Genomic DNA, 72,089 nt, shown 5'->3' on the forward strand with positions numbered 1-72,089 from the left:
AATGCAGGTGAACAAAAATAGAGGGATTGGGAATTCTATGTAATGGTTCATAGTCATCTCCCAGAGTTCTTTTGCTGGGTGTAGCTGGTTCAGTTCTTTACTGCTCTATTGGAACTGATTTGGTTCATCTCATTGTTGAGAAGGGCCACGTCCATCAGAATTGATGATCATATAGTATTGTTGTTGAAGTAAATAATGATCTTCTGGTCTTGCTCATTTCACTCAGCATCAGTTCATATAAGTCTCTCCAGGCCTTTCTGAAATCATCCTGCTGGTCATTTCTTACTGAACAATAATATTCCATAATATTCATATACCACAATATATTCAGGCATTCTCCAATTGATGGGCATCCACTCAGTTTACAGTTTTTGGCCACTACAAAGAGACCTGCCACAAACATTCTTGCACATACAGGTCCCTTTCCCTTGTTGAAAATCTCTTTGGGGTATAAGCCCAGTAGTAACATTGCTGGATCAAAGGGTATGCACAGTTTGATAACTTTTTGAGCATAGTTCCAAATTGCTCTCCAGAATGGCTGGATGTATTCACAATTCCACCAACAATGTATCAGTATCCCAGTTTTCCTACATCCCCTCCAACATTCTGCATTATTTTTCCTTGTCATTCTAGCCAATCTGACAGGTGTATAGTAGTATCTCAGAGTTGTCTGAATTCACATTTCTCTGATTAATAATGACTTGGAGCATCTTTTCCTATGGCTAGAAATAGTTTCAATTTCTTCATCTGAGAATTGTCTGTTCATATGCTTTGACCATTTATCAATTGGAGAATGGCTTGATTTGTTACAAATTAGAGTCAATTCTCTATATATTTTGGATAGGAGGCCTTTATCAGAATTTTTGACAGTAAATATGTTTTCCCATTTTATTGATTCCCTTCTAATCTTGTCTGCATTACTTTTGTTTGTATAAAAACTTTTCAATTTGATATAATCAACATTTTCTATTTTGTGATCAATAATGATCTCTAGCTCTTCTTTGGTCATAAATTCCTTCCTCTTCCACAGATCTGAGAGGTAAACTATCCTATGTTCCTCTAATTTATTTATAATCTCATTCTTTATGCCTAGGTCATGAACCTATTTTGACCTTATCTTAATATATGGTGTTAAGTGTGGGTCAATGCCTAGTTTCTACCATACTAATTTCCAGTTTTCCCAGCAATTTTTGTCAAACTGTAAATTCTTATCCCCAAAACTGGGGTCTTTGGGTTTGTCAAATACTCGATTATTAAAGTTATTGACTGTTTTGTCCTTTGAATCTAACCTATTCCATTGATCAGCTAGTTTATTTCTTAGCCAATACCAAATGGTTTTGCTAACTGCTGCTTTATAATATAATTTTAGATTGGTACAGCTAGGCCACCTTCATTTGCTTTTTTTTTTCATTAATTCCCTTGAAATTCTTGACCTTTTGTTTTTCCATATGAAATTTGTTGTTATTTTTTCTAGGTCATTAAAATAGTTTTTTGAGAGTCTGATTGGTATAGCGCTAAATAAATAGATTACTTTAGCCTACATATATTTTCTATCTTATACAGATACCCAAATGTGAAATTCTTCCCATGATTTTCTGAAACTGTTCTTTTCATCTTTCTTCTATTTTAAATGTATTCTCTTGCACCTTGATACCATAACGTTCACAGACATTCCCAAATGATATATACATCTGTTTTCCAGTTTCTTGCCCTAAATGAAAAATAAATAAATAAATAAAAATACAAACATATTTGTATAGGTGATTCCTTTTGCTGTTTTTTTTTTTTAAATCTTTTTTTTTTTTCTGGTCAATGCTACCTACTTACCAACTGTCTGTCATTTAAGGAAGATTAAAATTTTAGGTTCTAATCTTGCCTCCTGATCAATAAGATTTCCAGTCAAATTTACCAAGGTAGGGAGAATATCCAGAAGGATATTAAGACTTCTGGACTGAGAAATTCTTCAACAATTTGACATTGTGGGTAAGATTTACTGGGATTTCTGGCAATAAAAAAGGAATTTACCGTTCTGGGATTACTGAGGTAATGCATATTTACTCTGATTTCGTTCTTAAAGCAGCCTTTTGGAGGCCAGTCAATTCCATTGTTCTTTTGGGTGAATTTTTATAATGTATGAAACTGATTAAATTACAATTACTTGAACAGGCAGAAACAGAAGAACAGAGAGAAGCCAGAAAGTTGTTGGTTATATGTTAGGGACATTTCTCCTTCTCTGAGAATTGCCATGTATGTCAGCTGGTAGGGCAGGCCCAGGAGGTAAAAGGGACTTGGCCTCTGAGACAGAAGTTTGTGTCTTACAGGTGTTAATGGTTCCTTGAGATGAGAGGGGTGTGTCCTCTTGCTAGATCTCCTCTTAGGAGGAAGCACTAACTCCAGGTGTCTCCCTTCTGCAGATCCACCTACTCAGTGCTGAGTGAGCTAGGCATGGGGTAATCCCAAAGGAGAGTAAATATAAATAAGTTTTGAGTCCATAGGCAGGGATGTAGAATAAGACTTTGGCTTTACACCTGGGGAGTCTCTGAAATGGATGACTCTGTCTTTGGACTTAGCAAAAAACTTTGCAGACAGGGCCTAGATGAACCTTTCCCTGATTTTGTGGTTCGCCTACAGGTGGCTGTTGAGGGGTTAGTAGGTAAAGGAGAAGCAGCTGGTCTTCTTATCTGGATATTACTTAGAATGCTAACGCCCGTTGCCAGAAAACCATGCTCTCCTTAGATGGGACTCCAGCCTTCAGGAGATGATAAAAAGATGTAAGAATGTTGGCTCCAGTGCCTTTCAAATGGATGTCCTCAAAGCTGCTATTTCTAAAGGAGTGCAGGATGTCATCACATAAATGCTCACAAGCTCCTGAGTCTGGGTGCTTTGTTACACAAAGAACCACTGCTGGAGGAGGTAGTGGCAGGAGACTTCCGAAACCCTGGGATTAGGTAAAACTGGCAATCAGTAATCTCTGAGGGGGAGGTTACAGTCATATTCTTCAAAATTCTTTAGATTCTTTAAGGAGGGGAATAAAATTTTAGAAAAGTTAGAATTTTACTGTAGCTTAAGGGGCATAGGACTAGAAAGATGTACCTCTATGAACCTCTATTCTTTGAATCTCATAAAATTTTGAAATCTATGGACCTCATAGAACTTTGATAAATTCTAGGAAAGCTATGAAAATGATGGTCATCTTAAAAGTTGATGTTAATTTTTAATTTTTAAATTTTGGAATAAAATTGATATGTTGTAAATCTTCCTAAATACATGGGATCCACTAAGAACAAGAAGGCACAAAACATTTGGGAAAGGTCGCCTTCAGCTTGCAGGGTGAAAATCTAGCCATCTAGAAGTTGATGATATTCATTCTCTTGCAGGGAAAAGTTTGAAGATGGAAGAACTCCAGTCAAGAGTCCTAGTGATGGGTTGAGAGCTCCTCCTTGGAGAAATGTTCAGAGAGAGGAATAGCAGCAAGCACAAAGATGAGAATTATCTAGACAGAGCCATGAAACCAAGTTTTGTTCCTGGAACTGGGAGGCCAGGAGAAAAGATAAGTGTAACAGGTGCTCTGAATCAAATTTTGGGTAATTGATAAAGAAGAGAACTCCAGAGAACATTGTAAAAGGCAAGAATGCTAGTATGATATTCTAGGTAGAGCCTTACCCTGGGGATAGGGCTTTTCAGTCTGTGGTTCAATGATCCAGGATAAGATTGCAAACAGTAGTCCTCTTCCTTTTTGACACATCACAGAAAGAACAGAGGTACAATGAGTCATGCTGTCACCACTTTCTCCCGTCAAGTAGGGTGTGTGGATCCCCAATATCCACTGAGGTAATTGTGTCACGTCCACCTCCCAATATTGTCTGCCTGAGCTGAAGGCATGTTCAACAAGGACAACGTGGAAATTAGAGTCCTAAGGTGTAATGACCGTGTATTTAAAATCAGCCGGAGTCAGGAACTCAGGTTAAGGGGAAAATCTTCAGTCTTTATTGAAGAGAAGAGGTGAAAAAAGATTGCGATAGCAATATGGGCAAGAAGGATTGCAATAGCAATATGGGCAGCTGCGACAGGAAGCCAGCTAGCAGAGAGAGAGATCTGAGGTCTCCTCCCCTTCCTTTTTCACTCCCCTGCCTCCACCCACCAGAATCGTCATTTCCTATACAACACATCAGGACTTGCACATAGAGTGGGCGGGGCCATTCTTTCTCCAAGCTTATATATTAATAGAGTATGGTCCAATTACTATTTAGCTTCATGTGCTTGGGACCTCAGTGCATCAACTCAAGCCTCAGCCCATTACACTCAGGATGTTGGGTGTCCACCTACCAGCCTTCTTCAGCTCTCTCACTCTTCAAATCCTCAGAAACAATTATGCAAGGACTGGGTGATGTAGGATCCATTGTGATGTCCACTCTGAATCAGGTGAGCGTCTCTATCATTTCAGAGATGGGTCACATTCTCTGTTCTGGAGTGGCAGCTTTTGTCCCTTTGGGATAATACTGACTCTCTCCAGTGACTGACTGTTTGACATTCCAGAGCAGATCCTGATTGGGTTGGGAGTCTACTTCCTGTAGATCTAGCCTGAAGTCCTAAAGGATTCTCCCATGCTGGGATAGTCTGTCCTCCTTTCTTCTTGCTTCATCCTTTCAAGACAATGGAATTCCTCCTCCATCAGGAGGCAGTTCACTTTGTATAATTCTCCTCTGATCGTTTCCTGCCAGTCAACCCTAGGTCTCTCCTCCTCAGCAAGAAGTTTCTCTGCATCCTCAAAGTACTTCTCCAAGAAACTCTGAATGTGCTAGAGCTTCTTCCTGCAATTGGGAGCAGTTTCCTCTACAGGAGAGAGCCTGTGAGCCCCATCCTCTGGGGTTTGGCAGCATCTCACACAGAGCAATGTCTGGCTGCCTTTACAGAAGGAGTTGAAGACTTTACTGTGTATGTCACACTGCCTCTTCCTCCAGCAGTCTACAAAAGCTGAGAGCTGAGCTGTTTGTCTAGTTCAGTCAGCACTGCTAGGTACCTGTCTTAATGGGAAGTCTCTGCCCTGAGACCTGCCTTCAGGGCAAGAAAAAGTTGTAGCTCTGCAGCTTGAGAGACATGCTGGGCAAAAGCTGTGCCCATACCTGATGGTGACTGACTCAGAAGTAGTGTCAACAGATGGTACCAGTGATCTTACTCTGCAATTTTTGCAACATTTCCATAGCAGCAGCCATTCTGCTCTTTCCAATTGCTTCTTATTTATAGCACCTGAAATGAAGACACTTTACTTCTATTCAAAGCAGTGCTTCTGAGCAGGATGCTCTCCTTTCATAGGAGGTAGCCCCACCCCTCTAAGGCCTCCCAGAAAAGGTAGGAATTCCCCTGGCCTGCATTTCTGAAGTTCAATCTATTAACTATTCTAGTTGCAGCAGCCCTCAAGACCCCAGAGTTCACACCTCTGGTTGGCTCCTTTGATTGGGTGGATTTCAGCATGCCAAGAGGGCTCCAGTGTCTATAAGGAAAAATGCTGTGAAAATATGGAGCTTTAACACAATGAATTTTAAAATCGGATTTTTGAACAAATCCTCTGTAAACGAGAAGAATCCATAGGTGTCTTTTTTTTCCTTTACCTTGCCATGTCCAATGGGTTCCCAAGTCTCCTCAAGAATCCTCTGCATCTTTCCCTTCAATCTTATAGTGAGTCCCAGAATTTGAGATTAGAAATGGACTTCTGTGGTTATTTTGTTCAACCCACTCATGAAGGCCAGCCCCATGATAGCATTCAATAAATGGTTCTCCATTCTCTGGTCCATCTACAAAGGGATTCTCATCACTTCTTTTCTATTACAGTGATCTTCTCATCTGTCTCTCAGGTATCTCCTCCCTTCCTAATCAGTTGATTTTTCAGTCATCCAGGGTAGGATTGAAATTCATAATCATCTTCCTTCTTGACCCATGAAAACAGGAACATGGAGACAAAGGGGATCATGTTCCAGAGTTGCCAAATAATCTTCCTCAAGCACCTTGAGAATTAAAAATGTCCAAAATGGAGTAACAGAAACTGGCGTATGTCTTATTTTAAGTAATAGAATATCTTTTCACAAATAGTTCAACATACAATGCACATTAGCTATTTTTTTTCTTTTACATTTTTAATTTATCTGAAAAGTCTTAAAGGTCTCTGTCAAAAACTTGACAGGGATTTTAGTTTCCTTTCCCTTGCCCTACTCTTTTTCACAAATAGAGTTCCATGAGGTCAGGGTCTGGTTTGCTTGTCCTTATCTCCTAATATCTTGCACAATGTCTAAAAATAATTATAGCCGGTTTAAAAAATATATTAGCTAAATTGAATTGGATGGAATTGACTAATGAGGACTCTAAAGAAGGCTCCAGGATTAGAAGGCAAGTGCTTCCCCCCCCCCCATTTCTCTTAATTCTCTATTTGTTTAAATACTAACCAATAGTTCTATAGTTTCTCTGAGCTATGGCAGTGTCAGGGATTCCATAAGAACTGCTATCAGCATTTGGGAGTATGACAGAACTGAGAAGGAAAGCACTAATTTGCCACAACCATGATCTCTTTGAAAGTCTTAGATTTTTTTGTTGGCAGGGAAAAGACATTTGTTTAGAAGTGGGAAACAAGGAGACCTGAAAGCTATGTTGTTTGGCTGAGTGATAATGACTTGTGAGAAATTAGGAAGAATTCTATTCCAAAGAGATCTTAAGGAAGGGGAAGGGACTCATGTGCAAAAAAAAAAAAAAAAAAAAAAAAGTTTGTGGCAGCCCTTTTTGTAGTGGTAAGGAACTGGAAACTGACTGGATGCCCATAGTTAGAGAATGACTGAATAAGTTATGGTATATGAATGTTATAGAATATTATTATTATTATGTAAGAAACAACCAGCAGGATGAATACAAAGAGGCCTGGAGAGACTTACAAGAACTGAAAGATTATCCATTCACATATTTTTAAAATAAAAAGCTTCAATAAAAAAAACATGCAAAAAAGAACTAAGGAAGGGTTCAAGTTTTGGGAAGGGACATGCAGAATAGAGAGGAACCAGAGAGCTCGAAGGATGCTGCAGATACCCAGGAGTTGTGTCTAAAGAGTATTTAAGTCAGTTTATACAGACACACAAATGAGTAATTCCAAGAGTGCCAGAAAGAATAAGGGGATGGCTAGCCCTGGACAGCTTTGATAGTAATGCTCCATAAGTAAGTACTAACATAGTGGTAAGGGGGATGGTTTGGGATAGGGTGAAGTTAATATGTTGTCTAAGCCGGATTTGAAATTTCCCAAGACACATTTTCAAAGACCTGACTCCCTCCAGAAGTACAATTTGACCCTTCTGAATTTCTGCAGTCTAGCTCTTTAGGATCGTTTTCCTTGAGGGATCTGCCAGGTTTTCTTTTGTTTGGTTTTTTTAAATTAAAGTGTTTTTTTTTTGTTTGTTTGTTTGTTTGTTTTTTGTTTTTACTTATAAAACATGCATGGGTAATTTTTCAACACTGGCCCTTGCAAAACCTTCTTCCAAATTTTCCCCTTCTTCCCCCTCACCCCATCCCCTAGATGGGGGAGGTAGGCCAATATATCTATGTTGAAATATATGTTAAATAAAATATATGTATACATATTTATGCAGTTATCTTGCTGCACAAGAAAACTCAAATCAAAAAGGGGAAAAAAACTTGAGAGAAAACAAAATGCAAGCAAACAAAAACAGAAAGTGAGAATGCTATATTGTGGTCTATACTCTCAGCTCCCACGGTTCTCTAGCTCTGGGTATAGATGGCTCTCTTTATCACTGAGCAGTTGGAACTGATTTGAATCATCTCATTGTTGAAGAGAGCCACGACTATCAGAATTGATCATCATATAGTCTTCTTGATGCTGTGTATAATGAATTCCTGGTTTGCTCTTTTCACTTAGCTTCAGTTTATATAAGTCTCTCCAGGCCTTACTGAAATCATCTTGCTGGTCATTTCTTTCTCTTTTTTCCTCACAATTTAGTACCTTTTTTTATAGTTCCAAATGGTTACATCAATTCACAGCTCTATCAACAGTTCATCAATGTACCTGTTTTCCAACACCCAGAGAACGTATGCATTTCAAGCATGTTCAAGCCAGGCTACATGTGGAAGATGGAATGTTGAGTTAGGTTAACAGCAAGAAAGCTAGTATGGCAAGAAGGTGGAGTATATAATAGGGATGTAATGTAATTTGGAAAACCATTTAGAGCCATTCCAAATCATTATTACTATTGAATGTTATTTTAATTAAGTGGAATAAGAAATGATTTTATTAACATTCATAGTAACTAAGGCAATGCTTTCAAAAACTAAATTCTCACAATATTTTCTTTTTCTTTTTTTTTTATTATTACTATAGATTTTTATTTATTTATTCCCCAAGACATATGCATGGGGAATTTTTCAGTATTCACCCTTGCATAATCTTTTGGTCCAAATTTTCCCCTCCTTTCCTCACCCCTCCCCTAGATGGCAGGTAGACCAATACATGTTAAATATGATCAAATACATATTAAATGCAATATATGTATACATGTTTATAGTTATCTTGCTGCACAAGGAAAAAATTGGATTTAGAAATAAAGTAAAAATAATCTGAGAAGGAAAACAAAAATGCAAGCAGACAATAACAGAAGGAGTGGAAATGCTATCTTGTGGTCAAGCTCATTCCCCATATCCTTTAGCTGGGTGTAGTTGGTTCTCTCCCTTACTGAACAATTGGAACTGATTTGGTTCATCTCATTGCTGAAGAGAGCCACATCCATCAGAATTGATCAGTATATAGTATTGTTGTTGAAATGTATAATGATCTCCCAGTTCTGCTCATTTACCTCAGCATCAGTTCATATAAGGTTCTGCAGGCTTCTCTGAAATCATCCTGCTGCTCATTTCTTACAGGACAATAATATTCCATAACATTCATATACTAAAATTTATTCAGCCATTCTCCAATTAATGAGCATCCACTCAGTTTCCAGTTTTTAGCCACAAACATTTTTTGCACATGTGGGTCCCTTTCCTTTCTTTAAGATCTCTTTGGGGTGTAAGCCCAGTAGAAACACTGCTGGATCAAAGGGTGCACAGTATGATAACTTTTTGAGCATAGTTCCAAATTGCTCTTCAGAATGGCTGGATGTATTCACAATTCCACCAAAAATGTATCAGTGTCCCAGTTTTCCCACATCCCCTCCAACATTCTGCATTGTCTTTCCCTGTCATTCTAGCCATACTCATTGCCAATTATCCCAGCAGTTTTTATCAAATAGTGAATTCTTATCCTAGAAGCTGGGATCTTTGGGTTTGTCAAATACTAGATTATTAAAGTTATTGACTATTTTGTCCTGTAAACCTAACCTATTCCTATTGAACCAATTGAAATGATTGATCTGATCATCTAGTCTATTTATGAGCCACTACTAAATGGTTTTGGTGACTGCTGCTTTATAATATAGTTTTAGATCTGGTATAGCTAGGCCATCTTCATTTTTTTTTCCATTAGTTCTCTTGAAAGTCTTGACTTTTTGTTCTTCCAGATGAATTTTGTTATTTTTTCTAGGTCATTAAAATGTTTTGGGGGGAGTCTGATTGGTATAGCACTAAATAAATAGATTAATTTAGGTAGTATTATCATGTTTATTATATTTTCTCGACCTATCCAAGAGCACTGAATATTTTTCCAATTGTTTAGATCAGTCTTTATTTGTGTGGAAAGTGTTTTTTAGTTTTGCTCATGTAGTTTCTGACATTCCCTTGACAGATTCCCAAATATTTTATACTATCGACAATTATTTTAAATGGAATTTCTCTTTCTATATTTAGTTGTTGGATTTTGTTAGTGATATATGAGAATGTTGACGATTTATGTGGATTTATTTTGTATCCTGCAATTTTGCTAAAGTTTTTCCTTATTGTGCTGGAATCCCTCAACTCTCCCTTCATCTTATAAGTTACTTATTATGCCAAAGGTAACAAATGATTAAAGGAGGAAATGATTATCTTGCCCTTGAAGTGCTTAAGGTTCATCTTACTTGAAGCCAGGGATTCTATCTAGAATGTGAAATTTAGGAGGAACACCACTCCAGAGGTCAGGTCTGTGCAAAGATACAAAATTCCCATTTCTTTTTTGGGGAAAAAAAAACAAAACAAGCCAGGCAGTATCAGTGGAATGTAAGTTCTTAGAAGGGAATAATATACCCCTCCAAAAAAACCACAAATACAAAAGCTTGAAGGACAGAGACTATATTGTGAGAAGTTTTAAATACCAAGGAGAATACCTTTTATTTCAATGAGTTTGATTTACAATAACCAAAATTAGGGACACAGAATGGATAGAAAGAAACTTCTCCCTCTACCTTCCTTTCCAGAGTGGAGAAATACAAATGTGAAAGACTGCTTGTAATATCTTGAAGAAGACTGTGGTATAATTTGATAATCCATCTAATTTGCCAAAAAGCCATCTCTTGTCCAAACTCAAAAGTCCTGGCCCCTAGAGGATCTACTTATAAATCAGGGTAAAGTCAGTACCCCTGCTTTTGTTTACTCCTTAAGAACTAGCTGGAACTGGTCTCTCCCCAGGGAACAATTCTCCTGTCATTGCTTCTCCATTTAAAATTGATTTGTGACTTGGATCTCCAAAGGAAAGAGCAATCAGGGGTTTGGAGTGGTTTTATTTTCTAGGCAAGATGGAGTAGAGGCAGTTGAAGCCAGTCAAACACTGACCATTGCATAATTGCCAGAGAGTGGCTTGACTATCAGTACTTTATTTACCTGCCGATCTACCAGGTAGAGCTGATTTACATTTTCCAAAGGAAGTCCTGATAATCTACTGTCATGTCAATGAGAAGGAAAACACACCTAAGTTTAGAAAGCCCTGTTGGTTCTCACTCAGTGTCTCTGTTCGTTGAAAGAAGTGAAAGTCCAAATGTCTTGGTTACTGGTAACCTAAGGAGTAACATGTGGCCATGTTCAGGTTCCTGGATTTTGCCTGCCTGTGTCAGCTATCTTAACACTTTACAAATGTCTCTTAATAAAATGGCATCTTATCCGGAAGAAAAATGTCCCTTGATTGTAATTCTATTCATCACAATCTGAATCAATATATTGCTTAACTTTGTTACATTGGCCACACTTTTATACCCAACCTCTACCTACATTTCACCCTTTTCATCTTGCCTTACAAAGGACTGATCTCTAACACTCTGAAGAAGCAAAGAAAATACAGAAGATTTAAAAAGAAAGTGATGAATAAAGTTCATCATAAAAATCAGTATAGAACATAGCAATAATTCTTTTTTAAAAGATGTCAAAATTCTTCTAAGAAGGGAATGTGAATAAATGTAGTAAGAAATATTTGAAAACAATTAAAATTTGATTATTGTAGACAATATGGGCTTCAGAGAAATATTTAATAACAGCAATATATCTGATATTGTCAAGTTCATATACCTGTTAGCAATATTTTACTGTTTTACTATAGTGTAAACTCCTGTGGGGGAGGGGAGACTAAATTATATGTATATTTCTTATCTTATACAGATGCCCAAAAGGGAAGTCTTCCCATTATTTGCTGAAACATTTTTCATTATTTTTTTTTTATGTTTCAAGCATATTCCATTGCATCTTGAGACCATAATGTGTATAGCCATTCTTCAAATGATACATACCCACTTTGATTTCCAGCTTTTTGTGTTATGCCACAGTTTTCTTTAACTGTCCTGACTCAGTTTCCCTGTCTCAGTTACCTTAACTGTTCTGTCTCTGACCCAGTAAAACTAAGGATTATTCGCTCTCGGGTTGTAAATTAGCAAGATAAAAGAGTAGCTCTCCTGACTCTTTTATGGATTTACAATATTCCTTTAGAATATTCCAAGACCAACCCATGATATCTTTACTTTGTCTCTGGAATTTTTAGGTTTTATGGCTTCCCCTCCCTGATAAAAAAACTTTCCCTCCCTTTCTCTTCTTTGTCTCCAAAAAGGTATTTAAGAAGTTGGGGTTCTTCCATTCATGGCTGGAGAATGGCATCTGGCAGCTGTATGCTGGACGCTGGATTCTTTGGGTCCTCCAGCCCTGGGACCAATATGGATTCCTTGATCCCAGTATACTTATCTCTGTCTGACTGGATAATCTGAGACGAGAGTCCTGTCCAGTCAATCTTACTCTCCCATTAATAAAATATTAAAAACTCTCTAATCTCTCTCCTGCCTCAGTTTCTCCGGCATTACAATTTGGAGGTCCTACCGAGATAATAGAAACTGAGAACTGGATTAGAGATTAGAGATCTCTCGGTCTCCACCTAGGCCTGAGGGGGGCTCAGGACCTGGGTCTGTTCCTTGGGAAAAGGAAGCAGTTCTTCAGTCACATTCCGGCCTACAGTGGACAACGAAATCGATTCGGCATTTGATTCGGCATTAGGGAGAGTAAGTCTGTCTGGTTTTGGTTCTGGTTCTGGTCTGTTCTGTTGCTAGCAACCTGTGGTCTCAGAATAAATACCGACGGGTTTAAAATTCTGAGACGGGTATTTTCTGGGACGCTGGAGAATATCCTCTGGGTATGTTTGCTTAATGTTGTAACTGTGTAGTCTGTCATATATGTTCTATGTTCTGTGTGGTTTGTCTGTTATGTTGTTGGTTGGAAAACAACGTTGCAACTGTGCATAGTAAATTGGAGCTCCATGTTTGTTTGTGTGTGTCTGTGTTAAAAGTTAAAATAAGCTTGTAAGAGATAAGGATTCAGCCTCTGTGTTGCAGGCTTAGAAAATATCAAGAAGTTTGAAAAATCTTTCTCTCTCTCTCTCTCTCTCTGTCTCTGGCTGACTGCAGCAGCCTGTGAGAAAAAGGGAGAAAAGGGAGAGAAAGGAAGAAATTTAAAAAAAAAAAAAAAAGGAAAAAAAAAATAGATTGAAAGGGATTTGAAAGTTTGGAAAGTTAAAAAATATATATAGAAGAGCAGGTGCTAACATTTAAAGGAAAGGAGATTGTTTAAGTATGTAGTCAGAGGGAAAGAGAAAGTTGGAAATGGGTGGATTTGGGAAGAAACCTGATATTGGGAAACTGATGGGTTAAATCTTGAAAAGGATCCCCATGTAGGAAATTGAGTGGAGAACCTGAGGGAAGTTTTTTCTAGGGGGCAGGAGTGGGGAAAGGGTGGCCACGTGGAATCTTCTCCGCCCCTCACCCCCCCTGAGTATGTTCCTGCCGTTTTTTTCTTATCTGATTACGGCCAGTTCAGCAAACTGATTTTTAAGGACATGCTTATTTTAGGTTAATTGATTGAATATTTGTTTCTTGATACATAAATTTTTTTTTGTTAAAAGAAAATGGTCGTAAATGTGATCCATACTTTGGTACGAATATTTCTAAGAGTTTAATTGCTATGTTAAAAAAAACCTTCTTGAATTCTTTTATGTGGAATTGAGTCTTTTGTATAAGTTTAAATTGATTGTATTGGGTCATCCTGAGGTTATTTAAAGGGCCTCTGAACATAATAGTTGTTTTTCTTTGTCCTTTTGAAAATGTTTGTTATGGACAATATGCAATTTGGGATGTTTTTCTATGTATTGGGTATTTTAAAAGCAAAGCGATTTGTATGTATAATGTTCACTCATGTAACATCTACCTAGATATGATAATTGTTCTAAGTTGTGAACTTACTGAGGTGAAATTTCTTTCTGTTATGACATTTGTTATTGGAGGTAAAATTTTTTGGGCTTAGAGTTAATTAGCTAATGCTATTTGGGAGTTTTAAAGCTCCACCCTGTGACAGTTACTGGGACAATTGATTGATAAGCTGTTAAAACTCAATTGCTTATGTTATGTTATAGTTATGTTCTTGAATTTTTCCTTCTGTAACTGATCTCTCTCTGATCAGAGCAATGGTCAATAGAACTGTTACTGCAATTCAATTATAAGTGGACAATTAACAGGGGTCTATAAGACTGCAGCTGTTTGCTTGGCCTGTAAAGCAAACTCGTCTTGTCACATAGGAAACTGCTCGTCAATTTATTTTGGCCTCCTTGTATTTTGCAACAGTCTGGTGAACTGAGTCTATCTGAGACTGATCTAATCTTTGTGTTAGATTTGTGTTTTTGTTCTAGATTTTGGTCAAATTACAGATATTGACTTGCTTCTGGAACCTGGATCAGCTTTGATCAGCTTTGATTGCCAGCATGACACACCCACTCTGCAAGGAATGAGAACCTCCTATCACTTCACAGCCTGAAGCAGCAGTTTTAGAATGAGACCATGGACTTGATCCTGCATCGAGTGTACTTTGAACTGATATGAGGGACCTTGGGAATGGTTGATGACTGACTGTTAAACCTTACCTGGATCATCTATTACTGTGTGTTTAAGATTTGATATGGATTTGTTAAAACTGTGTAATTATTGCTGTTATGTTTGAGGGCTTTTTAGGCCTTTTTAGGAAATGCTACTGTATTAGTCTGTTATGTATAGGGATTTTGATTTGCTCTTGGGATTTATATGGGGAATGTCATTTGATAATTCCTTTCCGTGAGAAAAAAAAAGGGAGGTAGAGATAGAACATTGGGGAAACTGGTATATTTTTTTTCAAAATACCTGAAAGAATGGGAACGCCTAGCTCCTATTCACTTTGCCTTAAGCACCTTTGCCCCACCCCCTGTCTCACTAGTTCAGATTGAATTTGGATGTTTTAGTTTTAGAATCCCTTATTTTGTTAAAATTGCCCTGGCAGACTCAGTTTTGGAGATTATTTTTTAGAAGTTTTAGAAATCAGACACTTGTCGTGACACTGGCAGTCTCTGATCTGTTTTTCCATTCCTGTAACCCCAGTTCATTAAGTATTTCAGCATTTCAAAGGACCTTGAAGTTTGGCTTGAGGCACCTAAAAAGTTTGGAGTTTGCCTGCCTTGATGGTCTAACTGTGCATAATCTGCTCAGAAATCTGTATTCTAATAGCAGTCCTGTTTCTCTGGGTGGGGACGGGTGGAGCTACTACAAGCCTCATCCTTCCCCCATGGAGAGGGCTGCCTCTCTGAATGGGCCTTGGACCCTGCTGCTTTGTAAGCAGAGACTGAGTTAAGTGCACAAATGACCACAGACCTAACTGTCCATCTCAAACTGGATTCTCTGGCTGAGGTGGTGCTCCAGAACTGGAGAGGGCCTGACATGCTTGCAACAAGGGAGCCTTTGTACAGCTGTTAACTCTGGGATTATCAGGAGAGACTTGCTCTTGCCAATGAGTCTTTACATTTTTTCTAGTTTTATTTTTGGCTCATTTGCTTTACATAAGGTGGATCAAAGACCTCCTGGGTATCTAGAGGAAGGTGCTAAGATTCAAAGGTTTGAATATTTAGGAGAAAGAGTGTGGAATGTTATGCCACAGTTTTCTTTAACTGTCCTGACTCAGTTTCCCTGTCTCAGTTACCTTAACTGTTCTGTCTCTGACCCAGTAAAACTAAGGATTATTCGCTCTCGGGTTGTAAATTAGCAAGATAAAAGAGTAGCTCTCCTGACTCTTTTATGGATTTACAATATTCCTTTAGAATATTCCAAGACCAACCCATGATATCTTTACTTTGTCTCTGGAATTTTTAGGTTTTATGGCTTCCCCTCCCTGATAAAAAAACTTTCCCTCCCTTTCTCTTCTTTGTCTCCAAAAAGGTATTTAAGAAGTTGGGGTTCTTCCATTCATGGCTGGAAAATGGCATCTGGCAGCTGTATGCTGGACGCTGGATTCTTTGGGTCCTCCAGCCCTGGGACCAATATGGATTCCTTGATCCCAGTATACTTATCTCTGTCTGACTGGATAATCTGAGACGAGAGTCCTGTCCAGTCAATCTTACTCTCCCGTTAATAAAATATTAAAAACTCTCTAATCTCTCTCCTGCCTCAGTCTCTCCGGCATTACACTTGCCCCAAATTAAAAAATTGCTCCCAACATGTTTGTGCAAGTGATTTCTTTTCCTCATTCTTTGTTTTTTGTTTGTCTTTATTTTGGTCAATTACACCTATTCACCAACTGCTTGTCATTTGAAGCTGAATAAAATTTTAAATTCTAATTTTCATTCAGATCCATAAGCTATCCAGTCAAATGGACCAAGGTAGAAGCCATTACTTTCCAGCATGACACTCGGACTTATGAATTGAGAAATTCTTCAACAATTTGTAATTTGTCAGCAAGATTCACTGGGATTGCTGACAGTAAAGAAGGACTTTTTTTTTCTGGAATTACTGAAGTAATCCATCTTAGCCCTGATTTCCTTCTCACATCAGTTTTCTGGAGTCCATCAGACCCCAATGTTCTTTAGGGTGCTAACAATAATATGATTTGAATTTTTATAAGGTATGAGGTCAATTAAAACAATTAGTGGAAGGGGCAGAGAGAAATCAGGAAGTTGTTTGCTAGACTCTTTAAAATTCTTTAGATTCCTTGAGGAGATGAAGATAATTTTAGAAAAGTTAAATTCATTGTAACAAATAATTTTGCTACCAGAAAACCCCAAAGGAGAAAACAAAGAGCTTGACACAAAGGAAAGAACTGAACATAAAGATATAAATAAGCACACCAAAAGCTAGAATTCATTTCACATTTTTATTAAATGAGGCAAAAGAAAGGTTAACAGTAATTCGAGTTGCATATGAGAGGAAAAAGATTGAAATGTATGGCTTTAGAAGAACTTTGATAAATTCCAGGAAGGCTATAAAAGCCATAGTCCTTATGTGAGTTGTTCATTATGTTTTTAACTGCTGAAAAAGAATTGATATATTGTGAAATTTCAAAGAGAGCATCCACTGAAAATCAGAAGGCACAACATACTTGGGAATAGTCCTCTTCAGCTTGCAGATGAAAGGCAAGCCATCTAGAAGTTGGTGATGCTCCTTCTCTTGCAGGGGAAGTTTGGAAATGGAAAAACACCAGCCAGGGAGCCTAGTGGTGGGTTGAGAATTCTTCCTTGGCGAAACACTCAGAGAGATGAATAGCAGCAAGCACAAAGATGAGAATCCACTGGACAGAGAGTCATGGCACCAGGCTTTGTTCCTGGAAGGGGGGGGCCAGGAGAAAACATGGGTGTAACAGGTGCTATGAAGGAAATATCAGGTAACTGATAAATAAGAGAACTCTGGAGAACATTGTAAAAGGCAAGGGTGCCAGTTTTATATTCCAGGTATACCCCAATCCTGGGAATAGGATCATTCAGTTTGTGGTTCAATGATCCAGGATAAGATTGCAAGTAATATCCATCTTCCTTCTTGACACATCTCAGGAAAAAGATAGAGACACATTTAGTTACTCTCCCGGGATTTTTTATCCTTAAGTAGGATGTGTGAATCCCCAGTGTCCACTGAGGCAGCTGGGTCAAATCCACCTCCCAGTACTGTCTGTCTGAGGTGTAGGCCTTCTCAGCAAGGACAATGGGAAGATCGGGGTCATCAGCAGATTGGCTGTCCAGCTGCCAGCCTTGTCCAGCTCTTACACTCTTCAGATCCTCGGCCACAATCAGGCAAGGACTGGCTGATGTGGGCTCCATCCTGACGTCCACTCTGAATTGATTGAGCGTCTCTATCATGCCAGAGATGGGACACACTCTCACCTCTGGGATGAGCGCCTTGGCCCTTTGGGACAACACGGACTCGCTCCTTTGCAGCAACTGCTTGACATCCCGCAGCAGATCCAGACTGGGCTGGCACTCTGCTTCCTGGAGATCCAGCATGAGGTCCTGAAGGCTTCTCCTTTGCTGGGATAGTCTGGCCTTCTTGTTCTTCTTTTCTTGCTTCATCCTTTCCAGATGATGACATTCCTCGGGCCACATGAAGGAATCCCATTCCAGGTATTCTCTGCGGATCATCTCCTGCCAGTCAATAACAGGTCTCTTTTCCTTAACAAGAAGTTTCTTAGTTTCTTTAAAGTACTTCTGCAAGCAACTATGAAGGTGCTGGATCTTCTTCCTGCAATTGGATGCAGCTTCTTGTACAGAAGAGAGCCTGTGAGCCCCGTGCTCTGGATTTTGGCAACAGCTCTGACAGAGCAACATCTGCTCGTCTTCACAGAAGAACTCCAAGGCTTGGTGGTGAGTGGCACAGCGCCTCTGTCCTCCAGCACTCTGCACCAGCTGGGAGCTGAGCTGTTTGCCCAGTTTAGTCAGCTCTACCAGGCTCCCATTAATTAATGGGAAGTCCCTGACCTGAGATACTTGCCTGCATTCAGGGCAGGAGAAAACTGTAGCTGTCGAGCTTGGGAGACATGCTCGGCAAAAGCTGTGCCCACACCCGATGCTGACTGGCTCACAGAAATAGTTCCAACAGATGCTACAGGTGATTTGGCTCTGCAATTGCTGCAACATTTCTGCAGTAGCAGCAGCCATTCTCCTCTCTCCACTTGCTTCTTTTCTGCAGCAGCTGAGATGAAGAGGCTTCACTTCTATTCCAAGCAGTGCTTCTGAGCAGAAGAAGGCTCTCCTTTTATAGGAGGCAGCCCCACCCCTCTAGAGCCTCGCAGACAAGGTGTGAATTCCCTTGCCCCAGAATTCTGAACTTCTACCTGTGAACTCCTCCCAGCTGCAATAATCCTGAGAATCGGGGAGTGCACAGCTTTAGGTAGCCCCACCCCTCTAGAGCCTCCCAGACAAGGTGTGAATTCCCCTGCCCCAGAATTCTGAACTTCTTCCTATGAACTCTTCCCAGCTGCAGTAGTCCCTAGAACCCCCGAAGTTCACAGCTTTAGGTGGCTCCTTTCAATGGCTGGATTTCACCATCCAGAAGCATTGTGGGTGTCTGTAAGGAAGAGCTTTCTTTCCTTTACCCAGCCTTACCCAGTCAGTTCCAAAAAGCTCCTGTTATGCCACAGTTTTCTTTACCTGTCCTGACTCAATTTCCCTGTACTAGTTTCCCTTGTCCCAAGTTTTTTAACTGTTCTGTCTCAATCCCCTAAGCTGTAAAACTCCCTCTTTGGTCTGACTGAGGACTATTTGCTCTAAGGTTATAATTGTTAGCAAGATAAACAAGAGAGTAGACCTCTTGACTCTTTTCTGTCCTCAATAATTTACAATATCCCTCTAAATTATTTCAAGATACCTCAGTGACATTTTTACTTCTGTGTATTCAGACATCCTGTCTCTGGGTTTTTAGGATTTGTGTCCTCCCCCATCCTGACAGAAGTTTTCCCGTGCTTCTTACCCCTTCCTTTATTTAGAGAAAAGGTATTTAAGAAGTTGGGGTTCTTCCATTCATTGCTGGAGGCTGGAAGCTGGCGGCTGGATGCTGGATGCTGGATTTTGTGAGATGACAGTCTGCTCCAGCCCTGGGACCAACATGGAATCCTTGGTCCTAGGATATCTTTATCTCTGTCTGACTGGATAATTTGAGACGAGAGTCCTGTCCAGTCAATTATACTCTCCCTTTAATAAAATATTTAAAACTATCTAATCTCTCTCCTGCCTCAGTTTCTCCAGTATTACACTCCAAAAGTCCAGTGCATTTCTCCCTTCAATCTCCTTATGGAAAGTCACAGAATTTGAGCTAAGAAATGGATTTGCATGGCCATTTGGTTCAAGGCACCCATGCCCATGATGAGGGACATCTCCAGGATCCAAGTAGTGGCTGTCCTTTCTCTGGTGCATCTACAAGGGGAGACTCATTACTTCTTCTCTATTGCAGTGATCTTCTCATTTATCTCTCAGTTAAGTGTCTTCCTCCCTAATCCATTCTTTCCACAGTTGTCAATTAACCTTTCACAAGCAACTTGAGGATTGAAAATGTATAAAAAAGTTTAACAGAAAAACTGATTTACTTATTAATTTAAACAACATAATCGTTTTTATAAACAGTTCTACATACAAAGCACATTAATTGAATTTTTTTCTTTTATCATTTTAAATTAGCAGAAAAAGCCTCTGGTGTTGTCAATAACTTATCTGGAAATTTAATTTCCTTTCCCTAATCCTACCTTTCACAAATGGTGTATCTTAAGGGCAGGGACTGATTTGTTTTTGTCTTCTACTATATTCCATGATGTCTATAAAATGATAGGTGATTAAAATGTTAACTGAATTGAATTTTACTAAATTGAGTAATGAAGATTCCAATGAAGGCTACAGGCTTTTTTTCCATTCCACTTATTGCTCCAGTTGGTCAAGTATTAGATGATATCTTGTTTAAGTTATCCCAGTGTCAGGGACTCCTGTGAGGGCTGCTATTACCACCTGGGACTGAGAGGGGAAGCTCTATTTTGCCACAAACAAGATCTCTTTGAAATCCTCACGTTCTTTCTTGGAAGTGGAGGGATATTTGTCTAGAAATGGGCAACAAGGAGGCTTTAATGATTGAGAGTGACTTGTAAAAAAAAGAAGGAAGGATTCATGTTTTGTGGAAAGGACAGGGTGGAGCCAAGATAGAGGAGAGCAGACAGGATTCTCTGTAACTTCCTCTAACCTTCTCTCAAACCAACAGCAGATGAAGCCTCTAAACTGATTTTGAAGTCAAAGAATCCCCAAATATTTGTAGTACAACACATTTCTAGAAGAAGATACCTTGGAAGAATTTCACAACAGGTCTGTTTCAATTGGCCTGACAAAGCCAGACCACAGTATAGGAAGACCAGGGCAAGGAGCTGGAGTGGAGAGTGGAGCACTTGGGAATCTAATGTGAGCCTCTTTAGGCACTCCTTTGCATTGAACACACCTCAAGCCTTAAAAATAAATAAATCCTTATTTGTGTTTTGGCTTCCAAAATGGTGATTTCACAGTGAGTCTTAGCCATGGGCAGCTGTTTCTTGGATCATGGAGATGGCCCTAATCATGAGAATGGGTTCCTTGCACTAAATGACCATGGAGGAGCATTTCTCCTCTCAAATTCTGTGATTCTCCATAAGTGGATTGAAGGGAGAGATGCAGAGAATTCTCCGAGAGACATGGAACTGATTGGGTGTGGCAGGGTAAAGGAGAGAAGGTACTTAGGGATTCTTGTGTTTACACAGGATCCCTGCACACACCAGATTGTAAAATTCATTGATCTGAACCTCCTTATTTTCAGGGGCTTCTTCCTAAGAGACAGGGGAACATATCAGGATGGTGCAATCCATCCATACAAAGGAGCCAACTCAAGCTGTGAACTCGGGACTTCTCGGGACTGTTGCAGCTGGGAAGAGTTCACAGGTAGAACTTCAGAATTCTGGAGCAGGGGAATTCACACCTTGTCTAGGAGGCTCTAGAGGGATGAGGCTGCCTAAAGCTGTGAACTCCGAGATTCTCAGGACTATTGCAGCTAGGAAGAATTCACAGGTAGAAGTTCAGAATTCTGGGGCAATGGAATTCACACCTTATCTAGGAGGCTCTAGAGGGGTGAGGCTGCCTCCTATAAAAGGAGAGCCTTTTGCTCAGAGGCACTGCTTGGAATAGAAGTGAAGCCTTTTGATCTCAGCTGCTGCAGAAAAGAAGCAAGTAGAGAGAGGAGAATGGCTGCTGCTGCTGGGAACATGTTGCAGCAATTGCAGAGCCAGATCACTTGTAGCATTTGTTGGAACTACTTCTGTGAGCCGGTTACCATCCGGTGTGGGCACAGCTTTTGCCGAGCATGTCTCCCAAGCTCGACAGCTACAGCTTTCTCCTGCCCTGAATGCAGGCAAGTGTCTCGGGTCAGAGAATTGCCGGTATGTATAAATGGGAGCCTCGTAGAGCTGACTGAATTGGGCAAACGGCTCAGCTCCCAGCTGGTGCAGAGTGCTGGAGGACAGAGGCGCTGTGCCACTCACCACCAAGCCTTGGAGTTCTTCTGTGAAGACGAGCAGACGCTGCTCTGTCAGAGCTGTTGCCGAACCCCAGAGCACGGGACTCACAGGCACTCTCCTGTACAAGAAGCTGCACCCAATTTCAGGAAGAAGCTGCAGCACATTCAAAGTTGCTTAGAGAAGCACTTTGAAGAAGCAGAGAAACTTCTTGCTAATCATAGGCCTCTTGTGAACTGGAGCGAGATGATTACAGAAGAATACTTCAAACCCTACAACCGCTACTTATTCAAGGAATGCCCTTTTGAGAGGATTGAGCAGGAAGAAAGCAGGGAGCACGACAGACTCTCTCAGCAAAGGAGAAGCCTTCAGGACCTCATGCTGGATCTCCAGGAAGCAGAGTGCCAGCCCAATCTGGATCTGCTGCGGGATGTCAAGCAGTTGCTGCAAAGGAGCAAGTCTGTGTTGTCCCAAAGGGCCAAGGCGCTCATCCCAGAGCTGAGAGTGTGTCCCGTCTCTGGCATGATAGAGATGCTCAACTGCTTCAGAGTGGACATCAGGATGGAGCCCACATCAGTCAGTCCTTGCCTGATTGTGGCCGAGGATCTGAAGAGTGTAAGAGCTGGACAAGGCTGGCAGCTGGAGAGCCAACCTGCTGATGATCCCGATCTTCCCATTGTCCTTGCTGAGCAGGCCTTCAGCTCAGGCAGACAGTACTGGGAGGTGGATGTGACCCAGCTGACTCAGTGGATGCTGGGGATCCACACACCCTACTTGAAGAGAGAAAGTGGAGGCAACAAGAAGCATTGTCCCTCCGTGTTCTTCCTGCGATGTGTCAAGAAGGAAGAGGATTACTTTTTGCAATCCTACCCTGGATCACTGAACCACAGACTGAAAAGCCCTATTCCCAGGGTAGGCCTCTACCTAGAATATCAAACTGGCACCCTCGCCTTTTACAATGTTCTCCAGAGTTCTCTTATTTATCAGTTACCTGATATTTCCTTCATAGCACCTGTTACACCCATGTTTTCTCCTGGTCCCCCACTTCCAGGAACAAAGCCTGGTGCCATGACTCTCTGTCCAGTGGATTCTCATCTTTGTGCTTGCTGCTATTCATCTCTCTGAGTGTTTCGCCAAGGAAGAATTCTCAACCCACCACTAGGCTCCCTGGCTGGTGTTTTTCCATTTCCAAACTTCCCCTGCAAGAGAAGGAGCATCACCAACTTCTAGATGGCTTGCCTTTCATCTGCAAGCTGAAGAGGACTATTCCCAAGTATGTTGTGCCTTCTGATTTTCAGTGGATGCTCTCTTTGAAATTTCACAATATATCAATTCTTTTTCAGCAGTTAAAAACATAATGAACAACTCACATAAGGACTATGGCTTTTATAGCCTTCCTGGAATTTATCAAAGTTCTTCTAAAGCCATACATTTCAATCTTTTTCCTCTCTTATGCAACTCGAATTACTGTTAACCTTTCTTTTGCCTCATTTAATAAAAATGTGAAATGAATTCTAGCTTTTGGTGTGCTTATTTATATCTTTATGTTCAGTTCTTTCCTTTGTGTCAAGCTCTTTGTTTTCTCCTTTGGGGTTTTCTGGTAGCAAAGTTATTTGTTACAATGAATTTAACTTTTCTAAAATTATCTTCATCTCTTCAAGGAATCTAAAGAATTTTAAAGAATCTAGCAAACAACTTCCTGATTTCTCTCTGCCCCTTCCACTAATTGTTTTAATTGATCTCATACCTTATAAAAATTCAAGTCATATTATTGTTAGCACCCTAAAGAACATTGGGGTCTGATGGACTCCAGAAAACTGATGTGAGAAGAAAATGAGTGCTAATATGGATTACTTTAGTAATTTAAGAGGGGAAAAAATTCCTTCTTTACTGTCAGCAATCCTAGTAAATCTTGCTCACAAATTACAAATTGTTGAATTTCTCAGTTTGTATGTCCTAGTGTCATGCTGGAAAGTAATGTCTTCTACCATGGTCTATTTGATTGGATATCTTATGGATCTGAATGAAAATTAAAATTTAAAATTTTATTCAGCTTCAAATGACAAACAGTTGGTGAATAGGTGTAATTGACCAAAATAAAGACAAACAAAAAAATCAAAGAATGAGGAAAAGAAATCACTTACACAAACATATTGGGAGCAATTTCTTATTTGGGGCAAGAAGCTGGAAATTAAAAGGGGTATGTATCATTTAGAGAATGGCGATGCACATTATGGTCTCAAGATGCGATAGAATATGCTAGAAATATTTTTTCAAATGATGAAAAGAAGTTTCAGCAAATAATGGGAAGATTTCCCATTTGGGTATCTGTATAAGATAAGAAATATACATAGAATTTATTCTCCTCTTCCCCACAGGAGTTTACACTATTGTAAAACAGTATAGTATTGTTCACAGGTATATGAACTTGACAATATCAGATATATTGCTGTTATTAAATACTTCTCTGAAGCCCATGTTATGTATAACAATAAAATTTTAATTATTTTCAAATATTTCTTACTACATTTACTCACATTCTCTTCTTAGAAGTATTTTGACACCTTTTTAAAAAGAATTATTGCTATGTTCTATACTGATTTTTACAGTGAACTTTATTCATCACTTTCTTTTTGAATCTTCTATATTTTCTTTGCTTCTCAGAGTGTTAGAGATCCGTCCTTTCTAAGGCAAGATGAAAAAGGTGAAATGTAGGTAGAGGTTGGATATAAGAGTGTGGCCAGTTTAACAAAGTTAAGCAATGTACTGATGTCAGATTGTGGTGAATAGAATTACAACCAAGGCACATTTTTCTCCTGGACAAGATGTCATTTTACTAACAGACATTTGTAAACTGTTAAGATGGCTGACACTGGCAGGCAAAATCCAGGTACCTGACCACGGTCATATATTATTGCTTAGCTTACCAGTAACCAAGACATTTGGACTTTCACTTCTTTCTCTCAGTGAACAGAGACACTGAGTGAGGACCAACAGGGCTTTCTAAACTTAGGTGTGTTTTTCTTCTCATTGACATGACAGTAGATTATCAGGACTTCCTTTGGAAAATGTAAGTCAGTTCTACCTGGTAGATCGGCAGGTAAATAAAGTACTGATAGTCAAGCCACTCTCTGGCAATTATGCAATGGTCAGTGTTTGACTGGCTTCAGCTGCCTCTACTAAATCTTGCCTAGAAAATAAAACCACTCCAAACCCCTGATTGCTCTTTCCTTTGGAGATCCAAGTCACAAATCAATTTTAAATGGAGAAGCAATGACAGGAGAATTGTTCCCTGGGGGAGAGACCAGTTCCAGGTAGTTCTTAAGGAGTAACCAAAAGCAGGAGTACTGATTTTACACTGGTTTATAAGTAGATTCTCTAGGGCCTAGGACTTTTGAGTTTGGACAAGAGATGGCTTTTTAGCAAATTAGGTGGATTAATAATTATCAAATTATAACACAGTCTTAATTTTCTTCAAGATGTTACAAGCAGTATTTCACATTTGTATTTCTCCACTCTGGAAAAGAAGGTAGAGGAAGAAGTTTATTTCTATCCATTCTGTGTCCCTAATTTTGGTTATTGTAAATCAAACTCAGTTAAATAAAAGGTATTCTCCTTGGTCTTTAAAACTCCTCACAATCTGGTCTCTTTCTGTCCTTCAAGCTTTTGTATTTGTGGGGGGTTTTGGAGGGGTATATTATTTCCCTCCAACAACTTACATTCCAGTGATACTGTCTGCCTTGTTTTCTTCCCAAAAAGAAATAGGAATTTTGTATCTTTGCACAGACCTTACCTCTGGAGTGGTGTTCCTCCTAAATTTCACATTCTAGATAGAATCCCTGGCTTCAAGTAAGATGAACCTTAAGCACTTCAAGACAAGAGTGGACTTCTTTCTTCCTTTAACCATTTGTTACCTTTGGCACAATAAGTGATTACAAGATGAAGGGAGAGTTGAGGGATTCCAGCACAATCAGGAAATATCTGAAGGGTAACATGAATGTAGGTCTATCTGATGTAGAAGGTACCTTTCCATATGTGCCATCACACTTTGCCTCTCCTTATGTCTAATGAAAATTTCTAAAAAGAGAACTCTTCCATGAATGCTCATAAGTAGAATACAAAGTGTTTTCCTTTTCCATCTGAATTTCTTCTTCCAATAGGAGCAGTTGACTGGACCATTCTCTTTAGTCTTGTCACCTGATCCTTCTCACCCTCCTACAAAGCCTAAGCAAGTGGATTCTGGGTATGGAAGACCAAACCCTTTTCAATGTAGCTTCAAACTCACCTTCTCCAGTCAGTCATTTTGAAGCTTAGAAAAATTTAATTTTCTAATATAATAATAAAAAAATGATCTCTCATCCCCCAAATTTAAGTGTTTAGGCTTAGCAAATACAAGGTGACCATAATGGCTGCTGTACATTGAATGTCCACTCTCTTCCATTGATCTCCAGTTGTCCTAATCTCTATCTAGCCATTGAATCCAGATGGCTCTGGAGAAAGTGAGGCAGTTGACCTTGCACTGCCCTTCCTCACTTAAATCCAATTCATTAGTCCTCTTGGAGAATGAAGGATAAACACTTCCCTTTGTGAGTAAAGCTGGCCCACAAACTGGAATTAGTCAGCTGTAAAAACACCCTCCCTTCTTCCCTTCTTCTACTTCCCTCTTTTCCTCCTTCCCTCCCTTTCTTTGTCCCTCTCTTCCTTCCTTCTTCCAACTTCCTTCCTCCCTTTCTCCCTCACTCCATTCTTTTTTTCCCTTCCCTCCCTCCCTTCTTTCTTCCCTATGTCTCCATTCCTCTTTCTCTCCCTCCCTTCAACATCCGCTCCCTACTTCCCTTCCTCCATTTTTTTCCCTTTCTTACTTTCCTTTTCTTCTCTCTCCCTCACTGCCTTCCTCCCTCCTTACCTCTCTCTCTTTATTTTCTTCCTCTTCCTCCCTTTTTTCCTTTCTTTTCCTCTCTCTCTTTCCCTTACTTCCTTCCTCCTACCCTCTCTTTTTTTCTCCCTTCCTCTCTCCCTCCCTTCCTCTATCCACCTTTCCCTTCCCTTTTCTTTCCTCCTCCTTTCTTCCCCTCTCTTCCTCAAGGAACAAAACCAGAACCACTACAACCTAGATCAATCACTTAATGGGTGGGGCCTTGGTAAAATTGAGAGCTGTTAAAGACCTTAGCTTAAAAAAGGACAAATTCCCCCATTTCATCCATTGCCATCTCCAGTCATCATGATCTCTATCTGGCCACTGAACCTAGATGGCTCTGGAGGGGAAAGTGAGGCAGGTGATCTTGTATACACCTCCCTCACTTAAATCCAATTCACTTGCATGCCATGACTTTTGTCATGATCCTTTTTCAGAGGGAAGGATGAACAATTTTTCTATCAACAATCCTGATGATTACATGTCTCCTTGAATTCTGGCCAATGTAAAAGACCCCGCCCGAGGGAAACAGGACAAAGCTTCATTCTGTCATCTAGGTAGGGCTAGTTGAGTCTGGAGTTGGAGAGTCTAACCCCATTGAATTGGAAATTAGTGGAGAAACACTCATTCAATTCCAAGATTTTCTCTGATTCCAGCTCAAACTACACCTAGCCCCTATCTGGAGCCGGTAGCCAAGGCTTCTATTATAAAATGAGCCAACTTGGGGCTCAGTCCTTGCAGAGGACCTAATAGGTCATGCCAAGGAAATTCTCACCCTGGCATAGCAGCAAACCTCTGCCTGCTGAAATGATGTTCTCTTTCAACATTAGCCCCTCTTTTATCTCTTTCTCACCTCTTTCAGCAACAAAACTTTATATCTCTCTGTCAGGATTTTTCTGCTAGAAACACTACTTCTCTATCAGGACTTTGCCCCCAAGAAATTCAATCTTTCTATTCATGAACAGCAAAGGCTGACTTCCCAATACCAATAATTAACTTCTAGTTTTGTGAGTTGGTAAACTCCTTTCATATTTCCTTAATTTCCATGTTGTGAAAGAAAACAGACTTCTCCCTTCAATTAAAAAAAAAAGCCTCAAGAAAAATCAGCATCTATAAGATATCCAGTCAAATGGACCAAGAAGAAGCCATTACTTTCCAGCCTGATACTAGGACTTCTGGATTGAGAAATTCTTCAACAATTTGTAATTTGTGAGCAAGATTTACTGGGATTGCTGACAGTAAAGAAGGAATTTCCTTTTCTGGAGTTACTGAAGTAATCCATGTTAGCACCGATTTCCTTCTCACATTAGTTTTCTGGAGCCCATCAGACTCCAATGTTCTTTAGGGTGGTAAGAATAGTATGATTTGAATTTTTATAATGTGTGAGGCTGATTAAAACACAATTAGTGGAAGGGGCAGAGCCAAGAAGGGGCAGAGAGAAACCAAGAAGTTGTTAGATTCTTTAAAGAGATGATGATATTTTTAGAATTGTTAAATTCACTGTAACAAAAAACTTTTCCAAGAAAATCCCAAATGAAGAACCAAAGAGCTTGATACAAAGGAAAGAAATGAATAAGAAAGATACAAATAAGCACACCAAAAGCTAGAAATCATTTCACATTTTTATTAAATGGAGCAAAAGAAAGGTTAACAGTAATCCGAGTGTCATAGGAGTGCAAAAGCTTGAAATCTATGGCTTTCGAAGAACTTTGATAAATTCTAGGAAGGCTATAAAAGCCAGAATTCTCGTGTGATTGGTTCATTATTTTTTTAATTGCTGAAAAAGAATTGATAAATTGTAAAACTTCATAGACAGAATCCACTGAGAATCAGAAGGCACAACATATTTAGGAATAGTCCTCTTCAGCTTGCAGGTGAAAGGCAAGCCATCTAGAAGTTGGTGATGCTCCTTCTCTTGCAGAGGAAGTTTGGAAATGGAAAAACACCAGCTGGCGAGCCTCGTGGTGGATTGAGAATTCCTCCTTGGAGAAAGGCTCAGAGAGATGAATAGCAGCAAGCACAAAGATGAGAATCCACTGGACAGAGAGTCATGGCACCAGGCTTTGTTCCTAGAAGTGGAGGGCCAGGAGAAAACATGGGTGTAACAGGTGCTACAAATGAAATATCAGGTAACTGATAAATAAGAGAACTCTGGAGAACATTGTAAAAGGCAAGGGTGCCAGTTTTATATTCCAGGTATACCCCAATCCTGGGAATAGGACCTTTCAGTTTGTGGTTCAATGATAAATAGTATCCATCTTCCTTCTTGACACATCTCAGGAAAAAGACAGAGGCACATCTCTCCCCCTCCCCCTTGCCCTTTTCCTTCCCCTCTATCTCGATTTTTGTTTTCCTTTAAATTTGAGCTCTGCTTCCTGGGTGGCCGGGGTATTGTCTCAGGCTTCTTGTGTCAGTGGCTACAGGCCCTAGCTGTTTACCTGGTGCTGCCCTGATGTTGCCTTGAGGCCCATGGGAGAAGTAATCATAATGTCTGGTTCTGGATTATGGGGTGGAGTGACAAATTGCTGATGCTGCTGAAGGCTTTAGGGGTCTAAAAACTTAGTTTCTGTTGAGCTGAAGTTCTAGTAGTGGTATTTGGTATGTGCTGAGGCCTTGTGGGGCCTTTCTGTTTCCCCTGCATAGGATGGCTGGATCTATGGAGGATATCTGTTTGGCCAGGGCTACACTGGAGCAAAGTGATGATTCCTGAAGCTTGAGTCTGAAGCCTCCCCTGATTTTGCCAAGGCATATGCAAATTCTGAGATTGGAGTTTATGTCCTCCACCCTGACCTCAGAATCTCCTGTTGATTTACTGAAGTGGGGCTTGTTGCTGGCTCACTGAGGAGCTTCCTGTTTAGGATTCTCCCTCCCTTACCCAGTTAAGAAGGAGACTTCCTATTGGTCCTCCAAGTTTTCTGGAATAAAAGATTGTTTCACCTGTGAACAGATATTCTGGAGAGTAATTTGGAACTATGCTCAAAAAGTTATCAAACTGAGCACACCCTTTGATCCAGCAGTGTTTCTACTGGGCTTATATCCCCAGAGAGATATTAAAGGAGGGAAAGAGACCCACATGTGCAAAAATGTTTGTGGCAGCCCTTTTTGTAGTGGCAAGAAACTGGAAACTAAGTGGATGTCTATCAGAGAATGGCTGAACAAGTTATTGTATATAAATGTTTATGGAATATTATTATTCTATAAGAAATGATCAGGAGGATGATTTTAGAGAGGCCTGGAGAGACTTGCATGACCTGATGCTAAATGAAATGAGTAGAACCAGGAGATCATTGTATATAGCAACATCAATATTATACCACAATCAATTCTGATAAACTCTTTCCAACAATGAGATGATTGATACCAGTTCCAATGATCTTGGGATGAATAGAGCCATCTACACCTAGAGAGAGGATTGTGGGAATTGAGTATGGATCACAACATAACATTCTTTTTGATGTTGTTAACTTGCATTTCATTTTCTTACTCATTTTCTTTCCTTTTTGAGGAAATACTCTTGTAGCATAAGAAATGATAAAAGAAATAATTTCAGAGAATCCTGGGAAGCATATCACATTTTTCTCATGTAACAATTGCATAAATATATTTAAATATTGGATTTAGCATATATTTTAACATGTATACCATATATTGGGTTACTTACCATTTAGGAGAGAGGGTCAGGGGAAGGAGGGGAAAATCTGAAACACAAGGCTGTACAAGGATCAATATTAAAAAATTATCTATGCGTATCTTTTGAAAATAAAAAGCTTTTTAAAAAATTAAAATTTTAAAAAATAAACAAAATAAAAAATTATTTCATTCTGACTTGATGATTTTTTTTCCTACTCTAGCACCTGTCTTGGTATATTATTTTATGATTGTTTAGAGATAAACATGGAAAGGTTATACAATTCACTGCTTACTACACCACTGTGGCTTCCTGAAGAGAGAATTTTTTTTTGTTGGGGGCGGGGGGGGTTGTAATCTTATGTATTTTATTTTTGACATTTTTTTTTAAATCTTTAGTTTGATATGGAGTCTATATATTTGACCTGATCTTCAAAAGTACTTTTTTTTTGAAGGTCTTTAAATTCAATATGGGGCACATAAAAACAATATATAAAACAGAAGTGGAATAGATCTTACTTAAATATCATATTCTTCATTAGTCCTATACTATATGAAGCAACGTATGTAGCTTAGTTGAATGACTGGCATATACGGTTTGTGATTGAAAATAACAATATACCTCTCTTTAAGAAAAATGATAGTAAAGAGAGAGATCATTCTTTTGTTTACTCTTAAGAGTACAGTTTATGGCATAGAGATCTGAAATAAGGCAGGAAAGTTGGAGGAAATTCTAACTCCTTCATTATTTAGGTAAAAAAAAAAAAAATTGAGGTCCAAAAATTTTGAGTGATTTGTTCAAAGATATAGAGATAGAATGTGAATAGGCATGGATTCTGTACCAACTCCCTGACTACAATTCTCAATTCATATTTCTAGCTCCACAAGCATACCCCTTAGCTATTATTACCACCCATAGGAATCATGAGAGAAAAGGGGAAGCTGTGACCAGCAAAGAATTACATTTTACATACTCCTTTCATAAGAAGTTAAGCAAACACACAAAAAAGTTAGGAACTATCCTGGAAATCTAGAAAAACTTTCAAACCCCAATCCAACTCAGTTGGCAATAACTAAGAAAGGATCTAAGGGTAATAAGGATAAGGATCTTTTCTATTGCTTTAAGACTGACCACTATGGTATCTTTTTTTTTTAATTATAGCTTTTTATTGACAGAACATATGCAAGAGTAATTTTTTTTACATTATCCCTTGCACTCACTTCTGTTCCAACTTTTCCCTTCCCTCCCTCCACCCCCTCCCCGAAACGGCAGGCAGTCTTATACATGTTAAACATATTAAAGTATATCCTAGATACAATATATGTATGCAGATGCATATAGTTCTCTTGTTGCACAGGAAGAATTGGATTCAGAAGGTAAAAATAATCTGGGAAGAAAAATAAAAATGCAAGTAGTACACATTCATTTCCCAGTGTTCCTTCTCTGGGTATAGCTGATTCTGTTCATCATTGATCAATTGGAACTGAATTAGATCTCTTTGTGGAAGATATCCACTTCCATCAGAATACATCCTCATACAGTATTGTTGTTGAAGTATATAATGATCTCCTGGTTCTGCTCATTTCACTCAGCATCAGTTCATGTAAGTCTCTCCAAGCCTCTCTGTATTCATCCTGCTGGTCCTTTCTTACCGAACAATAATATTCCATAACATTCATATAACACAATTTACCGAACCATTCTCCAATTGATGGGCATCCATTCATTTTCCAGTTTCTAGCCACTACAAAAAGGGCTGCCACAAACATTTTGGTACATGCAGGTCCCTTTCCCTGAAGAGATAATTTTCAAGAAAGAATACAATTTAATCCAAATCCAAGCCATCAACAATCATATAAAATAAACAAATTCTGCATTGCTAATAATTAGAGAATTCTATATTAAAACAAAATTGAGGTTCCTCATCATACATAATAGAGTAGAAAATATGTTAAGTTACAATGTAATAAACATGGAGCAACTTTAGAGGGAAACAAGAAAACCAATACTTTATTTTTATTAGAGCTATGAAGATACTCAAACATCTTGTAAAACAATTTTGAACTATGCTGCCTTTAAAGGTCACTAAATTGCTCAGAATTTAAGATCTAGCTCTTAATAAACATATATCACAGCCATATGAAAGATAAAATTAAGAGCCTCACCAAAGTTTCAGTTCTCAAAATAAATTCTCAAAAGTCAATAGCATTTCTACTTAGCAACAATAATAATAATAATAAAATATAAGCCTTAATAGGAGAAATCTCCTTCCATAAAAATATCATACATAAAAGATTTATATAAATTTAAAGTTCTTCTTAAAGAAATAAAAAACAAATTAAAAGCTGGGGGAATAATAGCACTTCCTTTACATTGTTATTGTGAAGATCAAATAAACTAGCCCAGAAAAATAACTTTGCAAATGTCAAAGTGTCATATAAATACTACTTATTACTGAAAGGCTTATATTCATAACTTTTTATATTAGAAGGTAATCACATCAACTTGTATGAAGCTTATGAGCTTCTTTCCAATTCTGTAAGTACATAAAGTAAATATCAGAGCCTTTTCAGGTACTAAGTATAAACATTAATAGGCAAAATAAATGACATGAATTTAGCCTTTAAGGAACTTATCATCTATGTGGAAAGATAAATTTTATAAAAATTAAACAGCCAACAGCTTGAGACACAGTTTGAGACAGAATTCATAGATCAACTATTTAGAAATGAAAACAAGCTTAAGAGTCTTGTATTGTCTTACTAATTTAATAAAGAAACTGAAGCCCAAGGAACTTGTCTCTTACACAGAGTTATACAAATTTAGGGGTACTTGCTGAACTTAAGCCCAGATTTTCTGATTCCAAGACCAGTGGTCATTTTTTATTGTACAAACCTGAAAATAATGTGGTCTGAGTTATATGTCTTATTGAAATCAAAAGAAGGGGATGACTCATTAACTAACATTAACACTTCTCCAATATATTTCATATACAATCAAGTTAAGTGGAAACTTTTTTACCTGTCTCTTCCTCCCATCCCCAGATCATCAGATCGAAAACAACGGAAAACCCCTTATTCCGTGAAATAGTTCTCTCAGAGAAGATAGAAATTCATATAATTTCTGCTGCAATTCTGCTGGCTTTGTTCAGGATCACTAAAGTCCCAGATAAATCAGCTTTCTTTCTGAGGATGCCTCTAACCAATGGTATCAAACTGAAGTAGAAACAGCAGCCACTAATATATACACAAAGATTCCTGTAAAAACATTTTCCAGAGACTTTTCATTCTCCTTTATGGTGTTTTATTGTTCTAATTCACCAGTCTACTCCTTCTCCCCTAGAGTTTTTATAAATCTTACTTAATACTTGTCTGTTCCTGACAAATTTCCCCATACAGAAAACTTTCTACACTCCTCTGTGGATTTCTTTCACATTTCCCAGACCACCCTGATATTTATTTAACTCTATGTTTTTTTAGGATGTCCACCCTCACTGACAAGACAAATACTTAAGCCTAATTTTCTTTGTCTTACCTTATTTATAAATTAGTGGCCATGGTTTTTTGTGCCATTTCCACTTTTCTGTTCACCCCTCCTTTTCAATCAGTCTCAGGTTCCTGAAATCAGACTGTGGAGTACTCTCTCTTCCAATTGCCACTGAAATCAATTGAGTTTACCTTCATGCCCTTTGGTGTTGATCACCTCTCTGTCTACATGCTTAAATTCCGGACAAACATTGTTCCTAACCTTAGGAAATTTATAGTCTGAAGCTAAGGGTTGACATGCACAGAAATTAAAACACACACACACATACATACACAATGTTAAATTGAGACTGAGTTGTCTCAGTAGCAAAGACACTGGCATTTGCCAGGATCATAGTCAGTAAGTATCTGTCAGTGAATCATTCAAAAACATTTACTAATAGTCTTTGTTTCAGATTGGGCAGTCAGTGGCCAAGTGGATAGAGATCCAAAATTGGATTCAGAAAGACCTGAGTTTAAATCATGGTTCACACACTTATTCGTGACCCTTGGCAAGTAACTTAACCTCGTTTGCCCCACTTTCATCTGTAAAATGAGCTGGAGAAGGAAATAATAGCAAACCACTCCAGTATTTTTCTTAATAAAACTCCCACAGGGTCTTAAAGAATTAGACATGACCAAAAGGACAGAACAGTAATGTATCAGACATTATTATAAGCCTTATGGTTGCAAAGAAAGGCAAAATATAACTCCTGGTCTTAAGAACTCACATGTAAATGGAGGAGAAAACAAAAAGAATTAAATATAAAAAAAATGATATGTATAAGATACATTGGAGATATTAGCATTAAAGAGTATCATGTAAGGCTTCATAAAAAAATTTGTACTTTAGCTGGGACTGAAAAGAAACCAGGGGAGACTTGATTTTTAATCTTCCTAGCTTTGGGGCCAAATCCTATCCATTATATGACATTGTTTCCAGTCACAAAAATACAATATCACAAAATTTCAGAGATGGAAGAGACTGGAAAGGTCATTTTTTTCTGTTATCTAACTTGTCTATAGTATCCATTAGTAATCAACTTTAAGCTATTCGCTTTTGAAATCTCAAGTCTTGGAGAGAAGTAGGTTTTTTAGTTTCTTTTGCTTTTGGCTCTTGTGAAAAACTATTGATTCATATTGAGCCAAAAATTCCAGAATCCTTCCCACAAAATGTGATGTCACTATTTACCACATATCAAATACATGTACACCTAGTTTTTGAACTAATGCAATGGATAGAAAGATGAAGAGAATAAAATAGCCTACTATATTTATTCTTTGTTTCCTATTTTAAAAAAACACTATTTGATCCCATAATGTTGGGATCCTCAGTAGTGCAGACCTGCTGACATCAGCGGGAGTCTGAGCACTTACCCAGAATTATTGTCGCCTCTATGACCTTCAGTTGTCTCTGGATACAACAGAGCAGTCTGATACCACTAATGCAGTTAGAGAAGCTTTATTGTTTGGTTACATCATCTTGTCTCTCCTTCTTGCTTCCTCTATCTCCCTCTGCTGTCCTGTACTTATACCCATTTCATCTGCCCCTGACAATGTGCCCCAGCTACAGGTATGTGTATAGCTTGTGTATCCAGGAGTCCAACTCCTGAGACGGTGGGGACTATCTCGATTTGGTGCGTGCTCCAAATTTGGTGCCTGTCCTGACATGCATACAGGGTGTACCCTGGACCTGTTGCCAATGAGACAGAACATACACCCGAGGCCTCAACATCCATTCCCAAGAATGAGCTGATCGAGATCCAACCAGCCAAAGACCACAAGGGTCAGGTTTGCCCACGATTTGTCTTTGCACAGACTTGTTACCTATGCATATGAGCATTGTGTGCAAGGTACACGATGAAGGGTCACAAGAGTAATGCAGACTCTTGTTATTCTGTTCCCTAGCATTCTTGTTGCTAAGTTCCCTAGCACCATAAGTCAAAGTATCAGCTTAAATGACACCATGAACATATGGCTCCCAACATGTATATCAGATTCTTTAAAAGATCCAATAAAATATAAACTTAAGAGAGGAAACAATTTTTCCCTCATTTCTGCATCCCTCAATATCTAGCATAGTGTCTGACAAATAGTAATAATTTAATAAATTCTTTTTTTTTTATGTATGCATTTCACAGCAGAGATAACTCTGCTAAACATCAATCAAATGATGCTGATTAAGTGGAATTTCTAACATGAGGAATGTAACCTTCCTGAAGGAGTTTACCTTAATCATGAAATGTCTCCCATCCCTATTTCATTTGGGTATGAATTCTCTTTCAAATAGAGAGCTCTTCCTATAGCTTGTTTTTGTATACAACATTGTGCTAAACATATCAGTGCCTAAAACATTTTATTGCCTGCATCAGATCCATAATCAATCAAATGATTCTTACTAAGAAAACCTTGAGGGAAAAACAATCATTTCATGAAACATGTCTTTTTTTCTATGATAATTTGTAATTTGAAAGATGAATTATAGAGATAATCTGAAATACATGTCTATCATTGGTGTTTCATTTAGAGAATTAAATAAGGCCAGACTTGAATTTAAATGTTATAGGCTATATTTTGTTTAGGAAACTACCCCAAGCTATTTTCTCATAGAGAGGTCCATTGTTTTTGATATTAATATGCTTAGAAATTTTTCAGAAAATCCAATTGACATAGATAATAGAGAGCTGGCCTTGGAGTTAGGTAGAACTGGTTTTAAAGCCTTATTGGGTCATCATTACACCTCATTCACTTGTTAGAATTTACTCAACAAGACTTTCTTATACTTATGAAATTATAAGTTTCCAGTAAGTATCATAAAAATTAAATCTTCAGGTTACCTAACTGGCAGTGAGGAAGAACTTGGTGCACATGAACAATATGAAATACATTACCAATAAACCACTGTGGAAGAGAAATGGTATGAAGGATATTTAAAAAGAAGAGAACAAGAAATGGCTGTAAGCTAGTCATGCAGCAACACTCATACAAAAAGCTATACAAGGTCAAGAAACCTAGACAAATTTATCCGACACATCAGATAATGTTTATCTGATTTCTTTGAAGACAGAGACAAGAATTAAGGAAGATGAAGAATCAAAGATGGATACTTATCTATCATATCAGTAAAATGACAGAAAACTTGGGATCTTAAAATATTGGACCTTTGAGGTTTCACATATAGGCATTTTGTTCAATTTATGTTTTGATCTTCCCTGTTAGCATAATAGCTTTCTATGGTCAAGATTCTATTCTTTTTCTTGATTATTTGGTCTTCTTTTTTCCTATTTCATGCCTTTTAAAGTCGAGTTCTGCTCCTGGGCACAAGAGGTGCTATCCCAAAGTACTGGTACAGCTTTGACCTTCTGTCTGCTTTGAGCTTTGTCTCTCAATGAAGGAGGCTCTTGTTTCTGGTAACTTGCTCACAGAACTGGTGATACCCCAACTTAAATCCACCTGTTACATGATTTCCCTGACTTACAATTTGCCTTCTTTGATGGGATTGGAGCCTGCTTCACTGGTCTTCTATCCCATTCTTCTATCGAGTTAGAATTGAGGTTTATGGATTGCTGATCTATGTTGTGCTTAACACCTTCCCTTTAAGTTGCCTGAATCCTTCAGCATTGGGCTGGTTCCCCTTTCACCTAAGGGAAAGAGACCTTTCCCAAAGTATTTCCAAGTTATCTTGAGTTGGAAATTTGTTCCAGGTTGTCTCTTTGTAGGCTCCCTCATTCCAGAATCTGTTCAGAGACTTGGTTTCATGTTGTTTCTGAGGGAAACTGGGAAGAGCTAAAACAAATTGCTGGCTTCTCTCTGCCATCCTGGCTCTGTATCTTCATCCAATGATGTTTTAATCAGTCTTGTACATTATAAAAATTCAAGACATTTTTACTACTCTAAAGAACACTGGAAACTGGTTGGGCCCCAGAAGACTGATGTGTGAAGGCAATCAGAACTATATATCTATATCTATATCTATATCTATATATATATATTACTTCAGTAATCTTGAAGGGAGAAATCCCTCCTTTACTGTTAGCAGTCCCAGTAAATTCTACCCACAATGTCAAATTGTTGAAGAATTTCTCAATTCTAAAGTTCTATTATCCTGCTGAATAGTAATAAATGCTTTTATTTTGGTCTATTTAACTGGGCATCTTATAAACTAGGAGGCAAAATTAGAATTTAAAATTTTAGTCACCCTCAAAGAACAGGCAGTTGGCAAATAGAAGAATTGGCCAGAATAAAGAGAAAGACAAAACAAAAAACAACAACAACAACAACAACAAACACACACACACACACACACACACACACACACACAAAGAAACAGGAAAATAAATCACTTATACAAATATGTTGAGATCATTTTTTATTTGGAGCGAGAAGCTGGAAATCAAGGGTGTATTAGTTGGGTATTGGCTATTCATATGATACCAAGATGAAATAGAATATTCTTAAAACATAAGAAATGATGAAAACCTTCGATGTGTTTTCCTTCTCATTCATCTGACAGTACAATATTAGGATCTATTTTGGCAAAGTAAGACAGGTAGATTGGCAGGTAGTTTGACATTCAGGTCAAGCTACCCTCTGACAATTATGGAATGTTCATTGCTAGCTGGGCTTCAACTGCCTCTAATAAATCTTCCCTAGGAGAGAAAACCACTCGAAACCCCTGTTTGGTCTTTTTCTTGGAGATCAAGCCACAGTCAAATTTCAAAGGGAGAAGCAAGGATAATAGAGTTGTCCCCTGTGGAAATCCAGTGCAAGCTAGTTCTTTTTCTGTAAACAAAAGTAAAGGTACCCGCTTTAAACTGTTTAATAAGTAGATACTCTATGGAGCTAGGATGGGAGAAGCATCCTTTTGAATTTGACTAACAGATGGGGCTTTGGCAAAATAGGAGGAAAGGAGGGATTACAAAGTAATATTAATTATCAGATGATAGAACACAATGTTAATTTTCTTCAAAATGTTACAGGCATTATCTCCACTCTGGGAAAAAAAGAAGTAACTTTCTACCTATTCTTTGTATCCAATTTTGGTTATTGTAAATTAAACTTATAATTAAATACAAGGTGCTCTGCTTAGTAGTTAAAGCTCTTTACAACCTGGTTTATTTCTGTCTTTTAAGGTTTGGGGGTTGTTTTTGTATGTTTTGCATATGTTAGTTCCCTCCATGAACTTACAGTCTAGTGTTTCTGTCCTTTCCCATAAATAAATATGGATTTTCCATCTCTGTACTCCTAGAGTGGGTGTTCCTGCTAACTTCTACCTTCTAGGATCTCTAGCTTCAAGCAAGATGAAGCTTAAGTACTTGAAGCACAAGAGGGAAGAGGTCTTTCTGACTCTCACCATTTTGTACCTTTGGTGGAATAAGTGACTTTGTTAGATGAAAGGAAAATTAAGGGATTCTTGCAAAATCAGTAAATACCTGAGATGTGACATGAATCCAGGCCTTTCTGATACAGAAGCTATCTTTCCATATGTGCCATATACTTTTAAAAAGAGAACTCGCCCATGAATTCTCATAAGCAGAATATTTTTGTTCTCCAGAGCTCCCTGCCCTCTAAATTCCATCTTCCAATAGGAGTAGTGAAAATACTAGATTCCTGCAATGTCCCCTCCTCTATATTTAAGAGGATTCCACCATTCTTTTTAATCCTATCAGATGATCCTTCTTACCCACCTAGAAGGCCCAAGCAAATACTTTTGAGTATGAAAAACCAAACCCTTTTCAATGTGGCATAAAGCTCACCTTCTCCAGTCAGTCATTTTGGAATTTAGAATAATTTGCAATGTGCTATATATATTTGGTAATTAATTCTAATTAATTAATTTTTCAAAAATATTTTTTCTTTCTGTGGTTTCAAATGTGTTTTCTGATCAGAATGGCTTGCTGAATCAAGGAAAATATGGAATATTTTCAGACCAAAGAAAATGAAAAAATAAAGACTAGTTCCAATGGTCTTGTGGTGGAAAGAGCCATCTGCACCCAGGAGAGGATTGTCGGGACTAAGTGTGGATTACAGCAATGTGTTTTCACTTTTTTTTGTTGCTTTTGTTTGCATTTTGTTTCCTTTCTCATTTTTTTTTCGGGTTTTGATCTGGTTTTTCTTGTACAGCATGATAATTGTGAAAATAGGAGAATTACACATGTTTAACATATATTGGATTACTTCCTGTCTAGGGGAGAGGGTGGGGGAAGGGAGGGAGAAAAAATTGGAACTCAAAGTTTTGCAAGGTTGAGTGTTGAAAACTATTTATACATATGTTTCAAAAATAAAAAGCTTTTAAAAAAATATAACAAAAAGAAATAGACTAGTATTCTTTTCAAAGAATCCCGATTCAAAAAGTATTTAAGAGACTGAGAGAAAAGCTTTACTTCTCTTAATCCCATAGACTCCCTATCTTTTTCTTAGCAAATTTTATTGTTTTAGTCATGATTTCTAATTCTCTTTAAGGAACATCCAGTTATGGGCTAAGAAATTGTTCTAAGCAGAAGTGAAGGTATTATTCTTACCTTTGTGATTTTAAATAAAGGGAAATGTCCAAGTATGTGAACTCTTCCTCCTTAATCAATGGGCTAAGTATATTTACTAAGTGTGAACAAGGCTCAGGGTCAAGGGAAGGGCAGGAGAATTCACACTTTGAAGGAAGGAGCAGCTTTAGTGCACTTAAGGGTATATAAAGGCCTAAGAAGAAGCACATTCAGAGTCTTCTTAGGCTGAAAGCAGACATAAAGGCAGAGCAGTAAAGCTGAAGGAAAGGCACCAGAAGAAAAGAATAAGTTATGTTTCTCCATATAGCATGCCTTAAAGTTGCAACATATAATGTCACTACATATATATATTAAATGACATATATATATATAATGACATATATTGTCACTATAATAATGAAAAATGCCAGATTTCATATTCACATCATTAAATAACATCTCAGATCAAATAGAGAAACTCATCTTGCTGCACCAAAAATAGCAATAGGAAATGGGAAGGATTAGTGTCTTACCTTATATCTGAATTCCTCCCATTATCAATTTTGCAAATATACCTATAGACACCAACTCCTTTATAAAAGCATTCCCCAAACCAGTAATAATCAAATAAACTCAAATGTTGACCCTCACCCTTAGTCAATTGTTAAAGATTACAAGAGTAGATGAACTGAGACACTACTGGTGCATCTGTGAGTTAAGCTAACCAAGTAAAAGGACAGTTGTAATCATGCCCCAAAATAGGTCTAAAATGTCCAGAATCTATATTCATAGATCAAGAAATGTCATTCTTAGTCATAGATAAAAGGGTACAAGGAAAGAATAAGTAATACTAAATTCAGTCAAATATGCTTGCATTACTTTTTCATGTTGCGAAGAATTAAAGACTGTTGGCAACATAATTCCATGACTGGCTAATTCAACTATGGTAAATGAATGTGTTGGAAAATTATTGAGATTCCAATAAAGACAGAAAACAATGTATAATGATGATTGAAATTAGCACCACCAGGAAAATCAGTATACGCAGGGAATACAGTCATTAGCAAGAAAAAGAATAAGACAATATTGCATTACTATAGCTATGCTGGTCCAACTAGAGTTAAGAAAAATTACCTCTTTAATATTTTTACAAATCGGTAGAGCTTGCAGGTATGGATAATTGTAGCTACTGACTGATATGGTGGATATGTTCTTTGGTTTGTGGAGAACTGTTGTGTTTGGGTTTAAAGTTGTTGCTATTCTGAGAGAAGGCTTAATGTGGAGAGGATGAGCTTTTTTGCAAATGATTGAGAAGTGAAAGAGAAAAGTGACAAGGAAATCTTAAAGAGATAGAGAGAAGGTAAAAAGGAAATCAAAAGATATGATTAAATAATTGTAATGATCCACACAATTGGTCTGGGAAGGGCAACAAATTTGCTCAAAACATACTAATGCAATCATTGTTAATCATCAAATCACAATAAACTGAATGATTACTGATTGATTTTTAATAGGGCTATCAAAATTATCATCACACTATTAGAATGCTAATCTTGGAAACAGGAAAGCCTAACTTGAATCCTACCTCAGCTTTTAAGTAGCTGTCTGATTTTGGACAAGCCTCTTAACTTTACATCCAGAAGCTCCTCATCAAAGATTCAGATCATAGCCTGTACTTCTTAAGAGTTTTCTATGAATCAAAGAGGAAAATGTATGAAAAGCATATTAAGGTTCAGTGACAAAGATAGGTATTATTACATGCTGTCGCACTCTTCCAACTGATAGCATCTATATTTGTAGGAGACTTTGGCCCAAGTTAGGGGGTAAAATATCAATTATTACTGGACTTGCTATGGTGTTTCATGAAATGTGTTTTAAACTTCAGAATTGGAGGAGCAAGAGAAGCATCCTTACTGTGCCTCATTTTCTCTCTTCAGGGTCATTGCTGATGATTTGAAGAGTCAGATGAATCTCTGTGTTATTTGCTTGGGTGAAGACACTAAGCCAATCACCCCCCAATGCGGGCATATTATTTGCAAGTCTTGCCTCACCAATGAAACCCCTCCTTCTTCATGCTGTGCTGAATGCCAAGGATACTACCACTTGAAAACTCGGGATGATATGGCCATGCATTCTGAAGGAAAAGCCATCTGTGAGAACCACAGAGAAGAACAGAAGTTGTTATGATAACAAGATCCTACTCTGTGTGACCTGTGCTGAGTCAGGAAACCATGAAAAGCACACCCATTTTTCCATTGCAGTGGCTGCTCAAAGTTACAAGGTGAGTCATGCAGAGAGCACTGTCATTCCTCGAGGTTGCTTAAGATACTCACTGATAATGACTCTTCATGCTCAATTCAGTCATTCCTATTTTAGACGATCATTGGGATCTATCCCCTGATACTCAAATAGGGTAAAACAATGTTCATTTCTGTTTTTCTTTCAGAAAAAGATCTAGATTAATCTAGAAATCTTGTATAGAATGGAAAGGAAAGTTCAGGAACTTATACTGAAAGACAAGGAAAAACCAATTACATGGAGTGCAATATGGAGAGTATGTCTCCTTATATGATATCTTCCATATCCCCTGTTTAAGATGTTTTTCATTAAAAAGCCTCCCACCATTGTTATTAGCAATATGGTGGTTCATAGACAGTATGCTATTTATCACATGGCATTAATGAGTTCAGAAATTTGCCTCAAATTAATGTCTCCATTGAAATCCAGTGCTGAGTATTAAGCTGTCTCTAGCCAAGCTGGTCTCTTCTTCAATCTCCTTGTTTCATCTTTCTGATCTGTGTGTCTAATCTTAAATCCTTTCATCAATCAAGATTAATAAGCGAGATCCCCAGGTAGAGAATGATTAAAATATTAGGAGTCACTTGAGAAATAAGCTTTGAGAAGAAAAGAGTTTGTGAATACAATGGTGTGAAATGATTACAAATTGGCCTTGAAAGAGTACTTAGAAAATAGTGTCAGATTATCACTTCACCATCATCTTCCTTACTAAGAATCAGCCAATAAATATTTATTAAGGCTCTCTTATATTTTAAGTATTGTGATAAGTGGTGAGGAGCAATCTAAAGGTAAAAATAGGCTAATGAGAGGGGAGACATGTGAGGACAGTCATGTTCACTTAGAAGGAAGAACTAACATGAAAATAGATAGGGAAACACTATGGGACACAGTGAACACTAGAATGCAGGATTTGAGCTGGGTCTGAAATGAAGCTGAGAACTGTTCAGGCAGTGATGATAACAAGGTAAGTTCCCAGCACTGGAAGCTTTCCAATGATAAAGGAATCTGGATGGAGGATACTGTTTGAGGAACAACATGGAGGTAATTGTCATTGGATCCTAGAGTCCTTGGAGGGCAATGATGTTGAGAAAGATTACAGAGCTCAGAAACATATTACCAATGCATTTTCAGGTTTGCATTGAGCAAACCAGGCAGGCATTTCTTATTATCAGCATTATGCAGAAGAGGCAAGTTATAGGTCTTCTGCAGTAGGCAAGCAATCACTACTTTATAATTCCTTGTTAGGAGATTTCTACAAATATAGCAATAGTTACACAACTTAGATGCACTTAATAAGGAGAAATGACATCAAAGGATAAGGATCTCCCCATAATTTAGCTGGTTTGGAACTAGTAAAACAAAGGAATACAAGGTTCAGCTTCTTTTGTTGTAAACTGCAGAAGTGTATTGGGTCAGGAAATGCGAGCTTCATGAAGGCATTGCAATGTAATTGCTGTTATTAGGGAATAGCATATGACAAAAAGTACAGAAGCAAGAAATCTGGCTGACTCGAGGAACAGCCTGAAAATTGGCTTCTATAAAGGCATCTTGGCTCCTTTTGAAATGTCTAGGAAAATGTCAATTATCTTTCATAGGAAATAGGGAACTATGACAAAATTGTGAGGAAAAGATTTTGCAGAAGATCTAAAAACAAATTATGCCCTGAGAAGAATGGTCAAGGAACTCATAGTCAAGTGTAAATACACATGCTTTCATGGAGCTTATGAATGCTGAGGAACTTGGGAAGCAGATGCATAATCAAGAGGGAAAGGAAAAAATGAAAAAAAAAAATCCTGACTTGGGAATATTAGAGATGCTTTTAGGAATTAAAAATTCATATTTGTTACAGTAAAAGTGACAAGTAATCTAGGGAAGGGGGTGAGGGGAAGGAGGGGGAAAATTGGAACAAAAGGTTTGGCTGTAAAATTACCCATGCATATAACTTGTAAATAAAAAGCTATGATTAAAAAAAAAAAAAAAGAAAACAAAAGAAAAAGAAAAAAAGTGGCAAGTATCTCCTTAAAAAGATAGTTGAATGAATGGGATGAAAAAGAATTCTTTTGGAAGAAGGAAGGTAGAAGAAAGAAAAACTCAGATTACAGAATGTAGCTTGAATGTCTTAAAACGTCTAAAAAATTCAAACTAGAAAAGCCTTAGATGTCATCCAAATGTACAGAATTTCTGATTTTAAAGGATAAAACTAAAGTCAAAGCATAAGTTACTTCCTCCAGCTCACACAACTAGAAAAGGATTTCCTGGGCTCTTCACTCCTACTTAGCACAGTGATCTTTGTATTGCACCATAGTGAGCAGACATGGAAGGGATACTTTGGGGAAGCCATGATGTCACCTTTACTGCATCAGCAAATATCTTTTTCTTCAGGAGTATGAAAACCAAAAGAGAAAATCATTTCAGATGAAACTTAAGCAAATATGGGAATATCTGAAGGAAACAGAATGTGGAAGAAGAAATAGTTATTGTGGAGAAAGAAAATGAGCTTTATCAAAGGCTGAAGAAAATGGAGGATATACAGGAACAACAAATCATGGAGGAAAAGGAGGAGTGGGAAACCATGATGTATAGGCAGAGAAGATACCTAATAGACATAATCATTGAGCTAGAAAAAATTATAAGGAAGCCAGATGTGGAAATGCTACAGGCGAGACTATGGTAAACTCAACAGGATCTGTGGCTTATGGGGTTAAGAAATCTAAGACATCTTCTTCCACTGGCCTTCCCAAATCCCAAAAGATTTCTTTTTAGCATCTGCTCTTATCTCTTGTTATATGTACCTTGTTTTTCCTGGGGGTGAGTGGGAGAAGGGGATCGCTCCTGAGAGATGAAATGTCTGCCAACAAATAGTTTAGTTGAGAGCAGTCTGGAGGGCTCTAAGTATTGGTGCTGGACAGAAGGGATTCAAATACCTAAAGCCTAGGAATCTTGTTCCTCTAAGTTTGATCTACCACATGTGTAAGTAGCACTAGGTAGAATGAAAGGCACTGAAATGTTCATGATTTCTATGCTGCTGTAGTGATAGTTCCAGAAGATCCCCATTCATTCCTAGGAAATAGTCTTTTTATTACTATTGATACTTTTTTGCCCTCTGTGTTTCATTATGTGATAAAAAATTCCAGAATGAGTCTTTTCATAAAATGAGATAAACAGATTGTCCCCTGGAGACATCTTTCTTGACCACATTTCTGCTAGTGCATCACAGGAACTGACAAATCCCTCCTGTTTGTATTCAGAATTTTTCAGTGTTTCTTCAAATAGGGATAGCGTTTCAGGGTAGAGTTAGTGAAATTAAGAAAATAAGAGGAAAAAAGCACTGAAAGTCCCTGCTAGGGAATACAGGTATTTTTAGGGGAAACATTCATTTTAGAAGAAATTTCATGAACTATACTGATCTTTTTCTTTCTTATAAGAAAGTGGCAGAAACCTTGGAAAGATATGAATCTTTCTAAATCAAAGGAAATTAAAGAATTCAGTTTGGGGATTGGGGGTAAGGGACTAGGGGAAAATGAATCTGCATGTTCTCAAAAAAGGTACAAGAAATAGCACATTTAGTACAATGAAAGGCACAGTCTGTGCCATATGATTTTTTTCTCCTATAGGAGTTCATTTTTGCCAAATGTGGAACCTTTCATAATGAATGTGGATACTTCTTATCTGTAAGTTGTGATGGGATTTTTAAAAGTCTTTCAAAGTGTATCTTGGGCAAGAATCTTTGGGCTTTTCTCACAAGAATCCTAAAAGGCAAACAATCTTCCTATTGGAAGTATAGTCTTTAATACTGCTGCTATCAGAGTTCTGATGCCTTGTCTTTAATTTGGGTATTACTCTTAGATGCACTCATTTACCTGGAATATACCAAAAGATCAAAAAGAAAAGTTGGTCTCCGTTACAGTTTTGGAGTAGGGGAAAACAAAGGGGAAAAAACAAACTCCATGACATCCTGATAGCTCTGTCTTATTGGTGCTTCCTGGAAGCATTTGATTAGATTTGTCTCTACTGGGACAGTTGTATAGCTTTCCTGAGATAAAATCTAGCTTGGAGACAGGAGAGCTGAGTTTGTGGAAGCACAAAGAGGAGTTTTGAGGTCATGTGGAGGCATTAGGAAATCTGAGCATGGTGCTTGGCACATAGATTTTCCTATCAACTCGTACTCATTAATGAAAGGCAGAAAATAAGAGGAAATGGGGGAAATTTCCTAAAGGCCTGTGTAGAGAATGATTTTTGGTAAGAAATCACCATGTTCCTCTTTCCCAACTTATGTAAGATAAAGAAGAAAGACTAGGTGATGAAGGATATAGTTATCCAAGGAGAAAGAAGTTTGTAAATCAGAGATGTAAACCATTTTCCGTTCCTTATACTTTTTGTGTACTCTTAGCAAGCTCATTTTCTAACTTCTTTCATTTTTGCCTGGTAAGGGGAAGGTGTGTTGTGATGATCGACTTCTATACAATCCCTTCCATATCTATTATTTTTTAATAAAACAAAAATTTTTAATAGGCAGATGTTAAAAATTAAGATAATACAAAATTATTAATAGGCACATATCTATTATTTTAAATTATGTTTTAGAAATGAAATCAAAATCCAAGAATTGAGATGCACAACTGGAAAGTGACTCCTTTGAAATAAGACTTTATTAGATACTTAGTCCCTGACAGCCCTGTGAAATGAAGAGATTCCTTAGAAAGATCTGTGTTAAGACATAAAACATTCAAATATTTGGGGAATACTTATCAGGACTTCAAGAACATATTGCCCAATCAATAGACAGATGGAGATATAATTTCCTTTCATTATTTCTTCACTACATGATAGACTAAAGGGGTGACAGAATTTGGGGAAGTAAAAGCTGATGACATTGATGATCCAAATTACTTTGAGAGACCGAGGACACTATAGAACTTGACATTTGCCAATTATACTATCCCCTGAATTAATCAACAACATTTAGTCTAATGAAGACTTAGTTAATGAAGGCATCATTTAATTCATGAGAACTGGAGAACTCTGGGCATTCCAAAGCCAGGAAATTATTCTTATAACTGGAACTATTCTGATCTTTACTATAAGGAGAAAGAATTCACATGATTTACTGGGCCATTTTGCCTTACTGAAAAAGCCACAAAGATTAAAATAGTACCTTCACCTCTACTTTTAGTATCCTATATTATCCTATAAACAGATTTCATCTAAACAGATATGGGGGTGTATTAGAGAAAAAGGAAAAAAAAAAAAAAAAGCTCCAGTCCTCAGCTAGGATTGCAGTTCCATTTCCTAACCATAGCATACTTATTTACTGAAAATTTTTCCTCCCAAGATACTAAATTTTTCTGGTTACCAACAGAAGGAAGAATTCACGCAAGGCCTTCTTCTCACTGAGGATATCGAAATCCTTTGTTTTGGACTGATACCTTTCCCTGTTATAGAATATAACCTGTCAGTGAGATGCAATTTCTACAACTTGTCTGAAGAGAAAAAGAGGGCAATCAGAATTGTTCCTGGCTTCCCAGGCATTATCTACTTTGTTTATATGTGTGGGAGCATTCACGCTGAGGACATAGTATTAAGAGGATTCTTTATTGAGGCTTAGTCCCAGGATAAAGTATTTGAAGAAGTCTATGCCAGAATTATCATCACTTTCAGAATTGCTATGAAGACAGATGAATCATCTAGCAAGTTTTTCCTCCAATAAGAAGACAGTATGAGTAAAGAGCCTTTGCACAGAAGTTGAGGTAGTTCTAAATAATGTTGAATTATTGAATAAATTCTTGTCAAATGCTCATGTGTATTATTTTCATATTTGGTCAATCATAGGATTATAAGTCTAGAGCAAAGCTCCTTAAGTAGGCTTAAATGAAATTCCTGCCCACCCCCTCCAAAAAAAAAAAATCAATGGATTGATATTAGGGGGTCTGTGAATTCCTGATAGTCTATCAAGAACAGCTTCCCAAAACATTCCTATTAACAATGGAAAGTTCTTTCCAAATTACTGATGACCTGATCGGCATAAGAGAGCTCAACTTATGGAAAAAACAATTTGATATATGCAATTACTAAATATTCACTCCATGATCTGCCTTTCTCAAGTGGCAGGGAAGGCAGGTAGTAGAAATAGTATTACTTAGGCCACTAGGTGGCCCTGTGCATAAGGTTTTTTAACCACGTTCAAAAATGCCCTCAACCACTTACTGGCCCGGTGATCTTAGATAAGTAATCTAACTTCTGTCTGCCATTTTGTCTTCAGAATGGGGATAATAACTTATTATAAAGTTGTTTTAGAGGTGGAGCCAAGATGGCACAGAAGACACACACGTCATTCTAAGTTCTTCTCCTACCCTCACTACTAATTATCAAATTCAGCCTCAGAAATAGTGCTTGACTGGTAAAATCCACAAATATTGGAAATATAAAAAATTACCAGCTGAAGATAATCTAGAAAGTTTGTCCAGATTGGTGGGAGTAGGCCAGCTGAGGCAGGAAGGTAGATCGCAGAGGCTAGCACACTGAACTGATGGGGGCAGGGGCAGGCTCCACAGGTGGAAATTTTTCAGGGAGGACTCCATCACAGGTTGGCTGCTCCGCTTTGGTTGCAAAGCAGTAGATTACTAGAGAAGTTACAAAAAGACCAAAGGTAGAATATACTCCAAAAAATGCCAGAATCTAACAAGATCTGGCTACACCCACTCGGCACTGGAAGTTACTGCATTCTACAGTGTGGGGCTTTTGCCCGGGGCAGCTACAAACTGCATAGCAGGGGAGTTCTGCCCAGGGCAATAGAACTTCCACAGGGCAGCTATGCTTCTCAAGGCAAAAAAACACTTCCAGTGTGAGGCTCTTCCCAGGGCAGCTGCTGATCTGCACAGCAGGGTTCTGCCTGGGGCAGTTGTACTTCTGCTGTGTGGGACTCTTCCCAGGGCATTTCCGTAACTCTGCTTCTCTTAGCAGCCAATTTGCAGAACAGCTACTGTCCATATATTTATCCCTGCTCTGTGGAGGAAGCTGGTAACCTCCTGAAGGTACATCCTAAGGACTTTTTAAAAATGAGTAAAAAAACCAAGCATACACTAACCATAGATAGCTTCTATATAGAAAGAACAGGTTTTTAACCCCAAGGAGACCAATAGCATCCAGTCTCCAAACAAAACCCCAAAGAGGGGTGTAACTTGGTCCCCATCATATAAGCCTCTCCTAGAAGAAATTATAAAAGATCTTAGAGAGCTAGAAGAAAAATGGGGAAAGAAAGAGAAACTCTGCAAGAGAATACAAAATAGGCATCAAATTCACTTAAAGAAAAATTTGATAAAGTAGAAAAAGAAAACAACTTTCTGAAATGTGAATTGGAAAAGATAAAGAATTCCCAGGGAAACAGAATTTGTGAATTGGAAAAGAAAGAACTCCCAGGAAAGTAGGATTTGTGAATTGGAAAAATAAAATAATTCAGTAAAAAAAAAAATTATTGAAATGGAAAAAAATTACATAGAGCAAAAGAACTCACTTAAAAACCTCAATTGGACATATACAAAAAAAAGTAAAAAAAAAAAAAACTAATGGAGAAAATAACTCATTAAAAATCAGAACTGAACAAATACAAATGAATGATTCATTGGGACATCAAGAATCGGTCAAGCAAAATGGAAAAAAAAATGAAAAAAATGTTATTTACTTGGATAAACAACAAACCTGGAAAATAGATCTAAGAGATAATCTGAGGATTATTGGACTTCCTGAAAATTATGCTGAAAAAATAAAAAGAACCTAGACACTATTTTACAGGAAATCAAAGAGAACTGCCCAGATGTAAAAGGAAATCAAAAGGAAAAATAGGCATTAAAATAATTCATTGAATACTTTTTGGAAAAAAACCTAAAATAAAAACTCCAAGTAATATTGTGGCTAAATTTTCAAACCAGCAGACTAAGGAAAAAAAATATTATGAGCAGCCAGAAAAAAAACAATTCAAATACTGAGGAGCCACAATAAAGATCACTCAGGTTCTAGCTGCTTCCACATTAAAGGACTGAAGGGCATGGAATCTGATATTCTGAAAGGCAAATGAGCTTGGAATGCAGCCAAGAATAAACTACCCAGCTAAGCGGAGCATTTTCTTCCAGGAAAAAAAAAAATGAACATTTAATGAAATAGGTGAATTCCATTTATTTCTAATGAAAAAAGCAGAACTAAAGAAAAAATTGACTTCCAACTATATGACTCAAGAGAAGCAGAAAAAGATAAAAAGAACGCTTGAGAACTGTATTTCTGTGATGGACATATGTAAAGAGTGAATGTATAATTTAATTTTACCAATATAATATTTAAAAAAGGGAAGTAGAAATGGAAGGGGGATAGTATCAGAAAAAGGGAAAAGGGGAGATAAAAAGAGGGAAACTACATCCAACTAAGAGGCAAAGGAAACTTATCAGATCTGAGGAATTTAAGGAGGGGGAGGAACATTGTGTGAATCTTACTCTCATCAGATTAGGCTCAAAGAGAAAATAATTGACATAGTTGGTTTACAAAGAAACTTCTCTCCCCTCATTAAAAAGTGTGAGAGGAAAAGGAAAAGAGTAAAAAGGGAAAGGTATAAAAAAAAGGGGGGGGGGGGGGGAGTGATTCAAAAGGGATAGAAGGGATTCTAAAGAGGGAGAGTTGTGTGAGGCAAGTGGTGCCCATAAGTTTAATACTTGTGGGGGGGAGGGGAAGTAAGGTGGGTAAGAAAAAGAAAAGCATAATCTGGGGATAAGAAGATGACAGGAAATACAGAATTAGTCATTTTAACCATAATGTGAATGGGATGAACTCTTCCATAAAGTGAAAGCAGATAGCAGACTAGATCAAAAGCCAGAACCCTACAATATGTTGTTTACAGGAAACCCATTTAAAGCAGGGAGATACATACAGAGTAAAAGGCTAGAGCAGAATCTATTATGCTTCAGGTAAAGTCAAAAAAGCAGGGGTAGCCTTCCTGATCTCAGATCAGGCAAAAGCAAAAAATGATCTAATTAAAGGAGATAAGAAGGAAACTATATCTTATTAAAGAGAGCATAGACAATGAAGTAACATCAATACTAAACATTTATGCACCAAGTGGTGTAGCATCTAACTTCCTAAAGGAGAAGTTAAGAGAGTTGCAAGAAGAAATAGATAGCAAAACTATAATAATGGAGATCTCAACTTTGCACTCTTAGAATTAGATAAACCAAACTCACAAATAAGAAAGAAGTTAAAGAGGTAAATAGAATATTAAAAAAGTTAGATATGATAGGCCTTTGGAGAAAACTGAATGGAGACAGAAGGGAATATACTTTCTTCTCAACAGTTCATGGAACCTATACAAAATTGACCATACATTAGGACATAAAGACCTCAAAATTAAATGCTGAAAAGCAAAAATAGTAAAGTTATTTTTTTCAGATCACGATGCAATAAAAACTACATTCAACAAAAAGCTAGGGGTAAATAGACCAAAAAGTAATTGGAAACTAAATAATCTCATTCTAAAGAATGATTGGGTGAAATGGCAAATCATAGATACAATTTATAATTTCACTGAAGAGAATGATAATAATGAGACAACATGCCAAAATTTGTGGGATGCAGCCAAAGCAGTAATAAAGGGAAATTTTATATCTTTAGAGGCTTATTTGAATAAAATAGAGAAAGAGAATTGGGCTTGCAACTTTAAAAGCTAGAAAAAGACCAAATTAAAAACCCCCAATCAAATATTAAGCTTGAAATTCTGAAATTAAAAGGAGAAAATGATAAAATTGAAAGTAAAAAAAAAAAAAACTATTGAATAAAAACTAAGAGTTGGTATATGGAAAAAAAACCAATAAAATAGATAAACCTTTGGTAAATCTGATTAGAAACAGGAAAGAGCAAAATCAAAGTCTTAGTCTTAAAAATGAAAAGGGAGAACTTTCTATCAATGAAGAGGAAATTAGAGCAATAATTAGGAATTACTTTGCTCAACTTTATGACAATAAATGTGATAATCTAAGTAAAATTGATGAAGACCTTCAAAAGTATAGACTGCCCAGATTAACAGAGGAGAAAGTAAATTGCTTAAATAGTCTTTTTAAAAAAAGAAATGGAACAAGCTGTTAATCAATTCCATAAGAAAAAATTCCCAGGATCAGATGTATTTATATGTGAATTCTACCAAACATTTAAAGAACAATTAACTCAAATGTTACATAAACTATTTGAAAAAAATAGTGATTGAAGGACTCCTACCAAATTCCTTTTATGACAGACATGGTACTGATACCTAAACCAGGTAGGTTGAAAACAGAGAAAGAAAATTATAGACCAATTTCCCTAATGAATATTGATGCTAAAAATCTTAAATAAAATATTAGCAAAAAGATTACAGAAAATCATCCCCAGAATAACACATCTTGACCAAGGAATTTATACCAAGAATGCAGGGCTGGTTCAATATTAGGAAAATTATTAGCATAATTGACTATATCAATAACCAAACTAACAAAAAACATGTGATCTTCTCAATAGATGCATAAATATCATTTGATAAAATCCAACTTCCATTCCTATGGAAAACACTTGAGAGTATAGGAATAAATGGACTTTTCCTTAAAACAGTCAGGAACATCTATTTTAAACCATCAGTAAGCATCATATGTAATGAGGATAAACTGAAACCATTCCCAATAAGATCGGGAATGAAACAAGGTTACCCACTATCATTGGTTTCATTACTATTCAATATTGTATTAGAAATGCTAGCTTTGGCAGAAAAGGTTGAGAAAGAGATGAAAGGAATTAGAATAGGTAATAAGAAAAACAAATTATCACTCTTTGCAGATGATATGATGGTATAGAGAACCTAGAGATTCTACTAAAAAGCTATTAGAAATAATCCACACCTTTAGCAAAGTTGCAGGATACAAAATAAACCCACATAAGTCATCAGCATTCTTATATATCACTAACAAAATCCAAGTTACATTTACAAAGAGAAATTTCATTTAAAGTAACTGCCGAAAATATAAAATATTTGGGAATATATCTGCCAAGGGAAAGACAGGAACTATATGAGCAAAACTACAAAACACTTTGCACACAAATAAAATTATGAGTGAGATCACTTGTACCATCTTTTGACACTATTTCTGAGCCATTCACCATTGGATGTGGGCACAACTTTTGCTGAGCATATCTGTCAAACTGCAGAGCTACAAGTTTCTCTTGACCTAAATGCAGCTCTCAGGTTAGAGACTTCCCATTAATCAACTGGTATGTAGTAGAGCTGACTGAACTGGGCAAACAGTTGAGCTTCCAGCTTTTGCAGAGTACTAGAGGGCAGAGGAAGCATGGCACACTCAAAGTCTTCAAGTTCTTTTGTGAAGACGACTAGACATTGCTCTGTGCGAGATGCTGCCAAACTCCAGAGCATGGGACTCACAGGATCTCTCCTGTGGAAGAAGCTGTTCCCAATTGCAGGAAGAAGTTCTGGCACATTCAGAGTTGTTTGGAGAAGCACTTTGAAGAAGCAGAGAAACTTCTTGCTGAGGAGAGACCTGTTGTTGACTGGCAGGAAATGATCAGAGGAGAATTATGCAACTGTACTACCTCCTGATGGAGGAGGAATCCCACTATCTTGAAAAAATGAAGCAAGAAGGAAGGACAGAGCAGGACAAAGTATCCCAGCAGGAGAACCTTCCAGGACCTCATGCTAGATTTAGAGGAAACAGACTCCCAACCCAATCTGAATCTCCTATGGGATGTCAAGCAGTTTCTGGGAAGGAGCAAGCTCATATTATTCCAAAGGGCCAAAGCTGTTATTCCAGAGCAGACAATGTGTCCCATCTCTGAAATGATAGAGAAAGTCACCTGATTCAGAGTGGACATCACAATGGATCCTACATTACCCAATCCTTGGGTGATTGTTTCTGAGGATTTGAAGAGTGCAAGAGCTGCAGAAGGCTGGCAGGTGGACACCCCACCTGAGGACTCTCTTTTTTTTTTTTTTTTTTAAGGACTCATTTTCACATTGTACTTGCTGAACAGGCCTTCAGCTCAAACAGACAATATTGGAAGCTGGATGTGACACATTTACTTCAGTGGATACTTGGAATGGAAATGTTTGCACAAATTGCAGCATGAGATCACTTGTACCATCTGTTGCCACTACTTCTGAGCCAATCACCATCGAGTGTAGGCACAACTTTTGCTGTGCCTGTCTCTCAAGCTCTGCTGTGCAGAGCTACAACTTTCTCTTGACCTGAGTGCAGGTCTCAGATTAGAGATTTCCCATTAATCAACAGGTACCTAGCAGAGCTGACTGAAAAGGACAAACAGCTCAGCTCCCAACTTTTACAGAATACTGGAGGATAGAAGCAGTGTGACACACACAATGAAATCTTCAAGTTCTTTTGTGAAGATGACTAGACATTACTGTGTGAGATGTTGCCAAATCCCAGAGCATGGGGCTCACAGACTCTCCTGTAGAAGAAGCTGTTCCCAATTGTAGAAAGAACATTCAGAGTTTCTTGGAGAAGCACTTTGAGGAAGCAGAGAAACTTCTTGCTGAGGGGAAGAGACCTAGTGTTGATTGCATAATTCTCCTCTGATCATTTCCTGCCAAAGTGGACTGCCTCCTGATGGAGGAGGAATTCCATTGTCTTGAAAGGATGAAGCAAGAAGAAAGGACAGAGCAGGACAGACTATCCCTGCATGGGAGAACCCTTCAGGACTTTAGGCTACATTTAGAGGAAGCAGACTCCCAACCCAATCTGGATCTCCTATGGGATGTCAAGCAGTTTCTGGAAAAGAGAGAGTCAGTGTTATCCCAAAGAACCAAAGCTGTTATTCCAGAGTAGATAATGTGTCCTATCTCTGAAATGATAGAGACGCTCACCTGATTCAGAGTGGACATCACAATGGATCCTACATCACCCAGTCCTTGCATAATTGTTTCTGAGGATTTGAAGAATGTGAGAGCTGGAGAAGGCTGGTAGGTGGACACCCAACATCCTGAGGATTCTCATTTTCACTATTGTCCTTGCTGAACAGGCCTTCAGCACAGGCAAACAATATTGGTAGGCGAATGTGATACAATTACCTCAGTGGATACTGGTGATTTACACACCCTACATGAAGAGAGAAAGTGGTGGCAGCATGATCCATTGTATCTCTGTTCTGCCTGTGATGTGTCAAGAAAGGGGATTACTGTTGCAATCCTATACTGGATCATTGAATCACAAACTGAAAGGCCCTATTCTCAGGTTAGGCATGCTTCCCTTTTACAATGTTCTCCAGAGTTCTTTTCTTTAAGAATTATCCAAAATTTCACCTGTCTTTTCTCCTGGCCTTCCAGTTCCAGGAACAAAACTTGGTTTTATGATTCTGTCTAGATAATTCTCATCTTTGTGCTTGCTGCTATTCATCTTTCTGAACATTTCTCCAGGGAGGAGCTCTCAACTTACCACTAGGCTTCTTGGCTAGACTCCTTCCAAGTCCAAACTTTCCCTGTAAGAAAATGAATATCATCAACTTCTAGATAGCTTGCCTTTCACCTTGTAAAGCTGAAGGGGACCGTTCCCAAGTGTTTTGTGCCTTCTTGTTCTCAGTAGATCCCATATATTTATGAAGTTTTACAACATATCAATTTTATTCCAGAAATTTAAAAATTACCATCAACTCCTATGAGAACCATCATTTTTATAGCTTTCCTAGAATTTATCAAAGTTCTATAGGTCCATAGATTTCAAAATTCTATGAGGTTTATAGAATAGAGGTTCGTAGAGGTTCATTTTTGTAGTCCTATGCGCCTTAAGCTACAGTAAAAATCTAATTTTTCTAAAATTTTATTCACCTTCTTATAGAATCTAAAGAATTTTGAAGAATATAAGTGTAACCTCCCCCTCAGAGATTACTGATTGCCAATCTTACCTAATCCCAGGTCTTTGGAAGTCTCCTGCAACTGCCTCCTCGGGACCCAGACTCAGGAGCTTGTGAGCATTTATGTGATGACATCCTGCACTCCTTTAGAAACAGCAGCTTTGAGGGCATCCATTTGAAAGGCACTGGAGCCAACATTCTTACATCTTTTTATCATCTCCTGAAGGCTGGAGTCCCATCTAAAGAGATCATGACTTTCTGGCAATGGGCGTTAGCGTTCTCTTTAAGTAATATCCAGATAAGAAGACCAGCTGCTTCTCCTTTACCTACTAATCCCTTAACAGCCACCTGTAGGCGAACCACAAAATCAGGGAAAGGTTCATCTAGGCTCTGTCTACATAGTTTTTTGCTAAGTCCAAAGACAGAGTCATCCATTTCAGAGACTCCCCAGGTGTAAAGCCAAAGTCTTATTCTACATCCCTGCCTATGGACTCAAAACTTATTTATATTTACTCTTCTTTGGGATTACCCCATGCCTAGCTCACTCAGCACTGAGTAGGTGGATCTGCAGAAGGGAGACACCTGGAGTTAGTGCTTCCTCCTAAGAGGAGATCTAGCAAGAGGACACACCCCTCTCATCTCAAGGAACCATTAACACCTGTAAGATACATACTCCTGCCTTGTAGGCCAAGTCCCTTTTACCTCCTGGGCCTGCCCTACCAGCTGACATACATGGCAATTCTCAGAGAAGGAGAAATGTCCTTAACATATAACCAACAACTTCCTGGCTTCTCTCTGCTCTTCTGTTTCTGCCTGTTCAAGTAATTGTATTTTGATCAGTTTCATACATTATAAAAATTAGAGGCATATTACTCTAAACACCCAAAAGAACAATGGAATTGACTGGCCTCCAAAAGGCTGATTTAAGAAGGAAATCAGAGTTAATATGCATTACCTCAGTAATCCCAGAATGGCAACCTCCTTTTTTACTGCCAGAAATCCCAGTAAATCCTACCCACAATGTCAAATTGTTGAAGAATTTCTCAGTCCAGAAGTCTTAATATCCTGCTGGATAATAATTCTCTCTACCTGGGTAAATTTGAATGGGTGTCTCATTGATCAGGAGGCAAGATTAGAACCTAAAAATTTAATCTGCCTTAAATGACAGTTGATAAGTAGATAGCATTGACCAGAAAAAAAGAGAAAGATAAAAAAAAAAATTAAAGAAACAGGAAAAGGAATCACCTATACAAATATGTTTGTATTTTTATTTTTTTATTCAGGGCAAGAAACTAGAAAACTGGAGCATATATCATTTGGGAATGGCTATGAATGTTATGGTATCAAGATGCAAGGGAATATATTTGAAACAAGAAATGATGAAAAGTTTCAGAAAATCATAGGAAGAATTTCACATTTGGGCATTTGTATAAGATAGAAAATATATGTAGGATTTAGTCTTCCCTCCTCCTGTAGGAGTTTACACTATAGTAAAATAGTAAGGTATTGCCCACATGTATATGAATTTGACTATCAAATACATTGCTGTTTGTTTTTAAATACTTCTCTGAAGCTAATGTTGTCTATGATAATATATGACTTTTAAATGTCATTTTATTTGCTCACATTCTTTGCTCTTAAGAGCATCAGGATTTTGACATCTTTTTTAAAAAGAATAGTTATTGCTGTTTTATGATTATTGTTAAAATAAGCTTTATTGATCACTTTGCTTTTTAATCTTCTGTACTTTCATTGCTTCTCTCACTTCTACAAATCAGTCCTATATAAGGCAAAATGAGAAGGGTGAAATGTAGGTAGAAATCGGATGTAAAGGTGTGATAAGTTCAACAATAAGCAATATACTGAAGTCAGATTGTGGTGAATAATATTATAACCGAGTCATATTTTCCCCCAGAACAAGATATCATTTTAATAACAGCATGTGTAAAGTGTTAATAAGATGGATGGCACTGGCAGGCAAAATCCTGTGCATGACTAATTTTTTTCTTAGGCTAGCTGTGATCAAGACAGTGGGACTTTGACTTCTGTGTCGCAATGAATAGAGATATTGAGAGCTAACAGAGCCTTCTAAACTTAGGTGTGTTTTCCTTCTCATTGACCTGACAGTACAGTATTAGGGCTTCCTTTGGTAAAGATAAGAGTGCCAGCAGTTCGTATGAGTCCTGGACGAAGTAATAACTGAAATGGATATGAATGGGACCAGGTGAATTCGAACTTACATCTTGGAACTGACTTTATTTATTATGAAAAGCTGCCTTTTCATATCCCACCTTAAGAATGTTCTTCTCTGTTATACATAATACAAATGCCAGAAAACCACAAAAAGTATAACTAAGGTTGTGACATTTCTTTGTTATGTTAGTCAAGGTACATCCTGCTTATGTTTTTCTCTTAGAGGGCTCTTTTTGCTTCTAGATAAGGTACATTCTGATCATATTGACCTTCTGATCTTCAATATAAATAATCCAAGGGAGCTTGGATATAGGTCACCAGCTTTGGTTAGGGGATTTGCCAAGTCCCCTAAAGTCCTCCAAGAGACCTCATCTTGCTTGGGTCTTCTAAGGAACTTACATCTGACTCCCCACCTAAGACAATCCTGATTGGTAGATTGGCAGACAGTTCAGGTACTGATAACCAAGCCACCCTCAATCAATTATGGACTATTTATTACTTGATTGGCTTCAACTGCCTCTAATAAATCTTGGCTAAAAAATGAAGTCATACCAAATCTGTTTTTTGTCCTTCCTTGGAGATCAAATCACAAATAAATTTTAAAGGGAGAAGGTAGGACAGTGGACCTGTCCCCTAGAAGAGTGCACTTCCAACTAGTTTTTTTTCTTAAAGAGTAAACAAAAGCTGGGGTATCAGCTTTAAAGTGGCTAATAAGGAACTAGAAGGGTAAGACTAGGAGAGGTACCCTTTTGGGTGTGGCTAAGAGATAGTTTTTTGGCAAAATAGTGGGAAAATATGGATGACAAAGTAATTTTAATTATAAAATGATACAACACAGTGTTAATTTTCTTCAAGATGTTATAGGTATTATTTCACACTTCTATTTCTACCCTATGGAAACAAAATGGTGAAGGCAGAAGTATCTTTTTCTGTCTATTCCTTGTAATTAATTTTGATCATTGTAAATTAAATTCATTTAAATACCAGGTATTCTGCTTGGTATTTACAGCTCTTCACAATCTGGCCTCTTTCTGTTCTTTAAATGTTTGTGTTTTTTTTGTTTGTTTGCTTTTTATTTTGGTACACTATTCGCCTCCATGAACTGACACTCCAGTGGTTCTGTCCTGCTTGCTCTTTCCCATAACCAAATAGGGATTTTCCATCTTTGCATAGACTTGATCTCTGGAGTGTGTGTTCCTTGTAGAATCACTAACCTGCACCTTGTAGAATCCCTGGCAAGCAAGATGAAGCTTAAGCACTTGAAAGGTCTTTCTTCCTTTTACCTTTGGTGGAATACTTGTAAGACAAAAGATATTTCAGAACAATCAGGAAACAATCAGGGATGACATGAATTCAGGCCTCCCTAATGCAAAATGTATCTCTCCATATGAGCCATCACTTTTTGTCTCTCCTTATGTCTAATGAAATTTCTAAAAAGAGAACTCTCTCATGAATGCTCATAAGCAGAATACAAAGCTTCTTCAGATCTCCCTCCCATCTGACTTTAATCTTCCAACAGGAGAAGTTGATAACGTTCCCTTCCTTATATTTACTTCTGGCAGCTGATCCTTTTACATTTATAGTTCTGCAAGACCCAAATAAGTAATTTCTGAATATGAAAGGCCAAACACTTTTCTATGAAGCTTAAAACTCACTTTCTCCAATCAGTCATTCTGGAGCATAGAATAATCTACAATGTAGCCAAGAGTGACTTCTCATTCCCAAAACTTAAATCATTAGGTTTATCAAATACTAGGTTACTATAATTACTGCAGTAAGTTGTATGTGTGCTTTCTTCAACTGATCCCCAATTGTCCTGATCTCTATCTGGCCACTGGACTCAGAAGGCTCTTGAGGAGAAAGTGAGGCAGATGACCTTTTCTAGCCCATACTTGATTAAATCCAATTCACTTGCATGTCATGTCCCTCCCTCCCTCTCTCCCTCTTCCTTCTTTCCTTCCTTCCTCCTTCTTTCCTTCTTTCACACCTATCTTCCTTCTTTCCCTTCTTCCCTCCTACCCATTCCTCCCTCTAACCTCTTAGGGTATCATATCTTTATCTACAGATGTCTTAACAGCATTTGTTTTTCATTTCTTTTTTGCACATCTGAATCCTCCAAAAATATTTTTAGGGACCAAAAGACATGTGATTCTCATTGACTGACCACAAATAAGTCCAGAGCCAAATTCCATTTAGTGATTGTGTGGCTCCTAACTAATTCATATTGAACATAAACATCAATCATTTCTGCTTTGACCAGAAAACCTGAGGATCTTTCTCTCCCAGATATATGTATTTATTTATTTAGATGGGGGAGGGGGGGGTGTTAGGTGAAAGAGGATATGCTTTGTCTCAAATGCTTCTGTATCAGTTAAACTGTTGAGAGCTGTTGAGATCTTAACTTAAAAAGACCAAGGTCTCTCATTTCATTCAGGACCATTTCCAATTATCTTGATCTTTATCTTGCCACTGGACCCAGATGCTTCTGGAGGGGACATCCTTCAGCTGACCTAACACAACTCTCTCTCACTTAAATCCAATTTATTTGCATGTCATGGAATCACCCCCCTAATGTCATGGTCCTCTTTCATAATGAAGGACAAACAATAACTTTCTGGGGACAATTTTCATAATTATATCCTGTAATATCTGCTTCTCCTAAACCTCTTTTAACTTTTTTATCCAATTAATAAAATTGGGTGAAATGAATAAAGGGGAAAGCAATGAACATTCAAGGAGAGGTAGGAAAATTGGGACATGAATTCACTGTTGGTAGAACTGTGAACCAATCCAACCATTTTGAAGAATAATCTGGAATTATGCCTAAAGAATTATAAAATTAGGGCAATCCTCTCAACCAGCAATACCACTACTAAGACTGTTAATTAGAAGAAGAGATGATTAGAGAAAAAAGGAAAAGAATCCATATGTTCTAAAATATTTATAACAGCTCTTTGCAGTGGAAGGACTAGGTCTTGACATTATAATTGCTCATGGGGAAAAAACTTCCTGGATCAGAAGTATATACCATTTTCTTTCTCACACTTTCTGTGTAGCAGAAAATTCATTTTCTAAGTCTGTTCATTTCTGCCTTGTAAGTCAATGGATATATGTTCTTACTCATGAACCCAATTTACCAATTGGTCTGCTTATCTAGCTTTTAAAAAATGCATTTTCATAAATCAACACGTACTTCTGTTTTATTTTTTTCTTGTGTTTTTTTTCCCTTTTGTTATGATTTTTTTTCCAAGCATGAATTATAAGGAAATATTTTATCTAAAAATGTACATGCATAATCCAAAAAATGTTGTTTTTAACATGGAGCTTGGGACGATAAAAAATAAATTTAAAAATAAATAAAAATAAATGTGTCAATTTAAAAGATCTACTTCTCAAAAAAGTTTATTGAAAAATAGTTACAAAACTTTCCAAAGTAAGGAACTGAAAGGCATTTTCCTTTACACATAAATGGTCCCTGATGTCAGGGTGTTTATTAATGATAACTGGGGCCACATAGAACACTAATGTGGTAAGAGAAGACTTCACAGTTTTTGAATAATAAAGATTATTTTCTTCTTTTATAATCTTCATGAAGTTTCACTTACATAGTTTATTTCACTGATTTGGGGTTCATTGTGGAATGAAATTAGAAGCTGAGTCTCAGTTGTCCTTACTCAAGTGGATTTATGAGAATAAGCTTAGTAAGGAAGGAGCTTAGAAATAAAATAATATTGTCTTTATTTTACTAGGCAGGTGCACTTTAGAAAGAATAATTTAAATTAATCACAACAACTGAATGGAAGGATGGAATGCAGTTGATCACAAGGAAACATTTCTCAAATAAGATACTCTGCTCCACCAAAAACAATGGGATATATGCATTTTAAATGATAATATGCAGAATAGCTAGAGTCATCTCCACATTTGTAATCTTGTACTTTTCCACAATTTTTAAATACATTCTTGGGAATGTATCAGTTCTTAGGAGTCTGTGAGAAATAAGGGAAAGAGGGATAGGTATGATCTAAATGGTTTGTTGGTTCCACATTTTTAAGTTCCAAGGTTTTGCCTCAGGGATAAAACAAAATCTGGAGGAAAAGACAGCATCATGTGGATGGGAACAAGGTATTTGAGGGGTTATGGTAACCAGGGCAATGACTTATTCATGGAATGTCCATGGCTAAGACACACTATGTGAAATCAGTGGAAAGGAAGCAAAAATACAAGCAAGGATTAACAGGAAAAGAGTAGAAAACTTCTTTAATGTTCTTACTCAGTATATCCAAGTCCAAGTTCTTGGTAAGATTTGTCTACTTTATGAAGTTGTCTGCTTCTGGAAAGCATTTCTTCATAGGAATTCTGTCATTATCCCCAAACTGTCCAGTTTGATCTATTTAATTTTGAAATATATCTAAATAAATCAGCAATATGTATCCTTATTAGGGCCTTATTTTTAGGACAGATTTGCAGAGACATTTCTTCCAATAGATCCAATTTTTTCAGGTTCCAAGACACTTTAATGTTGATTAAATCTTTTAGAAATTTAAAAGGATCTTATGAAAATATAATCACATTGACTGTTCTGTCAGGTGAAAGATAAAATGACTAAGGCAAACAAAGGTTGAATCTTCTAAGTATATTGATTTCTTAAATAATGCATGCTAATTGCCCAAGAAACTGGGACTAGACATCCTCAAACTCAAGCCTTAATCTCCAAAACAAGAGAAGATAGACTTTTATAAATTAAAAGCAATTAATCAAATAAAATCAATTAATTAAGAAAAGAATACAATATTAGGTGATCAGATTTCTAATGAAAGGACAGATTAAGGCCTGTCCAAGTTGGAAGGATGAGAGAAAACAGTGCAATTTCCTGAATTCAGAAGGAGATGTGTCTCACTCCCAAATGTCTATATTTAATCAAAGAACAAGGAAATAATAACTGATTCATCAATAAAAGTCAGTTTCACATAAGACATATGGATTGTTTGAGATATATAATTGTGAGAAAACTCCATCAATCTATGGATCTAATTGGATTTCTGGGCAATATAGCCTACGTCCTTACTTAAAGCTCTCTAAACTGCAAATAGACATAGTCCTGTTTCCTAGTTTGCCAATAGGATAAACAATATTATGGAAATTTAAACATTTCTCAAGACTTTTTGACAGTAAAAAAGATGATATATTCATTTTCAACCATTCTTCTATGGGCAATAAGGATTCATGAAGAATATTCTTTAATTATTTGGTTATAAGTAGGAAAGGGGATGATGCTTTTAGCCATGCCCCAGATCACTTTCTCAGGCATTTCCTTTTTTATTCTAATCATCCCCTACATAAAATATCTGCACATGAATAAGTGACTTCCTGTCTTCTTAACCAGCAGTTACTTTCCTAGTCTTTGGAATTCTTGGATTGCCTCATTTGGGCCATTTTGCCTTACTGAAAAGCCACAGAGATTAAAATAGTACCTTCACTTCTACTTTGAAACCTTTATTATCCTATAAACAAATTTCATCTAAACAGATGTAGGGGTGTATTAGAGAAAAAGGAAATGCTTGGAAAAAAAAAAAAAAAGCTCTAATCCTCAACTAGGATTGCAGTTCCATTTCCTAACCATAGCATAATTATTTACTGAAAATTTTTCCTCCCAAGATACTAAATTTTTCTAGTTACCAACAGAAGGAAGAATTCAAGCAAGGCCTTCCTCTCACTGAGGATATTGAAATCCTTTGTTTTGGACTGATACCTTTCCCTTTTATAGAATATAAACTGTCAGTGAGATGCAATTTCTACAACTTGTCTGAAGAGAAAAAGAGGCAATCAGAATTGTTCCTGGCTTCTTAGGCAATACCTACTTTGTTTATATGTTTGGGAGTATTCACACTGAGGATATCAGAGGAAGAACATTTTTTATACACACTTAATCCTGGGATGAAATTGTTGAAGAATACGGCTATATAAGAACAATCATTAATTTTAGGGATTGCTTTCGGAGTGATCAATCATCTAACTGGCCTTTTAATCTCTACTAGAATGGTATTGTGAGCAAATATCTGTACACACAGGTTGAAGTGGTTCTGGATGATATTGAATCTATGTATTTAATAAATTTAACATCTTGTCAAAAGTTCATGTCATATTGCTTTCGTATTTGGTCAGTCATAAATTATAAATGTAGAGGAACTTTTTTTTCCAATAATATTTTATTTTTCCAAATACATATAATTTCCAGCATTCATTTTTGTAAGATTTAGTATTCCAAATCTTTTTCCCTCTCTCCCTTACCTCCCCTCTTCCCAAGCAACAAGAAATTTAATACAAGTTAAACACATAATCCTTTTAAATATATTTTCTTTTTTTATTATATTGTACAAGAAATATCAAATCAAAAGGAAAAAAAAATGAGAAAAAAAGCAAGCGAATAAATAAAAAGGTGCAAATACTTTGCCTCAATCTACATTGTCTCTTTAACTCTGTTTCTTGAAGCAGATGGCATTTTCCATCCCAAATCTATTGTAATTGTCTTGAATCACAGGATTGCTGAGAAGAGCCAAGTAATTACAGTTAATCCTCACATGATCTTGCTATTACTATTTACAGTGTTCTCTTGATTCTGTAGAACAAATATTCTTAACCAGAGAGAGATAAACTTTTCTTCTCCTTCTGCCCTTCCACCAAAAATGTCGCTGGATAAATATTACAGGATCTATGAATGGCTGATGTTTTACCAAGACCAGCTTCTGAAAAAAAAACATTCCCTTTAGCACTGGAAAGTTCTTGTGAAATTACATGTCCTGATTTACAATCATTATTTGAGAACTTAACTCAATGTAGAAGCTAACTTAATATATGAAATTACTGAATATTCACTCCAGTTTTCACCATCTGGGATATGCTTTTATCTGATTGCAAGATAGCCAGATAGAAGTAGTAGTGGCCAGTAGGAGGCCTTATGCATAGTGTTTTTAAAGTTCAAGTCTGTCCTCATATTTACTAGCTGTGTATTCTGTCTTCCATGGCCCCATCACCTGTAGAATGGGATAAGAAACACCTACCTTGTTGTTTTGAATATCAAATGGAGTATGCTTTATAAAAAGGTAAAAATTTGTAAACCTTAAAGTACTTCATAAATGTCAGCTATTAGTAGTAATCACTTCAGATCAGCATTGTCACTTAGCCCACTGAGAATAAAGCAACAACTTTAGTCAGCTTTGTATTGCAAATGGAAACCTGAATATGAAGATTTGAGTTCAATTTCCACTGACCAAACTGAGTAGATCTGTATAATCTGGGCTAAATCCTGGGCCCTGGTTTTCTGTTTTTATCCTTCCATGAAGACAAAAATTTTAATCTCTGCCTTCTGCACTACCCTGTGCATAGTAAACAATAGTTTTGAGTTGAACTAAACCTTTGATTTAAAAAGGGGTTATCTGGATAGGATAAAAGGAGAATGAGAATAGAATAAATTTGAGGAAATACAGTTAGCAGTAGTAATTGTCAAAATATTTTTCCCCCGAGGCAATTGGGATTAAGTGACTTGCCCAGAATCACACAGTTAGGAAGTGTTAAGTGTCTGAGGTCACATTTGAACTCAGGTCCTCCTGACTTCAGAGCTGATGCTCTATCCACTGTGCTACCTAGTTTCCCTCTGTCAAAATAATTTTGAAGCAAATTTTTTCTGATAAGGCTCCATTTTTTTTATTTTAAAGGTAAATTTTTTGTATATATATTTTATTTTATAATAACTTTATATTGATAGAACCCATGCCAGGGTAATTTTTTTACAACATTATCCCTTGCACTTGTTTCTGTTCCGATTTTTCCCCTCCCTCCCTCCACCCCCTCCCCTAGAAGGCAAGCAGTCCTATATATGTTAGATATGTTGCAATATATCCTAGATACAATATATGTTTGCAGAACCGAACAGTTCTCTTGTTGCACAGGGAGAATTGGATTCAGAAGGTAAAAATCCTTCTCTAATCTCCAATTCTCTCTGTATTCATCCTGATGGTCATTTCTTACAGAGCAATAATATTCCATAACGTTCATATGCCACAATTTACCCAGCCATTCTCCAATTGATGGGCATCCATTCAATTTCCAGTTTCTAGCCACTACAAACAGGGCTGCCACAAACATTTTGGCACATACAGGTCCCTTTCTCTTCTTTAGTATCTCTTTGGGGTATAAGCCCAGAAGTAACACTGCTGGATCGAAGGGTAGATAAGGCCCCTTTTTTAAAACATATAGGGAACTGAATCAAATTTATATTTTAAAAAAATGATTCAACAGAGAGGACTGGCGAGACTTACATGAACTGATGCTAAGTGAAATGAGCAGAACCAGGAGGTCATTATATACCTCAACAACGATACTGAATGAGGATGTATTCTGATGGAAATGGATTTCTTCGATAAAGAGATCTAATTCAGTTTCAATTGATCAAGGATGGACAGAAGCTGCTACACCCAAAGAAAGAACACTGGGAGATGAATGTGAACTATTTGCATTTTTGTTTTTCTTCCCGGGTTATTTATACCTTCTGAATCCAATTCTCCCTGTGCAACAAGAAAACTGTTCCGTTCTGCACACATATATTGCATCTAGGATATACTGTAACCTATTCAACATGTAAAGGACTGCTTGCCATCTGGGGGAAGGGGTGGAGGGAGGGAGGGGAAAAATTGGAACAGAAGTGAGGGCAAGGGATAATGTTGTAAAAAATTACCCTGACATGGGTTCTGTCAATAAAAACTTATTTTTAAAATTAAATAAATAAATAAATAGATGTGATTCATACCTAATCTATAAATGATGAAAAGTCCTTTGATTTAACAATACTACTACTAGGTAAAAATCCCCAAAGAGTTTTTTTTTTTTAAGGAAAAGGACACCCCCAATCAAATACTAAACTTGAAATTCTAAAATTAAAAGGAGAAATTAATAATATTGAAAGTAAAAAACTATTGAATTAATAAATAAAACTAAGAGCTGGTTTTAAGAAAAAAACCAATAAAATAGATAAACCTTTGGTAAATCTGATTAGAAAAAGGGAGTTGGTCTTAAAAATGAAAAGGGGGAACTTCCACCAATGAAGAGGAAATTAGAGCAATAATAAGGAGTTACTTTGCCCAACTTTATGCCAATAAATTTGATAACTTAAGTGAAAAGATGACTACCTCCTAAAATATAGGCTTCCCAGATTAACAGAGGAGGAAGTAAATTGCTTAAATAGTTCCATCTCAGAAAAAGAAATAGAACAAGCTATTAATCAATTCCCTAAGAAAGAATCTCTAGAAACAGATGGATTTCCATGTAAATTCTACCAAACATTTAAAGAACAATTAACTCCAATGCTATATAAACTATTTGAAAAAATAGGGAATGAAGGAGTCCTACCAAATTCCTTTTATGACACAGACATAGTACTAATACTTAAACCAGGTAGGTTGAAAATAGAGAAAGAAAAGTATAGACCCATCTCCCTAATGAATATTGATGCTAAAATGAAAAGGAGCCACATGTTCAAAAATATTCATAGCAGCTTTCTTCTCAGGACCAAAAATTGGTGGTTTCTTAATAAGCACTGGGGGTGGGGATAAAGTAAAGAATCTGAAACTGAAAAGTCTCAAGAACAAATGTTTTTTAAAAGTGCTTTAAATATAACCGGGGCAAAATATTAAATAAATAATTTAATTTTTAAAAATGTGGGGTAGAAATAGGAGTGGCACAGAAAGTAATAGAAATGTGAAATTAGGGTCATGAGTGGATTTTTAAAAAATGAATAAAAGAACAGAATGAAAGTCAGGAGGAATAGACAGTTTAGAAAACAATATTTCATTAATGCAGACTTTAAAAAGAAAGGTAAGCTGATCTGTGAATACAGATCTATAGATTTGAGTAAAAAAGTTTCTTTTTTGTTCTTTATATATGGAAATGCTCTTATTTCCTGTTGGCTAAATTCAGAATTTTTTTTTAATCAGATCAAGATAGGATTTAAAAATTCAAAAGGAAAAAAAATTAAAAATAAATAAAAATTCAAAAGGTACAATGACCATATGTTTGAGAATTTAAGGCCAACATTACTACTTTTATTTTCAGTATATTAATTTTTTTCATTCAATCTAACAAAAATTGTCATTGAATCTAAATTTTAAAAATGACTTTATCATTGTCCTGGCAACTTCAGAGGTTGTTATGAGAAAACAACTTTTTGAACACATAGCCAGAGAGTTAAAATAAAGTGCTATAGAAATGTGGGAAAAAAATGTCTTTTATCTTTGTTCAAATTACTAATTTACTGACAACTGTATAGAATGACTAATAAATTTTTCCAATACATGGCCTTTGTGTCCTGTTTTGTATCATCACAGCCTCTATTTTCCTCATGCCCCAGAATCTGCTACTTATGTCTAGTTCTGGAACCCAAAAATTATACCAATTAATGTCACAATAATGTCACAATAACATTATCTTAAATTTTCATAATATGTGGAGATGGTAAAGTTTTGTCATTGATTTTATCTTGCTAACAGTCCCCCACTGCGGAAAGAGAATGAATCAAATCCCCCTTCCATTCCACAACTCCAGGGACAGATTAGAGATGAGAAAAATAAAACAGAAGAAGAAAAAAAGGAACATAACATGTTGATTTAGGAAAAATGCATTTCTAAAAATAAGCTAAATAAGTAGACCAATTGTTAAATTGGGCTTCTGAGTGAAAGTATTAGACATTTAGGCCAACAAATCTATCTTCAAATGTTGAGACTGATTGTATCTGCCTATATGTTTTCTGAAATACAAATATCAATGAAAAACCATTATTCTAAAATTAAACAAAAGAGACAAAAAATATCTATCCAATTTATCTGTGAACATCATTTACTCTTATACATATTTTAAATCAATTTGTTCTCAAATTTTTATATCCAGGGCAAACATGACTTCATTTTTTTCCAAAGTTACACTGGCATGTGTTCTTAGATGAGAAAAGGGAGGAAAAAGAAGAAACAAGCAAAACAGGATTTGCCTCTAATCAGTTACTTCCTTATAGAATCTCCAATAATCTGCATTATCAAAAATAGGAAGACATAGAAGGCAGCCACTGTATGCAAAATAATTACAGCTGGCACTGATACAAGAGCAGAGATTTGTAACTTTATATAAGGAAATAACAAAGTCTAAATTGTAATGACCGCGTATTTAAAATCAGCCGGAATCAGGAATTCAGGTTAAAGGAAAAATCTTCAATCTTTAATGAAGTGAAGAGGTGAATAAGGATTGCGATAGCAATATGGGCAAGAAAGATTGCGATAGCAATATGGGCAGCTGCGACAGGAAGCCAGCTAGCAGAGAGAGAGATCTGAGCTCAAAAGCCTTCGCAATCGCAATCACAAAATGCTAGCAGTCTCTCTTTCCCCTTCCTTTTCCACTCCTCTGCCTCCACCCACCAAAATCATCATTTCTTATACAACACATCAGGACTTGCACAAAGAGTGGGTGGGGCCATTCTTTCTCCAAGCTTATATATTAATAGAGTATGGTCCAATTACTATTTAGCTTCATGTGCTTGGGACCTCAGTGCATCAACTCAAGCCTCAGCCCATTACACTAAATGGTAAAGATTAGACTTTCATGCTTTAGATTCTTTAAAGAGATGAAGATAATTTTAGAAAACTTCAATTCATTGTAACAAATAACTTCCAGAAAACCCCACAGGAGAAAACAAAGAGCTTGACACAAAGGAAAGAAATGAACATTAAGAAAAATATAAATAAGCACACCAAAAGCTAGAATTCATTTCACATTTTTATTAAATGGAGCAAAAGAAAGGTTAACAGTAATCCGAGTGTCATAGGAGTGCAAAAGATTGAAATGTATGGCTTTAGAAGAACTTTGATAAATTCTAGGAAGGCTATAAAAGCCAGAATTCTCGTGTGATTGATTCATTATTTTTTTAATTGCTGAAAAAGAATTGATAAATTGTAAAACTTCATAGACAGAATCCACTGAGAATCAGAAGGCACAACATATTTAGGAATAGTCCTTTTCAGCTTGTAGAGTGAAAGGCAAACCATCTAGAAGTTGGTGATGCTCCTTCTCTTGCAGAGGAAATTTGGAAATGGAAAAACACCAGCCGGGGAGCCTAGTGGTGGGTTGAGAATTCCTCCTTGGAGAAACGCTCAGAGAGATGAATAGCAGCAAGCACAAAGATGAGAATCCACTGGACAGAGAGTCATGGCACCAGGCTTTGTTCCTGGAAGTGGGGGGCCAGGAGAAAACATGGGTGTAACAGGTGCTACGAAGGAAATAGCAGGTAACTGATAAATAAGAGAACTCTGGAGAACATTGTAAAAGGCGAGGGTGCCAGTTTGGTATTCTAGGTAGAGGCCTACCCTGGGAATAGGGCTTTTCAGTCTGTGGTTCAGTGATCCAGGGTAGGATTGCAAAAAGTAATCCTTTTCCTTCTTGACACATCGCAGGAAGAACACGGAGGGACAATGCTTCTTGCTGCCTCCACTTTCTCTCTTCAAGTAGGATGTGTGGATCCCCAGCATCCACTGAGGCAGTTGGGTCACATCCACCTCCCAGTACTGTCTGCCTGAGCTGAAGGCCTGCTCAGCAAGGACAATGGGAAGATCGGGATCATCAGCAGGTTGGCTGTCCAGCTGCCAGCCTTGTCCAGCTCTTACACTCTTCAGATCCTCGGCCACAATCAGGCAAGGACTGGCTGATGTGGGCTCCATCCTGATGTCCACTCTGAAGCGGTTGAGCATCTCTATCATGCCAGAGACGGGACACACTCTCAGCTCTGGGATGAGCGCCTTGGCCCTTTGGGACAACACGGACTCGCTCCTTTGCAGCAACTGCTTGACATCCCGCAGCAGATCCAGATTGGGCTGGCACTCTGCTTCCTGGAGATCCAGCATGAGGTCCTGAAGGCTTCTCCTTTGCTGAGAGAGTCTGTCACGCTCCCTGCTTTCTTCCTGCTCAATCCTCTCAAAAGGGCATTCCTTGAATAAGTAGCGGTTGTAGGGTTTGAAGTATTCTTCTGTAATCATTTCGCCCCAGTTCACAAGAGGCCTGTGATTAGCAAGAAGTTTCTCTGCTTCTTCAAAGTGCTTCTCTAAGCAACTTTGAATGTGCTGCAGCTTCTTCCTGAAATTGGGTGCAGCTTCTTGTACAGAAGAGAGCCTGTGAGCCCCGTGCTCTGGGGTTCGGCAACAGCTCTGACAGAGCAGCGTCTGCTCGTCTTCACAGAAGAACTCCAAGGCTTGGTGGTGAGTGGCACAGCGCCTCTGTCCTCCAGCACTCTGCACCAGCTGGGAGCTGAGCCGTTTGCCCAATTCAGTCAGCTCTACCAGGCTCCCATTGATACATACCGGCAATTCTCTGACCCGAGACACTTGCCTGCATTCAGGGCAGGAGAAAGCTGTAGCTGTCGAGCTTGGGAGACA

General features: G+C 37.5%; 1 protein-coding gene and 1 long non-coding RNA gene across 2 annotated transcripts; both read right to left on the bottom strand.

Moving 5' to 3' along the window:
* Nucleotides 1-16,957: 16,957 nt before the first annotated feature.
* LOC127557378 (probable E3 ubiquitin-protein ligase TRIML1) lies at nt 16,958-18,355 on the bottom strand. The gene has a single exon (XM_051990715.1). The coding sequence runs from the start codon at nt 18,353-18,355 to the stop codon at nt 16,958-16,960; it is 1,398 nt and encodes a 465-aa protein (XP_051846675.1).
* A 9,881-nt stretch (nt 18,356-28,236) lies between these two features.
* LOC127555170 (uncharacterized) lies at nt 28,237-56,667 on the bottom strand. The gene is made up of 3 exons (XR_007952173.1): nt 56,485-56,667; nt 55,451-56,061; nt 28,237-28,695 (listed from the first exon to the last, which is right to left on the bottom strand). It is a non-coding gene; the product is annotated as an uncharacterized LOC127555170 (long non-coding RNA).
* Nucleotides 56,668-72,089: the final 15,422 nt, after the last annotated feature.

This window comes from Antechinus flavipes, chromosome 3 (assembly GCF_016432865.1).
Source record: "Antechinus flavipes isolate AdamAnt ecotype Samford, QLD, Australia chromosome 3, AdamAnt_v2, whole genome shotgun sequence".
Classification (NCBI taxonomy): Eukaryota; Metazoa; Chordata; class Mammalia; order Dasyuromorphia; family Dasyuridae; genus Antechinus; species Antechinus flavipes.

What these genes read in the sequence shown, in the direction of transcription:
- LOC127557378 (XM_051990715.1), bottom strand. Translation starts at nt 18,355, where the DNA reads ATGGCTGCTGCTACTGCAGAAATGTTGCAGCAATTGCAGAGCCAAATC.